Source organism: Xyrauchen texanus, chromosome 12 (genome assembly GCF_025860055.1).
Source record: "Xyrauchen texanus isolate HMW12.3.18 chromosome 12, RBS_HiC_50CHRs, whole genome shotgun sequence".
In the NCBI taxonomy this organism is placed as follows: Eukaryota; Metazoa; Chordata; class Actinopteri; order Cypriniformes; family Catostomidae; genus Xyrauchen; species Xyrauchen texanus.
In genome coordinates this window covers 11,557,885-11,629,973 of record NC_068287.1, presented here as the reverse complement: position 1 = coordinate 11,629,973, position 72,089 = coordinate 11,557,885, and the positions used below count along the sequence as shown (strand labels likewise).

At 38.4% G+C, this 72,089-nt stretch overlaps 1 protein-coding gene and 1 pseudogene across 1 annotated transcript in view; one reads left to right on the top strand and one right to left on the bottom strand.

The window, feature by feature from the left end:
* Nucleotides 1-33,888: 33,888 nt before the first annotated feature.
* LOC127652284 (craniofacial development protein 2-like) lies at nucleotides 33,889-35,247 on the top strand (annotated as a pseudogene).
* Nucleotides 35,248-60,852: 25,605 nt separating this feature from the next.
* The window catches only part of LOC127653005 (tubulin-specific chaperone D-like), a 54,461-nt gene continuing 43,224 nt past the window's right edge, over nucleotides 60,853-72,089 (bottom strand). The window contains 7 exon segments of the mRNA XM_052139478.1: nucleotides 60,853-61,464; nucleotides 62,145-62,229; nucleotides 66,323-66,435; nucleotides 66,618-66,705; nucleotides 66,837-66,926; nucleotides 67,163-67,240; nucleotides 68,884-69,005. Of these exon segments, the coding sequence (XP_051995438.1) occupies nucleotides 61,432-61,464; nucleotides 62,145-62,229; nucleotides 66,323-66,435; nucleotides 66,618-66,705; nucleotides 66,837-66,926; nucleotides 67,163-67,240; nucleotides 68,884-69,005 (609 nt within the window). The 3' untranslated portion in view covers nucleotides 60,853-61,431.

Here is a 72,089-nt window from a genome sequence, read left to right as displayed (position 1 = left end):
TTATGGACTTGAACTTGTCACAGACTAATTTTTCACCGATGCATTTTACTCTGACTAAACATTTGGACTCGGGATTTCTTTCCGAGTCCAGCTGTGTCCATGACATTTATACATAACATATCGAAATAAAAATATATAAAAATAGTATTAATATTGGATATTAAGTACTTTATGTATAATGTATCTACACATGTATACTTCAGTTGTCTCTTGTGGTCCACACAGTGATGTCAGCTTGAACTGGTCCATAATAGCTTGATGAATTAACTGTAACATTTTAAATTGTCGGAGGGTAAAAAGCATTATTGTTTAAACAGACAGAAACTCTAAACAGATAAACAGCACATATTTATTAATGACTGACTATTTTCAAAGCATTGATGAGCTGCTTAAAATACATTCTTTTACAGCATTTGTCCACCATTCACAACATTCAAGCATGCACAATAAAATATTAGGATATTTTAGGCAGTGAAATGTTTTGTTTCTAATTTAATTATAGACTATAAAATAAATGTATTATTCAATGACAGAGTTTGTGAATGAAGCTAAATGTTACGAGATGTGTTTAGTTGGTTTTTATGTTTTTATTTTAAAAGTTTATTGTATTTTATTTTTATTGTAATCCACCGGGTAACTTATGCGCATATTTTTTTCTCTGACACATTTGAAGGACAATTCTCAAAATTATTATTCCCTGTGTTTTTGTGGTTAAAGAAGAGCTGAATAAAATTTTCGATAGATTTCTGACTGATTGCACACCAACACGGCTGCCGCTAAATCAAATATAAATTATTATACATTTTTATCTTCTGCGGCAGCTGCTGCTTGACGAACACGGACACATCAGGGATTTAAGTACACGAGCAGTACACAGAACTGCCCTGTATTGTGCGGTTTCCTGTAAATTAGCTAGAAAATCACGTGATGACATCACCCTAATATAATCAGTGGGTGTTTTTGGATGTAGCATTTGCAGTCAAATCGTGAGACGTAACTTTTCAGCGAGTGCTTATTACTATTTTTGACTCATTTGTATGTATTTTCCCAAATCAGTCGGCAGATAGAGAAAAAGAATCAGCAAGAAATCTCAGAATAGACTATTATGTCTTTTAGATAGGGATCATTTTAAATAAAACTAAATTAAATTGAGTTGACAAATAAAAAATTAAGATGAAATAAAAACTAAATTAAAATTTAAAACATAATAACCTTGGTTGTAATTACAAATTAAATTACATAACAAAAACGTAGCTTTCACTTTCTTTAGTCTATGTATTTGAGTGGAGGGGAAAAGCAACTAATAATTGAAATGTCAACAGAACGCAATAATAATTGTGGTGTAGGACAGTTTTGTCTTCATAAACCTGAAGCAAATGCTTTCATTCTGAAACCACATTGAAGTCTATTAAGTAGGATACTAATCATAAAATATATTTATGAAAGGCAACAGAGGTATTTTTGTTACATTTATATTGACAAACTGTTTTTCTTAGTTGTGAAGTTTAAAATAAAATACAAATATTGGTGTTGAGTTTGCGGTTTTCAATTTTAATTCGGACTTGACTCAGACTTGGCCTGTTATGGACTCGGTCTTGAGTCCGACTCGTCCCCTTTTGAACTCTGACTCGATTGTTTAAAGACTTGGACTTGACACGGACTCGACTAAGATGGACTCGAACCCAACTGTAGTGTTTGGTTCTTATATGTTGATATTTTTGTGCATAGCTGGACTGGGAAGAGAAATCGGCCTGGGATTTTACATCGCTAACCTTTTCTGCATATCGCTGGCGGCTCATTTTAGCATATCGCGGCCCGTTCAGCCCATTTCACGGCCTACCCGCCGGCCTGCTCGGTTCTTCCAACGGTCAGTCTGCCACTGATCGGCCACAAAATGTGTCGGCCCACCGGGAAAATGCCCGGTATGCCAGATTACCAGTCCAGCCCTGTTTCTGTGCTTATTTCACTCATTTGGATTAAATGGCCTTTAAATGCTAATTCATATTTTATGCACATATAAATTCAAAACATACAACCATCTTTTCAACATTTTTATTATATTAAGGTCTTATAGAGGACATTTTAAAGAAGAAAATTAACCAGAAACCAAGATAATTTAAAACATAATGTTTGCCTATAGTGCCTTAATTTTCTTAAGAACTTGGATTAGTGTAAACATAATTATGATCGATGCTGGCAAATCTAATACTCTTTACTGGAACCTGCTGCCAGGAATTACACAAAATGTAATCTTATTTAATCCATCTTGCCCCCTCAAATTGTGGTTTGAGTAGAAAATCAGCTACTGTTTTATTTTACTTTTGGTTTCAGTTGAATTTTGTACAACTACAGTGTTGATTTCTTACACAGATCTGACATATTAATGGGACTATCACAGTATTTTACACTAATAATTGCCGCAAAACTTTCATGAAAAATGAAAACCAGTAACTTAAGCTCTGTTTTTCATCCATATTTCAACATCAGGAAAACATCCCAAGGGTGCTGAAAGTAACCGGGCACATTTTATGGAAACACAATCAGTCAGCAGTCACTTGAAAAGAGCCATTCCCAAGAGTTTTCTAGGTTTTTGGGAATTCAACTGGAGAGCAGATATGACCAGTTTTAGATAGAACATGACCACATTTCCATATCATTTCATGTCTTGGCATCAGTATGTGGGATCGTCATTCTAATGAAGACTGAGTGAACAAATACTCGGCAAAGGTTAGGCAAATCACTGCCAAGCCCTTGCAAAATACTTAATTTACCATCTGTTGTCCCGCAGAATAACAAGTGGGACTTGCCAAGCCTGGGCCATTACATATCAGTGACAAACACATAACCTGTAGAGACTGCACGGTACAGAATTTGTAATAGAAGGGACCTGTGCCAAAACAACCCTTGGTAAAAATTTGCCATTTTGAGTTCTCTGTGTACAGTGAAAATGGCTTCCAAACTGCAGGAAGGACATCCGCATGTGTGTGTGCGTGTGCGTGTGTGTGTGTGTGTGTGAAATAGGACAAGGGCTATGTCCGAAATCAAAGGCAGCAGCCATGTCTTTCCATCTAAATAAACTGGTTTCAGACCAGTTTTCAAACTGTGCATGAACAAACAGGCAAACATTTCAGGGAAAAAAAAAAGTGTTAGAAAAAAGTGAACACACTGAATTTGACATTATTACTTAAAGAAATATTCCAGGTTCAGTACAAGTTAAGCTCAATCAAAAGCCTTTGTAGCATAATGTTGATTACCACAAAATTATTTCAACTCATCCCTAGTTTTCTTTAAAAAAAGCTAAACATGGTCGAGGTGACAGTGAGGCACTTACAATGGAAGTGAATGGGGCCAGTTTTGGAGGCTTTAAAGGCAGAAATGTGAAACTTATAATTTTATAAAAGCAGTTACATTAATTCTTCTGTTAAAACTTGTGTATTATTTGAGCTGTAAAGTTGTTTAAATCATAATTTTTACAGTCATTTTAGGGCTTTAGTGGTTACGTTGTTATGTCATTATGGCAACGAAGTTGTAAAATTGCATGTAACTTTACTCAGAAAAGGTTAGTAAGTGATTTTATCACGCTATAATCATGTTTACACTCTTATTGTTTATGTCTTGTAGCTATACTTTTGAAACAGTGAGGGTTTTAAGGTTACGGATCGGCCCCCATTGACTTCCATTGTAAGTGAATAATATGGAGGAACAAGAATGCCTGTTATTATTCCTAAACACCAAAAGAACTACCGATGATATGGTCAAAACATTACAAACAAGTGACTATAGTTTATTTTTTAACAGGCTCTTTGATCAATTAAGCCTGATCTTAATAAATTGTGTGACACATTTTGAAGTGGATTGATTTACAAGTCTGCCACAATGTAACGCAGGCTTTTAAAAGTGGTTGTGAAAGAAGAACAGGGCAGTTAAAAGCTACATTACACTTGACAGCAAACCCAAAAACCGATCTTGGCACAAAATAAACTGTATAATTAAAAGTGGATCTCAGGAAGAAAAACAGAATAAAAAAATGATTTGACCTCTTTTAAATTGAAGTTCTAAACAGATGCTGAGAAAGAAAAGTATAGACTAGCAATTGGATGCGTAAGAGATTTTCCTATTAAGAAGTAGTTTCAGGCATGCTGTGCTGACAACGTGGAACAGAGCGACCACAGCAAGTCTTATTCAGTCCTGCGTGATGAGGGAGCGGAGGCCAGCTGGAACGGCCCAATGATTGTCATGGCACTGAAATAAAAAAAAGCCAGTTTGGCTGGTTCGCAAGCAGCACTGCCTTAGGCCTCAGCTCCGCCCCTTGCACACGAAGTCACACTCCTCACACACCAATGGTGTCAGACACACGCACATGCCAGCAGGCACACCTCGTCATGCTCCAAGTCACACACACTGATGTCGCAAGCGGAAAAATTGTACACTCGAAAACTTAACTTACAGGTTCAACAAGCACAAAAACCCAACTATAAAACAGCAGATAGTCTTTAATGTTGAAATATATATTTTTATTGAAATGCTCACAGTTTGAAATAAATATACACATAAAATGGTTTACCTTCCCTCCCAACCTTTCAAACCAGCCTAGATCTGTTTTTAAGTAAAATCAACAAATGTTGGGCTGTCAAAATTAACATGTTACTTTAATATTTTACCATTGAACAATATTGTTTAGAAGCTTAAAGCAAAAACCAATCGAGACACGTAATTTGTTTTTGCCCTCTACCCCATTTCACTTTGCATGTGAACTTTACAGGCATTATTACCGGCTTAAAACATATGCGCAAGTGTTCTCAAAGCTGTTTACATTTCAAAGTCAAAAGCAGATAATTGTAAGTCTCATGTAATTGCGGGTTTCTTACATTGTCTGTTTTTGGAATAAGCTTGTTTTTGATAGTTATGACTCATAACTTATGAGTGTCTTGCTGTGAATGTCACGTTCAGTGTTGGTTGGGAGAGGCGACTGTTCAATTTACTGCTTCTGTTTCTGCCTCACAATCCACTGATTTGTGTGGTGATGTCGATGTAAATAAAACACAATTTTTGATGTACTGTAGCACAAGGCCATGACATCGTTGTTTTGAAAATTCAGCCAGCTCTACCACAACAGTACAAGCTACTTGTCATTTGCCATCGATCTTCACGCCTCTGTACTGTAAGTGTGTTGCTCTGTTTTCCTGTGAGTGCTCAGACCCGCCTCTCTGGTGAGGAGATTATTACACAGCACTAAACAAGCGCTGCTTGTTTTTAATTACAATTACACAAACTATCATTTGTTTGTTTATGTGTTGTACGATACATTTGGTATTGTATAGTGAGTTTCGTATTGAACAAATTTCTTTACACCCCCGTGCAGCAATGACAGCTTCAACTTCTTAAACTTCTTTAAAGAGTTCTCATTCAAAAATCCTCCATGTGCAGCAATGACAGCTTTACAGATCCTTGACATTCCAGCTGTCAGTTTGTCCAGATACTCAGGTGACATTTCACCCCACATTTCCTGTAGCACTTGCCATAGATGTGGCTGTCTTGTAGGGCACTTCTCACGCACATTACAGTCTAGCTGATCCCACAAAAGCTCAATGGGGTTAAGATCCATAACACTCTTTTCCAATTATCTGTTGTCCAATGTCTGTGTTTCTTTGCCCACTCTAACATTTTCTTTTTGTTTTTCTGTTTCAAAAGTGGCTTTTTCTTTGCAATTCTTCCCATAAGGTCTGCACCCCTGAGTCTTCTCTTTACTGCTGTACATGAAACTGGTGTTGAGTGGGTAGAATTCAATGAAGCTGTCAGCGGAGGACATATGAGGTGTCTATTTCTCAAACTAGAGGCTCTGTTGTACTTATCCTCTTGTTTAGTTGTACATCTGGCCTTCCACATCTCTTTCTGTCCTTGTTAGAGCCAGTTGTCCTTTGTCTTTGAAGACTGTTGTGTACACCTTTGTATCAAATCTTCAGTTGTTTGGCAATTTCAAGCATTGTATAGCCTTCATTCCTCAAAACAACAATTGTCTGATGAGTTTCTAGAGAAAGCTGCTTCCTTTTTGCCATTTTTGACCTAATATTGACCTTAAGACATGCCAGTCTATTGCATACTGTGGCAACTCAAAAACAAAGACAATGTTGAGCTTCATTTAATGAACCAAATAGCTTTCAACTGTGTTTGATATAATGGCAAGTTAATTTCTAGCACCAAATTAGATTACTCAAGGATAAGGTGTTGGAGTGATGGCTGCTGGAAATAGGGTCTGTCTAGATTTGATCAAAAATGACTTTTTTCAAATAGTGATGGTGCTGTTTTACATCAGTAATGTCCTGACTGTACTTTTTGATCAGTTGAATGCCACTTTGGTGAATTAAAGTACCAATTTCCTTCCGAAACAGCAAAACCTGTACACTATTCCAAACTTTTGGCTGCCAGTGTGTGTATATGTATATATATATATATATAAAATGCGGTCTTCTGCTGTTGTGGCTCATCCACCTCAAGGTTCGACGTGTAGCCTCTCTGTCAGCCCGAACCAGTCTAGCCATTCTCTGTTGACCTCTCTCATCAACAAAGCGGTTTTAGTACGATGCAAAAATAATACTAATGTTTTGAGAAATACCAAATATTTTATTTGTCTTTATAATATCACACATAATCATAAACACACAAAGCTGCCTTTATATTTGAAGGGGTTGGAACCTTGTAAGAGGGTTGTTAAATTTGACGGTTCTTGGCATCAAAACTTTTGAACAAACCCTAATCTAAATAATCTGGATAGAGCATATAAAAGGTAATCACATCTCTTTTCTAGATAGTAAATAAAGGGGCACAAGAATTATTTCCAAATGATTCACACAGCAGCAGAATATGGTTGTTAGTCCTGTTTTCCTGAGTTTGGTAAATGTGCTGGCATTACTCACAGCTGTGGTGAGAATGGAAAAGGGTTTGGCTTTGTTTATTCATTTATATAGAGAGTATTCAAGCTGCTCCTGTAAACTGTTGTATGAACAGGACAATCTGACACTGTTTTGTTAATACATTCTTGTATAAACCTTTAATGAAATACGGCTGTAAATAGGAAACACTGACTGTGTGACTGTAGGCAAATTGTTTGAGCAAAGAGCCTTAAAAAAAAAGAAATGTTTGTCCAGACGTTTTGGACAAAGTGGAAAGCAGTGAGACAGACTTGCACAGAACACTGACATTTATGACACAGATTTGGCATTTATAACACCTTTATAATACAGACATAAAAATATGGTACTCTTCATTAAACAAGGAAAGCAACCCTTCCAGTCTCGTCAGTGATTAGGCAGTTGTGATGTGATGAATAGAGCCGCAGCACAATGCCTGCAGGGCTGACAGCAGTTCAGTTCTATTGCAGCGATTGGAGAGGTTTGTCTTTCCAAACACCTGTTGGATGGCATTAATCATCAGAGACATGATGCAAGACCAGACATGAGTCAGTGCAGGTGAACTGTGAATGAGACAGCTGACAGGTGCTTCAAAAACAGATACGTGTTAAAGGAGTGTGATTGGCTGTATTCACAATGTTTACTCAAGTTTTCAAAAACAGTTGGGTAGTAACTAAAAGTAGCAGGTAGCCTATTAGGATTACAAAATAATAAAATAATTGTTTTCCAACAGATTCCAGAACATTCTTCTCCTTTTATACCGCTCTCCCCAAGCTTAATTCAATTGGAAACACATGTTAATCATTATCTGGCTCAGGTGTATGCACCCTTATGGCTTTCACTCTCTCCGGATGAATGCTCGACCATGCCCCGCTGCCACACTCATATTGTGTAGGTCCCCCTCGTACCGCTAAAATAGCGCCAACTCACATCTCAGAATAGCATTCTGTTGACCTCTCATCAACAAGGTGTTTCCATCCTAAGAACTGATTTGTGACAAACTTTGATTTGTGTTTTTTGGTTTTGGCACCATTCTGAGTAAACTTCCAGAGACTGTTGTGTGTGTGAAAATCACAATATTGTTTGTGTCTTCAGACATATTTCGGATGCACTTTATTATACTGTACATGCATTTCCCAAGAAAGTACTGAGTAATATTAGGTAACTACATATACTTAATATGGATTAAGTTTAGGGTTAGGTTTAGGGTTAGTAGTAATTACTATAGTTGTTGTAATTATATAGTACATAAATGTAGAACAGCACTGTAAAATAAAGTGCTACCCATATTTCTCAACACAACTTTGGTAAAGTGTGAGCAGCAGGGTAAATCAAAGGGGTTCACACACCGGACACTTTGTTATTTTCTACAAAGGTATGAACACTGAGGCCAACTGAAACAGTTAGAAAGCATGCAAATTGGGCTTCTAATTTAAATATCGGCTAATTGAAAAATATCGATGCCTCAAAAATATATCAATAACATAACGTGCTGATCAATAATCAATATCTAGATTTTTATGACATCCCTATAAACTAGCAATTTATCATCAAATGGCAGTTATTTTACCTCTGGCAAAAGGATAACACTAGCTACTTATATGGTTATGAAGGCTAAAATTTGATAATACAATTACATTTCTACAGTATATTCAGTTTAAATTGAAGAAATTGTGCATCAATTTAAAAAAGTCGGTCCTTAGAGTATAAATATGTCCATGTCAAAAAACTGCCATAGTAATAGTATATATTAATAATAATACATTTTTTAACCAACATCAGTCCTGATCATAACTACCAAATATTCATTCATTTTCAGGATTTTAACCCTTTAAATGCCAGTTTGTTTACATAATGCCACTGTTGTTTTTTACACACACACACACACACACACACACACACACACACACACACATTTTTCAATACACACCTATAAAACACACTCTGACATCCATACCAACACACCCACACAATTTTAGCTGCATCATTTATTCATTTGGCCTTCAGTGCTCTATAATACAGCAAACAAAAAATAGGAAAAAAGCATGTATTTGCTCCATAGGATAAACATGAGAGAAATGGCGCCATCTGGTGGAAAATATTAAACATTTACATTTTGAAGCCAAGGCTCCGGAATGAAAGCATAATGCCATAGTATATATGATTTTATGCTTTAATGGCACTTTGATCATATATTGCAGGTTTAAAAGGTCATTTTTGTCTTTAAGGTCCTGAGTGTAACTATTTTGTGTACACAGTATATAATAGATGTATTTAAATTATAGGAACTGAGGTTGAAATATCAAAATTCCCCATAAAATACACACCTTTGGCAACATTTATGCCGTTGGCATTAACACAGCCAGAATTATAGAAAAATACTAAAATGAAAAAGAGAAAAATGTCCCGAAGGTCACAGAAGGGTTAAAAAGACATTAAGCTAATTTTAAAAAACTTGTACTGATTTAAGTCAACTTTATGTTCTACACAACTTTTCCTCTTAAATTGACACAACTTAAAATTTTAAGGTAGCATAAACACTTACTTTTTTAAGTTGAGACAACAAGATTTTTTTTATTAAATTTTTTTGCCCAGTTGCACATTTGTAAAAACATGTAAAACATCACATGCATAACACTAAGCGGCTTTCTGCTCCCGCCATCTCAAGCGTATGATCAAAATCACAGGATATGTCTACAAACAAAGCCTAGAATTCAAAGCCACTCAGCACCTTACCATCAACTAAACCCACATTACTCTCTTGCCCTGCAAGCACCTCTTGTGTAAACTCATAACACAGCCTATAATGGTCTCTTTGTTCACAATGAGCTAATAGTGTCATTTTTTTAATATTCTCTAACTCTCAGGTGGAAAACTTTCAACAAATTCTTTTGTTTTCCTAGTTCCATAAGAAAACAAATATTAAACCTGCAGGCAGGATTGTAGCTACTGCCAACAGACTGACCAGTGTTCCAAAATTCATTGGCACAAATTAAATTGTATTAGCACATAAAAGAGTGCTGTAGAAATTGTTTTACTGTTATCATTTTTTTATTATTTATAAATATTTTTGTATACTTTTTACTTCTAATACTACTACTACAATTCTGATACAATATCATATTTTAATGATTTGATATAATGATATATTTTTATTCCTATTAATATTCATTACAAGACAAATCAAGGTGCTGCAAGGTGCTTTCAAAATATTAATTGTAATGGTTTAAGAATAGACCACTGAAATATCCATTAACCATTAATCTGAATGGCCTAGAGGAACATATCCTACTATGGTGTTTCTCTGAATCTCAGAAACATGCTGAATCCAGTTTTTCTGAGGGCAAACAATAATAATACTGTATTTGAGTGCAAACAGAATAATTTATTGATTGCATCAGTTTGTGCCGTGCTCTTGTTTGCACGCAGGCTGTAAGCACATTGCCCCATTCACTTTTAATTGTACTCTAAGTGCCTTATTGTAAACACAGTTTTTTTTCTTTTAAACAGGGCCAAGTTGAAATTATTTTCATTGGTATTTAATATTGTCACAGACGCTTTCGATAAAGCATGTATTGAGACCAAAACATTCTTTTAATGCAGTACATTCCACTTCTCAGCATGAACATTGGCTACTCATCCCAGCCACAAACGTCTGTTGACATACACATCTTTTGCGCATTACCATCCATCAGATGTGGAATTGTGGTGTTTTCAGATTTATTAATTTACACACAGGCTCTTATCAGAAAAGAGCACACTTACTGATTGGCATGTCAGTACTCACTTCCTCCCAGAGTCCCTCACAACATCCTGAGGGAGTAAATCTCAAATATTGGCCGAGCGTGGCGTGGAGCGGCCGGAAACGCTCGGAAAGCGTGGATGGTTTCTGGTGTGGGTCCAGCCTGACCCCAACCTCCTGTCTAGGGAGCTTCACTAACTTTCTTTCATTACGGAAACATCTGGACACCAATGGCCCGGTCTGATGTGTGTGCTTGAGTGGAGGATACAGGGCTGTGTGCCTGTGGATGAACAGACGGTAAATGGAATGTTACAGTGCAATAAGCTCTATTGATTTTCTCCCTCTAGATATATTAAGTGCTGTTTGCTAAGGCAAGTGTCAATATTAATTTTGCACATACCTGGGTTAGGACTTTAAAAAAGTAATAGATAAGCTATTCATCCGAGGCACGTTAAAACTGTGAAAAAAATCCCATAGACTTGTATTAAAGGAGGGACCAAAGCCATATCAAGAGACTAGGATTTCATACAGACAGGGTGTCTCTTTTGACTTGGGCCAGTGACTACCCAGCGACCACCCAGAACACCTTAGGAACCTCATAGCAATGCCATGGTAAGCACCCTAGGATCACGGCTGTGAGTTTTGCATCGGCAAACACTCTGCTCGAGTGACGTTTAATAATCAGCGACAATGATTACGAATCCAGTAATGTTTAACCTAGTGTTGTTATCTTCTCCCAGAAGAAGGATACACCTTGACGTGTCACCTGTTATTGAATTTCTCTGTATCGTTCATCATCAGTGTCTCGGTCTCTTCATCTGTCTGTCACTAAAGACAGATATACTGATGCTGAATGCTGGACGTGCAGAGACAAGGTTTGTTCTGTTTTTAATGTTGTACTGTAGCATTCATCCTTGTGTGTGAGTGAAGAACACAGTGTGTTGACATAGGTGAGAGAGACAGGGTTAAAGGTCACACCTGCTGATAATTCTGCCGTCTCAACAGATAATTTCCCAACAAGGATGTAGAACTGACAAAGACAAGCAGTAAAATATCAAAATAACTCTTCTTTGAGTCAATCTTAAAGACCCCATAATATAAAAATGTGAGTTTTATGGCTTTAAAGGGATGATGACATACTTTTTATCTGACCCACTATATATGAAGTCTGACATAGTCTTTAACTACTATGTACTTGATGCAATATACAAATTATTTTCATAAGTTGTTTTGCCTTGTACTTACATTTAAAGTACTTTCATGTAATTACATATTTAGTTGCTGTTAACCTTAGCCCCTAAACCTAACCCTACCCCAACCCTTACCTTAAACCCTATCCCTAATCTAATCCCTAAACCTACACCTCAACCTCAGTAGCGGAGCTTTCCCCTGCTCTCAGATGTTGCCAAATAATTATAGAACTGATAGATGATAGCCAGTCTTTCAACATTACATACTGGTTGTGCTGTAGATTCATAAGTACCGGCTCATTAGAGTCAATCCCTCGAAAAGTAGACTACACAGATCATGACATGTTTTTTCGCACTATCGGTTCAAAAGAGTCAACGCATTAAATGGTAAACACTTACAGTATATAGCAGCTTTTTAACCTTTCAAAACACTTTACACTGCATCTCATTCACCCATTCACACACACATTCACTCTCACATACCAATGACAGCTGACATACAAGGTGCTAGCCTGCCATTGGGAGCAACTTGGGGTTCAGTGTCTTGCCCAAGGATACTTTGGCTATTGGAGTTGTGTGGACCGGGAATCGAACCACCAACCCTGTGATTAGTGAACAACCCGCTCTACCACCTGAGCCACCGCCGCCCCAATTCTTTAGAATCTTTAGTTCAGGAATTGGAGTACATTGGTCAGTCTGTGTGTGTGTCACACAATAGATTTAGAAGAGAGGAAGTGCTGCTGATGAATAGCACTGTAAGAAACACTGCCTGCAGCAGTGGAAAAATGCAAGTTCAAGAACTGTTAATGGAATGAAAAGTCATGAAAATCATATAGTTTCTATATTTAAAAAAAATTAAAAAATGGACGCCATTCTGAATAAGAACCGGTTCTCAGTTCCCAACCCTATTTAAAACATTATTTCTCATAATGACATTGGCAAAATATAATATCACAAAGTTCACCCTCCCTCTCGCTCATGCGTTAGTAGAGACGTGATTTTTGGGAGTTGCTGGAAGGATGTTTCGCTTCCTGTGTGAGTCGACTTCTGACCCAGTCCATCCTCTCTACCTGCAAATAGACCATGTCCCCACTTTCCCTCCTTTCTGTTGTCTCTCTCTCTATATAGTTCTATCCTGCATAGATGTTGTCTTATTGCTGCATGACTGACTTGCCAGTTAAGACAACAGCACTCACTGCTGAGCTCCTCATTTCAGAATCTGCTATTCTCTGCACCCACTGTCTCTCATCTCCTCTAATGTGGGCTGACACCCCCCGCTTTGAAGTACATGGGTGCTGTGAAACTGGGCCCTGCCCAACAAAAGCTGCTTAATCCCTGGCTGACCCTCCAGCAGACCCACTTATGCTGACTGAGGGTTGAATAAAAAGATGAGGCCTCTGTCTCTATGTGTGTCCTTACCAGACATGATACGATAAAGCGACAAGCAATAAAAGTCTTTCATGTAAATTTTACTCACCGACTGCAACAAGCAATGAGAAACAACATAATTTTGGTCCTTTGGTTTTTATTTCTGCAGTGTGCCACTGGGTAGCCCTGCCCACAGAGAAATCTCATTGGTCCAAAACCCCCCTCCACATGAAAGTATATTGAACATAAAATATATTTTGAATATGGTGGCAGCCGGTCCATTTAAAAGTGGAGAAGCAAAGACTATGGTTTTAGGTGTTTGCAATGTTGCTTGCAAAGCTACTCAAAAATTGCTTAGTGAAAATAATTACGCTTTTTTGCGATAAAACAGGTAAAATATCCAAATATGAAAGCTGAAATAAATGTGTTACGTCAGATTGAAAATAACTGCATGTGTATCTCTGAGCTGCTGAACACACTGCACTCAACAGCAGTGCTTTTACACATAGCACCATTTCAGTTATTGGCCATTTGTTCCGAAATCCCACCCAATAGAGAGCTCAACTAACTAACATCATTTAGAGAAGCTGGGCTTCTAAGCATTACAAAATACACTGATTGAAAGCCAAATGTCCATTAGGCAATCAGATGCAGATCCAATGCAAAAAGTGCTCATGAAGCTTCATGAGAAGCATAGATTCTGGGCATGACACAAAATGGCACGTTTAGAGTCTCTCATCCAATAAACGTCTATCTTTTGCGCCTTGATTTGAATGGTACAGGTATCTGCCATAGAACTGCACCCAAATCATCCTAAAAAAAGTGGTCTGGAGTATAGTTCTCATTTGGTATAACAGCAATACATACAAACTTCTATCCTATACCTGCCCTGTCCTATAGCAAAAGAGAATTTCTATACATTATGTATGATTTTTATATGATCTATCATTTAAGATGTGCCCATGATTGTTTAGGCTCGAATGGCTGTTCAGACAATAGATAAATAACCAGATGAGTGTGTCAACTAGAATCAGTAAACATGGCTGTAAATATGTTCATAATTCTAGAGAAAACAGTGATCATACCAAACTTCCAATAAAAAATCTTGTGCCATCCCTTTCTCCCACCTGACAAACCATTGTCAGAGAAAACAAAATTGTGTTGACCACAGAAATGTATGGAAAGGCGCATTTTTCAAGTGAGTAACGATTCCAGTTTCCACAGTTCGGTATGAATTTAAAGCATTCCTGGCTGGATTTCTCTGCATGGTAAGCTAACCATACTCAACTGGTGCTGATGGAATGGCTGGTCATGTGGCAACTCATGATTAGTCAATGGCTCACTCCATTCAAATCCTGATTTCAGAAAAATTCCCTTTCGAGGCAAGTCAGTCCACTAGGCAGCCATTTTGGAAACACAAAGGGGCAGCTATTTTCTATGGATGCAAGCGGCATGAAAGTACAGCATATATCTACTTGAATGGGGAAAGACCGAAATCTCCAAAACAGTTGGTCCAGATTACAATCAAAGAACATTTCAAATCAGCAGTAAAATCAGACTACAATGGTGTCATAAATGTGCTCAGTTCACCCTAAAAACTGCTGTTTTCCTGACTGGTTCTGCTAATGCACATGCATGTTCTAGAGTTAACTAACAGGTGATGTCTTTATCTAAAAGGTTATTGGCTCTTTTACCTGTAAGGCTGGACTTCGTTTCTTCACCTGGCATATAAACATTATTTAGCCCCGCCCATTTTCAGCGCTATTTTCCCCGGGGTTTTTTACATTTAACTTTCTGTTTGTATTGAAGCTACTGTGTGGATTATGTGTGGGAACATAGAAAGTATTTTTCTCCAAGAGTTGATGGTGTGAGTCTACACCACCCCTACAATGTGAAAATATTGAGGTGTTTTGCTGTCACAGTAAATGTTTGTTTTCCGACAGCCAAGGAGGTAAATTGGACCTGGCACGTCACATTCCGACAGCTACACTGCACTTTTTCATGATACAAGCATTTAATTGTTATATGTGCAATTCTGCTTCATTTTTGGTTTAGGTTCCAACTTGTTAAAAGTTTTGAGTTAAGATGTTTAGCTGACATGTTTTTCAGTCAGTATTCAACATGAACACACCAGCATGCAAGACCATGTCATGCGATCTTTTTTGGTTTAATCTGTCTACAAAAGGAATCAAATTTACTCAAATACTCTCAAGTGCCCATTCACTCATGTGCCATCTGCAGCGAAAGCCATTCACACCTCTGCCCAAAGTAAGATATGCCTCTGTCACCATTCTTTTGTCTGTATTCTGAACATTAACCCTCTTTTATAAACACATATTTGCAGTAGTGTCAGTTTCATCATAAATTATAATAACAGAGTTTAATCGGCACATATTATGAATAGTGTGTTAGCGCACATGCGTCATGAATTTAGAATCCAAACAATGCAAATTAAACATTTTCTACTGCATATATATTACTTTAAATCATGATTGAGTGGTTAAAACAGCTTCTTTTATTGACCTCATGTGAATTCCAGTCATAGAATGAGAAATGAAGTCATTTTAAGGTTTTACATGTAGCATCCTCATATTTAAATGCTCCTCTAAATGCCTCCCACAGCAGTGTGGCGGGTGTCTGAACGTTTGCAAATAGTATACTGTTGCTCAGCTGTTTAGAACTTCTTTTTACCCCTGAACGAAGTATGTTGAGCTTCTCCAGAAGTATATCGGGGCCTTAAGGTCTATAGAAACAGCCTGTGTGAAGCTATGAACCTCTAAAATTTGTGGTTTACCAATTTCCTCCTGGACATAGGCCCTGTTTGTTGCCTATGGAACATTGGGAAAAACCAGGATGTGGTTGGCATGAAGTGAGGCAGGATGGGCGATAGAAAGCCCCATTCATGCCACTTACCACTGAACTACAGTTGAGGTCTGTTTTGCCAAAGCTCAGCAAAAAGCATAATGTCAAAAAGACAGAGCGGCAAAAAGCAAGAACAGGGTGTTGTGTTATTTATTCCCCTTAGGATCAACTATTAATCCATAAACTGTCCATAATGCCCCTTTATCAACGCAAGATAGCCTGACATATTGCAGAAGAACGTGTTTAACTACCAAACAAAAGATTGTCTGTCAAACACAGCGTCAGGCATAAAGTTGCTTGAAAAAAGCTCATTCAGCTGCCTACCCAATCTCGGATTTCTCACTATTTCTCCGGAAACGTTAAGATATGCAAAACAACCACCTTCGTGATTTGCATGTGGTTAGAGGCCATTAGGTTGCGGGCAGAAGTCTATTTGTAGTGTGACAGTGCTGGAATGTGTCTGTGTTCATGGTGCTAATAAGTACGCGTGAGGAAACAAGGCAAGTACCAACAGCTCACCCCCTAAGGTCCCTCACTGGCTATGGCTTTGCTGCATGTTTGTTTTGAGAGTGCTGAATGAAACCATGCACTCTAGATAACATAGCCCCAGCGTAATGCCTCCTGCATCTAGAGGATTTCTTTGTTTCTTTGTTCACCTCTCCACACATCATGTCCGGAATGGTGAGTACGAAGCATTTATCAAGCAAGCGATTCTATCTATGTCCCTGTGCCCTCAGGCATGAGGGTCGGTTGAAGAAATGTGTGGAAAACCTTGCTTTTCTGCTGACCTGGTCCTGAGACCATTCGGCTCTGTTCTGCAGCCAAAACAAGCTCGCTGTCAAGTCCCAGAAGATCTTTGGGACTAAAATTGAAGAGGCTAATACAGCGCTGTTCTACCAACTGGTACATGGCCACAGAAGGGCTTTAGGGAGAAAAACTATGGAAAAAAGAAGGGGTGGAAGAGAAACCAAAAGGGGTTATTCTAATTCAAAGACTATTCATTTGGCCTTCAATGGTTTCAACTAGTCTGTAAGGCCAGCAGATATCAAGATCTTTTAAGATCTGCCAAACGGTTCCTTTAACAAGCACTTCATCTCTATTAGTTTTCAACCGATATATCGCAGAGGCCGATAAATCTTCCATTATTCTGACTTTTTTAATTATCACATTGGCCGATAAACATTCCCGTTTGCCCGATTTGTTTCTTGTGGGCGCCGAGAATCGCCTGAGACTTGTAAACAACCTGTCACGGTTCGTATTTGTTGTTAAGTGCCATCGTGTTACTACACGATGGCACTTAACAACATTTACTTAACAACATTTACTCATTTAAACGGTCTGCATCTCAGAGCCGTGGCAGATGCATCTCTTTCCTCAACAGTAACTTTGAACTTGTCTAATGATAAAAGGTAAATATCAATAAAACTAATATCATATACCCTCTGCAAATTCATGAACCTCAGGCAAATCCAGCATTTTCTTCCCATCGAGCGCTTATCTATTATCATCCTCTGAAGCGTGTATTCTATTACCCAGAATCAAAAACTTCAGTATCAGGATCAAAAGTTCCTCTGATTCACAAATCATGACAATCCAAACAGGTGATCCAGGCCGTTTAAACTGTCAGAAGATTGCTGCTCCCGCTGGATCTGCATGAGCACGTGAGAGCAACTTCAAAGTAAAATCTACCATTTAAAACTCAATAAAAATTGAAATTGAGTAAATATAGTCCTAAATAAGAGTTGCGGCGCGGTAGCACGCAGCGGCCACTCCGGATCCACAATGGTGCTATTTTTGTTAAAAAGCCCGACTTTTGCAACACATGGACATCGGAGCAACCGGTGTTCGTGTCTACCATCGCCAGACACTACTGAAATATAAGACTCATGCAAAAACCAAAGCTGCATGATGACCTGCAGGAGGCGCTACGCGTACTCGGCTTGCTGCGGAGACCAGGCCTCCAGCCCTCGGCGTCGCCTGATGCCGGTGGCCGGGGAGAGGACGTCGTAAGCGGTGTGCGAGAAAGCGAAGCGCGGAAAGAGGGCGGGGTCCATGCTAGGCTAAAAACAAACCCTAGCCGGCCGGCTCTCCCGCCTATCCTGCTCTCAAATGTTTGCTCCTGGACAATAAACTGGACTATATCCGACTCCAGCAGGCTACGCAGCGTGAGTTTAGAGACTGCTGCGTCTTTGTTTTCACGGAGACGTGGCTCAGCGACAGAGTTCCGATGCCGCCATTCAGCTAGACGGTCTCGCCTCGCTTCGCGCCGACAGAAATACAGCTCTCTGCGGTAAGACTCGCGGTGGTGGCTTGTGTGTTTACATCAACACGGAATGGTGCAAGAACTCTATGCTAGTTACTGTTCATCGCTGTTGGAGCTTGTGACTGTTAGATGCAGACCTTTTTATCTACCACGGGAATTCACCACTGTTTGCATAACCGGAGTTTACATTCCCCCCAGCGCTAACGCTAAGGAAGCGCTCTGTGAACTGTATGGGGCTAGAACTGCAGAACACTCACCCCGACGGACTGTTTATTGTCGCCGGAGATTTCAACCATGCAAATCTCAAGACAGTGCTCTCTAAATTCCATCAGTATGTGGACTTTGCAACGAGAGGGGCGAACGCGCTTGATCTTGTTTACAAAAACATCCCAGGCGCGTACCGGCGGAGCCCCGCCCCCACCTCGGCTACTCAGACCACATCTCTGTTATGTTAATTCCAGCATACAGACCGCTTGTCAGACGCACAAAACCGCTTCAGACGCAGGTGAAAACCTGGCCAGCAGGAGCCATCTCTGCTCTTCAGGACTGTTTTGAGTGTACTGACTGGCACATGTTCAGGGAGGCTGCAACATATGGCGATTCTACCAACTTGGAGGAATACACAGCATCAGTGACCAGCTACATCAGCAAGTGCATTGATGATGTCACTTTCTCCAAGACCATCACCACACGCTCCAACCAGAAGCCGTGGATGACTGCGGAGGTGCACACGCTGCTGAGGTCCCGAGACTCTGCCTTCAGAGCAGGCGATAAGGCAGCCCTAAGAACAGCTAGGGCCAAACTGTCACGGGCAATCAGAGAGGCAAAGCGCACACGCCCAGAGAATCCACAGTCACTTCCAGGCCATCACCAACTACAGGACAACATCAGTTGCCTGTGACAAAGATGCCTCCCTTCCAGATGCGCTGAACGACTTCTACGCTCGGTTTGAAGTGCAGAACGACGTGATGGCGAGGAAGTCCACCCCTCCTCCCAACGACCAGGTGCTCTGTCTTACCACGGCAGATGTGAGGAAAACTCTACGTAGAGTCAACCCACGGAAGGCTGCTGGACCAGACAACATTCCTGGCAGAGTGCTCAGAGGATGTGCAGACCAGCTAGCAGATGTTCTTACCGACATCTTCAACATCTCTCTGAGCAGCGCCGTTGTTCCAACGTGCTTCAAGGCCACCACCATCATCCCCATGCCAAAGAAGTCTTCAGTGTCCTGCCTCAACGACTACCGTCCCGTCGCGACTTACACCCATCATCATGAAGTGCTTCGAGAGGCTCGTCATGAGGCAGATTAAGACCCAGCTGACCCCCTCACTAGACCCACTGCAGTTTGCGTATCGTTCAAACCGTTCAACGGACGATGCCATCACCACAACCCTCCATCTGGCCCTCACCCACCTAGACAATAAGGACTCATACGTTCGAATGCTGTTCATAGATTTCAGCTCAGCATTCAACACAATCATTCCCCAGCACCTGATTGGAAAGCTGAACCTGCTGGGTCTGGACACCTTCCTCTGCAACTGGATCCTGGACTTCCTGACTGGGAGACCTCAGTCAGTCCGGATCGGGAACAGCATCTCCACCACCACCACACTGAGCACTGGGGCCCCCAGGGCTGTGTGCTCAGTCCACTGCTGTTCACTCTGCTGACTCACGACTGTGCAGCAATGCACAGCTCGAATCACATCATCAAGTTCGCCGATGACACGACCGTGGTGGGTCTCATCAGCAAGAACAACAAGTCAGCATACAGAGAGGAGGTGCAGCGGCTGACGAACTGGTGTAGAGCCAACAACCTGTCCCTGAATGTCGACAAAACAAAAGAGATGGTTGTTGACTTTAGGAGAGCACAAGGTGAACACACTCCGCTGAATATCGACGGCTCCTCTGTGGAGATCGTCAAAAGCACCAAATTCCTTGGTGTTCACTTGGCGGAGAACCTCACCTGGTCCCTCAACACCAGCTCTATCACCAAGAAAGCCCAGCAGCATCTCTACTTTCTTCGAAGGCTGAGGAAAGCACATCTCCCAACCCCCATCCTCACTACATTCTATAGAGGGACTATTGAGAGCATCCTGAACAGCTGCATCACTGCCTGGTTTGGGACTTGCACCGTTTCGGACCGCAAAGCCCTGCAGAGGATAGTGAGGACAGCTGAGAAGATCATTGGGGTCTCTCTTCCCTCCATCAAAGACATTTACAAAAAACACTGTATCCGCAAAGCAACCAGCATTGTGGACAACCCCACACACCCCTCACACAAACTCTTTACCCTCCTCCCATCTGGCAAGAGGTACCGAAGCATTCGGGCCCTCATGGCCAGACTGTGTAACAGCTTCTTCCCCCAAGCCATCAGACTCCTCAATACTCAGAGACTGGTTTGACACACACGTGTCCTGAGTTGCACTTTAATTACTGTCACTTTATAACTGTCTGCTATCTCAATAACTGCTATGTGCATAGAACATTATCTCATAGTATGTTATGTTTACATTTTTAGAAACCGTCATCTTTTTGCACTACTGAGTACTGGTCGGCGCTGCACTGTCTATTGTCCTGTTCATTGTCAGTAATTTGTTGTACTGTCCTGTACTTTTGTGACGTTTGCACGTGCACTTTATATAGGTATATATAGGTAGTTTATATAGGTATTTTATTTCGTTGTGTAGTCTCATGTGGTCCTATGTTGGTCCTTTGTTGTTTTTATGTAGCACCATGGTCCTGGAGGAACGTTGTCTCGTTTTGCTGTGTACTGTACTAACTGTATATGGTTGAAACGACAATAAAAACCACTTGACTTGACTTGACTTTTTTTTTAGCAATTTTATATTTATGTTATTTACTATATTAAATTGTGTGATTTATTGGTATTGTATCAGCTTATCGGCTGCCCTGCTCTCTGGATATCTGCATCGGCCATTAAAAAAACCCTAACGGTCTACCACTAATCTCTATTACCCAATTACTGTCTTTTGGGGCAATTTGAGTCAGCACAGTTCAAGGTAAAACATGTAATTTTAAAATAAGTTATTTATATCTGGTGAGTGAGGGTTGGCACATTGGTAAATGTCAGAAGCTGCTCATAAGGTTTAGAACAGTTATTGAAGAAGGAAGTGCTGGATTTATACCCCTGAATTATTCCACCAAATAACCTCCTAAAACCTGGCAGCTCTTACCAAGCTGCAGTTACATCTGTTTAACCAACGGGTGTTTGCATGTGGAACCTCAAGGGGACTTTGCATATGGAAATGATGTGGGTCTTTAGCAGTAGGATTGAATAAGGTTTGCCAGGGACTCAATCATCTGGACTACTGTTAAACTGTGATGTTTTGCTCTGGGGCTGCACTGTGACACATGACTGCCTGATCGCCTCTTTGCATATGCGAACGAGTGCAATTGTGCGGATATATCATCCTGCAATAAACCAGAAAATTACCTCAGTGTGTAAAAACGCAACATGTTCCATTCAGTACATCTGGTTCACTTTAGCTCTAGCATCCCAAGAAGCTTTCACCTCCAGAAGCGTACACACACACACACACACACACACACACACACACACACACACACACACACACACACACACACACACACACACAGCATATTAGATTTGTGTGTGCAGGGGTGTGTTGCAATGGATAAATTTAATAGGCTCCACTCATCGTATTTTTCATGAGGTTTTAGGGCTAATGTTTTATTTATCAATATGTGTTATAGTTCAAAGACCCATACATATTCACAGAAAGAGCTGAAGAAATAGCAAATTCCAACTCCACTATGTTGGAACTCATCACCGTGCCTCCCTTTCGTACACTCAAGTGCTCCGCCATGCAGGGTTATTGTCTGTGATCCAAACTTGCAATAAAACAGGAACGTATGATGAATTCACTTGAACTGTTTTCTACATAATATGACTCTTTGCAGCTGGAACTTTTTGCTTCTCTAAAGCATTTTTAGCTCTGAAATGCAAAATGCAGAGTGACCGGCATTGATATGAATATCTTATGGCACTTTAGATATGTGTTACGAGATAGTACTATAGTGTCAAATGCACCCCATATTTACAAGAGAAAGGAAGTATGCATTTTTTTTCCAAGTTACTGAGATTAAGCGAGTCGTTTTCGGCTGGTCTTGTGATTCTAACATGGCAGCCCCCATGTGTGGACACTCTCCATGTAGAATAAAACAGGTTTTATAAGGATACTGATATGACTGGAGTCTTCATCTCATGTAAGTGCTCATGATTTTATACATATATTGCAAAATTACAATTCATGTCTTCAGGCGTTAAACCTTTTAAATGTGGGAAAAATTAATTAGTGCATCTTTAGCTTTACTTAAACTGTAGTAAACATAAAAAAAAGGCTTAATCCATTTTTGGTGTGACCATCCTATGCCTTCAAATCAGCACCAATTCAAATACAGTAGGTACACTTGTGCAGTTTTTCAAGGTGGTTGGCAAGTATGTTGGACAACTTGCCACTCAATTGCTTCTGTTTATTCATGTAATCTCAGACTGACTCTATTGGGTCTTTTCACAACTCAACTCAACTCGACTCTGCTCGCTTTTTTGGGGTTTTCCACTGTGGATAGTACCTGGTACCTGCTACTTTTCTTAGTACCACCTCGGTCGAGGTTCCAAGCGAGCCGAGCCAATACTAAATGTGATGTCAAAATCCTGCTGATCACTGATTTGTCAGAGAGAATCGTCACTACCAGCGTCACTGGATTTGGGAGGGAGAGTGCCCTGGACTCAGCCACGATGGAGGATGGTATGTTTTGTTACGTTAACTCTATACTCTGCTTGAAAGCTTCACTTTATTTAGTTGACCAGCTACTGGAAGTTTGCTTTTAAAACAACTAGGCCAATTTAACTGTTACACTTGTGTAAAATCACCATGCAACAACAGCTTTATGCAGCACAATGAGCTAGTAGCTAACAGTTAACAGTCGTGTTATTTTTTGGTCAGTTTGTGGCTTGTTTAAGATGATGTTGTTGCAGTAGAAGCGGCACAACTATGACGACCAGCCTATAATTTCACCCACGTTGAGATGGCACTAAACTGCAGTGGAAATGCAAGCTCAGAAAAGTAAAGTGAGTACACTGTGTTCATGTCACATTAAACATATCTCAAAGTCTAAGTGGCAATTTGATTAATTGAAAGAACTAGTGTAGTGACACATTATAAAGGTTCCACGCTTCTAAGTGTTTATGCTGGTTTATGCTGTATTAAAGATAAATGGTCAAATTTGTTCATGATTAAGAACAAATAACGTGTTTACATATCACCCTAGTCACAACGGAGTTCACTTGAGTTTGGCATTAGCATGTTGCTATACTGGTGACACATAACACACAAACATTAATTACACTATTTGTATTGATTCTTTTCAGTATTAAATCATTTACAGTAATATGCAGAAGTTTTAGGCAGTTGTGAAAAATGTTGTATTGTGAGGAGGTTTTCAAAAATAATGCCATGAATAATTTGTATTTATCAATTAAATGTACACACAGTCACGTTTGTCTTTGAGTCATCTTGGACTTACACTGACACCTAGAGGCTTGGATGCAGCATCATTTAAAATCAATAGTTTTCAGTTTCAGATGTCATTGTAGAAATGTAGTATTCACAGTTAGCCATGATTACTTTAATCAATGAGTGAAAGTGTCCAATAACAGGAAGGTTACTGAGATTAAGAGTCGTTTTCGGCTGGTCATGAGATTCTAACATGGCAGCCCCCATGTGTGGACCCTCTCCATGTAGAATAAAACAGATTTTATAATGTTACTGATACATGATGTCCTACATATATTGCAAAATTACAATTCATGTCTTTAGGAGTTAACTTTTTAATGAAGATAAAATTACTGAGTGCACTTTTAAAGACAAATTGACACCCCAATTGTAAATTGAAAGTGTATCCTAATAATTGTTTTGTTTGTTTTGCACATTTCAATTACAATAAAACTCTCTAAAAAATAGTTTAACAAATACAGTAAAAACCAATGAATGTCTTAATAACTTACCGAAGGGAGGGAGTCAGTTTTTCTTTAAGATTTTAGTAAATCATTAACAATGTAGTAAAGCAAATACTAACTAGCCATACTGTCTTAATGTAATAATTGCTAAATAAACCATTAACTTAAAAGGGGGTCCAGTTTTCTATAAAAGGAGATTTTAGTAACTTATTTGTTTAAGCTTTGTAAAGACAATTAAATTAGGCAATTTACTAAAACTAATTAGCCTTAGTTACAGGCATAATATTTTTTAATAAACTTGAGATATTATAGATATTATGGACATCATAATGTGTATTTTGTGTCTTGTTAATGTTAACAAAATAAATAAAATAAAAAAACCTTTGTAAACAAACATTTTCATCAGTAATTTCGTTGATGAGCTAAACACCGATCACATGACCAGCTAATGTTGGCACCTGCTTAATTTGGATAGCTTTTACGTTGTGACAGATGAATTTGTGCAAAGATACTGAGTCTGATTGGATGTATGACCACCATCATCAACAGCTCACAACAGCTCAAATATACACTCACTGAGCACTTTTTTTAGGAACACCTGTACATCACAACGAGGCAATCATGTGGCAGCAGTGCAGTGCATAACATCATGCAAATACGGGTCAGGAGCTTCAGATAATGTTCACATTAACCATCAGAATGAGGAAAATGTGATCTCAGAGATTTCGACCACAGCATGATTATTAGTGCCAGATGGGCTGGTTTGAGTATTTCTGTAACTGCTGACCTCCTGGGATTTTCATGCACAACAGTCTCTAGAGTTTACTCAGAATGGTGCCAAAAACAATTAACCACAATTGTAGTGAGCAGAATAGCATCTCAGAATGCACATTGAACCTTGAGGCAGATGAGCTACAACAACAAAAGACCATGTCGGGCACTTTATTATAACTATAGCATTCCTAATAAAGTGCTCAGTGAGTGTACGAGAAACGTATTCTCCTTCCATTTAAAATCGGAAAAGTCTATTTATTTTGCTATACTAACTATGCACAATTAAACGGTTAATTACATTTTATTATTTGCATTTAGATTTGTTTTTTCCCAGCTGTCCATGACCCTATCAGAACAGACCGGCAAGCCATTTTTGAATTGCGACCCACCAGTTGAGATTCGAAGCACTGCTTTAGTAAGAGGTTTAGTATGTTTGAGAGCAATTGGGATGAATAGAGAGAGCAAGGGAGAGAGAAAGAGAGAGAGGAACAGAAGAGAGAAAAACAGGAAAGGAATGCATATGGTGTTTATAGTCACACTCAGTTAAGACTGTCAAAGCCAAAATGTATATCCAAATCCAGGCAGCAGAAAGTAAAAAGAGATGCCAAACCCTTACTGAATGCCACGACTGTGTGTGCTCCATGTCAGTCTAGAAGCAGCCCCTCCAAACACATGCACAGCATTGAGGTTCACCTTGGTACCTTGAAAGGAGTCCCATAGGCAGGCCAGCCCCCCTCTAATAAACCTGCTCTCTGTGTACTGAACAAAGAATTCTTTGTTCCACTGGTAATACTAAGGAATAAAATGGCAGTAATACTGTTGCATGCTGTAAATCACACCAAGCAGATGGGAAGCAGTTTTTGTTGCCGTTTATTACCTCTTGGGCTTATGGGGTATCAGTCCCTCAGGCTCTTACGATTTTTGAGAATGGCTGGAAAACCAAGGCATGTGCTGTATGGTCGGTAGCGGGGCCTGATTCTGGGATTACATCAAGTTTATATTTCAACTCACTGCTCAATATGGACCACAAATACATCTAAACCTGCCTCTCTGTAATACTCCAAAACTTTATAGCAGCGAAGTTTTCCTTTGATGAAACAGCCATTTTTACAGCACGAATTAATTACAAACCTTACTGTATGCAGCAAAGGTTTGTTCGATTTTGCCTGAACACAGCAGACGTTTATTAACAAACTGGACCTATGAATTGGACATTTTGGCCAAGAACATCCCATTTGTCAAGTTTTTACCGACCTTCAAAGCAGCCAACCACAATTAACTTTTTCACATGATGTAAGGGTAAAAGAGGAATCAAAGATATTACAATAATAGATCGACATGCATTAAAGTAATAGCTCAATCAAATAATTGCACAGCAGGCGCCGTAAACAGTTGTTCTGACAACAATGAAGAAATTAGTTTAAATTGTGTGTAGACTGGTCAGAATGTCCTTCTTTCCAAAGTAATAAGAACAATTCTGATAACAATACAAAACATACAGCTGTTTCTACAGACAACCTCAAACAAAACAATATCTTTGAAGATTCAATGGCACAAACCTACTTTAGTTAATCCAGCTACTTGTTCTTCCTCAGCCTGGTACCATGTAAACATGAATTTGTTTCCCAGTGGACTGTTAAAAACCTGTGCACACTGACACATGGAAATTGCATCAGATTCAAGCTTGTGATTTTGAAAAGTTCTTACCATTTTTACAGTATGTGCTATATGCATCAGACAATCTGTGACCAGTCCATTAGCATCTATTTGAGGCTGAGACTATGAACAAATATTCTCAGTCAGTTTTTGTCATTGGAGAGAGTACTCTAACAGGGCCGTAACCACCATAGACAATGGCGAAGTTCGGAATAAAAAGTAGTCAAAGTAGTAAGGGTCGATCGATATTGTCTTTTCAGTGACAGATTCTTAAAAATACTGTAAACATTTGGCTCAACACCAATCTTTGGCAATGGCAATTTAGGAAAAACAAATTGTCTAAGGAGTTTATTCGAAGACATAGTTTTCGTTTTCAAAATGTTCTCCATCCACACTGTCCTTTTCAAGTGTTTTTCAAAAGTTACACTGAAATGTAGGAAAACACATAAATAACCTCACAGCGCATGCACAAAAATCCTGTTCCCTGTACGGTCTGAAACGCAACTGTCCTCATGTTCCGTTACTGGACAGCAATTCCGAATAAACTTCCTGTCACCTCTGAATGATTGCAATGTGAAGGTTGTACAAAGTATCATTTATCTTTAACAACACTATCATTGTGGATAGCAGACACAACAATGCCACTACAATGGGCCACCATCTTGATTGTTTTTGGCTGAATGGATTACATGACTGCCTCACATGACTCCTTCTCCACTACAATGCAAAGATGTTGTTTTCAAATGTATCCACTTGGGAGAGCATTTTTTGTAAAAGCTCAGTTTTCGCTGTCAAAAACGCCAACTCAGTGTGGGCGGAAGGCCAAAACATGGAGAAAAAGACGTGTTTTCAAATGAAAACATATTAGTGTGGATGTAGCCTTAGACGAATAATGGTGCAAGTTAGTATATGGACACTGCAGAGGTTATGTAAGGAATTTAATTTATCAGACAATTGCCTCTTTTGGACATGAATCTCATAATGCTACATCATTATTCTCATAATTTTGACTTTATTCTAAAATAAAATGTACTTAAATCTTACGTTACAACCTTATTCTTTAAACTTTATGACTTTATTCTAGTAAAAGTCCTTTTATGAGATTATTCTCAAAACATTACAACTTTATTTTCTAAATCTTTTTTTTTCGATTTGAATGTGGCACTAAAACTTTGTCGTAAAAATCTATGAAATTCTGCCTTATGAGAATACAACATTTTATTGATAGCTGAACACAAATTAGCCATAACAATTAATACTGGAACACACAAGGGATAGGGGAAATGTTCATCTTGTGATTGATGGGCGTTCCAATTTCTGCAGAGTTCTGTGGATGCAGATTTCGTGTGGGCCTGCACCATAACTACTATCCCATTCTGTCATGATTTTGATTCAATACTATCCAAGGTTTAGTTTGCAGGCCACCTGCAGGCAAACTCTTGGCATAGATCCTGGCAAACACAATAAACTTTTACCACATTGGTCACTTGACAACTAATCATAAGAAACTGACAATCAAATACCTAGAAGCATGTCTGTATTTCTGTGGGATTTTAAAAACAAAGCTGGGGCTAAAAATACAGACAGAAAGTGGGAGGTGAGGTACTCAGTGGGCAAATAGAGGCAGGAGAGCAAACTTAATTTTAGCTGTATGTGATGCTGTAATCCTATCTCCACAGCAACTCTTTGTGTGCTGTAGAATAAGACTGTGGGCTTTGGCACTCGCTGATTCCTAGCCTTGATAAAACTTCCACTTTTCCACCCCCATCAGATGATACGTCAAGACAAAGAGAAGGCAGAAAATAAAAAAGAACATGGAGACAGAGGAATTGGGGGAGTTTTAGATGAAAAATAGAAGCCGGGAGAGAGATTTGATGATGAGGAGAAAGATTGATGCTAGAAAAACAGTGAAAAAAGGGGACTGAAAGAAAGAAAAGAGGGGGTGAAAAAGTAAAATGTAGAGGGAGAGAGACAGAGAGAGAGAGAGAAAGAGAGAGAGGGGTGAACAGAAGTGCAAATAGAGTTGGGCGAGAGGATAGGGACATTCCAGGGCCAGCTGTGGCTTAAATTGGAATTCTGTCTGGATGTCTCTGCTGACAAAAACAGTTAAAACCAGCCTAAAATGCTTTGTTTGTAGGTCTTAGCTGGTCTCGCAGCCTAGTTAGGCTGGTCTGTTGCCTGTTTAAGAGGGGTTTGAGGCACTTGTTAGCTGGTCAGGGAAGACGCCTGGTCAGGGACTTGTTGGAAGTCCAGTTGGCCATCCTAAACCATCTTTGAACCAACTAGACCTAAATAAAAGAACAGTTAATAAAATTATTGAAACAAAATTAACCAGTTATTAACCTGTTACCAGCATTTAAAAATACAGTTTTCAATCCGGAACAACTGAAAGGGTCTTTGTACCAGTTTTCAGTTACATTCTACAAAACTGTTTGTTCATTTCCGGTTTTCGTTCCATGAACCATTTATAGTCCCTTTTTTTTTGTCACCAGGAATGTCAAATGAAATTGGACAATAAAATAAATAGTTTGGCAATTTTGGTATTTTAAGCAATCCCAAAGACCACAAGCACCTAAAATAGAACAAAGATTAAAAATGTTTGACTTCAATAATGAGGATATCTCAAGTGAGTTATTACCAAGAGAGACAGACTACAGGCAAAGTCAGTTAAACTTTGACTGTGGTACCGTTGCCTCGCACCAGCTCGCTGTCATCAGAAGTGAGACTCTGGGCCTGAGGAGGCAACAGAGGAAATGAGTAGCTATACTGTCTGTCTCCAGGGACATGTGCTGAAGTGTTTAATAAATAAATTACTGAACTGAGTGAGAGAGTGAGAGAGACTGAAAAAGATAGAGTCTGAAGGCTACACTCATTATAAACACAGAATCTGCCGCCAGTCATAACATAACTACTGTTCCACTGAGGAGTGATCGCTAACTACTAACTATGAATCTATCAGGGAAGCTCTGCTATGAGCACTGAACTGCTAATTTGTCCTCAGTTGCCTCTGGTAGCTAAACGTATCAATTACAGGTGGATTAAAGTGTCCCACTGGTAAACCTAGACTCAGACATAATACTGTTTTTGATTCAGGACTCAAAATCAAAGATTGAAATTATTCAATATTAAGGCAATGATTCACTGTATGAAACACATAATGATTGGCACAGACCATTGTAATTCTCATTTTAACTGAACCTTCAATGTAGTTCTTTAAATGTAATATTCTGAAAGCCTCTGTCACCATTGACTTTCATTGCATCTTCTTTCTATACAAAGAAATTCAATGGGAACATTCTAATCTTATGTGTTCCATGGAACAAAAACAAATAAGTGTTTAGTTCTACCTGAAGGTGAGTACATTATGACAGTATTTAGATTTTTGGGTGAACTATCCCTTTAATATATTTTGGCTTTTTTTATCTTGTGTAATTTGTTCAGCGGTTCTCAACAAGGGGCTCAACAAACATCCAAGGGGGCCTTAAGATGACTAAGAATTAAGATTTATGTATATAATCTAACATAAAATGGCAAAAACCTTAAAGGAAAAAAATGTAAATTAAAAAGTAAGACTACAACATCTAAACTAATAGTTTGTGACAGTTCCTGGTGGGCCTTCAAATATTGGGGTCATAAAGGTTGAGAACCACTAGTTTATCTCATGGTTTCAAGGATGTAATACAAGTTGTCCATGTTGGCATTTGCCCAATTTGGTTAGCTTTTATCAAGTGACAGATGAATTTCACCAAGAAAATGTTTCGTTGGATATACAGCCTTTGATGACAACAACAACACATACATGGAAAGTTTTTTTAATCTTAACTAAGCACAATTATATGGTTAATTGTGTCCGTGACCACTACTGCCTAATAGATAAAATGGTAACACTTTAGAATAATGGTCCGTAGTTAACAAGTAGCTATGCAGGAAGTAATAGGTAGTACTGCATTAACACCGAACTTAATACTATTAACTAATATGGAAGCAATATTAACTAAGCAGTAAGTAATAGGTAATTTAGTACAAAGGTAGTTCCTTGGTAGGTATTTGATTATTACTAAAGACATATATCCTCATTGAGAACTACTTGTGAACTAAGAAATAATAACCAATTCATTACTAATCACAAAAGTAACATGTCTAAAAGTGAACAATTGTGGGGGTATGGTCATCATGGTCATAACATTTCAGAAGCATGTGCCTCAATTGGGTTCTTTGTGGAAACCAGTTTATGAATATTATCTCCCCCCAAATACATTAGCTACAGGTTGAGATTGTGACTACTACTCTTGCCAAAGGATGGACGTATGTTCTCTGTTTATTTCAAACTTAAACATAGAATAATACTAATAATGATATATTTTTTTTAAATCTTAAATAATTAGGAAGTGATGTTGACACTCTCATGATTGGATTAGTTCACTATCATGAGCTCTATTGAGTGTCAGTTCAATATATCTCAGACTCCAAAGACCTACCTTTATGTTACAGTAGCTGCCTGAGGAGGACTTCTCTTTAGGATATGAATATAAACATTGATGTTCTCTTGTCAAAAACAATTTGCATCTTTAATGAAGAAATTGGCTGCATTTATGTTGCGATAAGCGTAAAACCACATCTTCCAGATTACAGTGTTTGTTATAGTGCCTCACAGAACCTGTACAGTATGAGTCAAATATAAAATTAAATAACTTGGGTAACACTTTAGAATAATGGTCCGTAGTTAACAAGTAGCTATGCAGGAAGTAATAGGTAGTACTGCATTATTCACAAGTAGTTCTCAATGAGGATATATTTCTTTAGTAATAATCAAATACCTACCAAGGAACTACCTTTGTACTAAATTACCTATTACTTACTGCTTAGTTAATATTGCTTCCATATTAGTTAATAGTATTAAGTTCGGTGTTAATGCAGTACTACCTATTACTTCCTGCATAGCTACTTGTTAACTACGGACCATTATTCTAAAGTGTTACCGATAAAATAATATTAGCTAATGTTATATAGCTAGCCTTCACTTGCTTGCAAAAACCCATTGCCATGAGAGTTCCACAATGTCATGTTTAAAAATGCACATTTAAACATTTTAATCTGATTTACTAATGTCATAATGAGAAGCATTTAACATCAAGCAACCTCAGCTTTCTCTATCAAGATTTTGAAAGGGATTTTTTTCTTCTGGAAACCTACTGTTGTACTCTATACCTGGTCCTCAAAATAGGAACAAGACAGGTAACTAATTTCAAGCTAGCTAACCCTCCAAAAGTATCAGAGCTAACCCTCCCTTTCAAAATGTTAACAAGTGTGGCTTTGTATTCATAGGGTGACACAGATAACACAGGATTATGTTTTGTCTGTGCAAGCTTCGAGCAGTGGCGCTCACAGTTTATCTCCGCTGGTGAGTGATGTGACCTGTCAACAGGCTAAAATCTTGGGAAAATACAGCTCAGACAAGGCTGGGGTTCAGCCAAGGCATCTTCTATTATAAACGCAAACCCTCAGTAATATAATGACCTCTATTCACCTCATGACTGACACAGAGCCTAACCCCCACACCTGCTTCACAGTAATATTGCAAACTGTTCCTACATTTTACTTGTATGAACCTGCATTGACGGTAAGAGAGAGATAGTGTTTTTTGGCTCTTTGTCCTCATGCAAGCCCTAGGTATACATCCTGTTTCCAAAGCGCTCAGCGGGGCCACACTGACCCCTGAGGGCCACACACGCATGTGGGGCTGGCAAGGACAGGCACACATCCTGGTCCTGAAACAACAGGTCAGGCAGGCTTGGAGGGAAGAGCACCCTGCCTGTGGCCTGAGCCATTGTGTCAGTGTTTATCCCCATGGATCTTTGCCTACCACAACATTCACACTCGTCATTGTTCCTACACATCACCTACGCCTTCTTAGTAAACACAAGCAGAGGGGCAGGCAGCATGTGCGTGTGTTTGTCGAGGGAGCTGATCAGGATTACTGTTATTACACACAAAATATCACTTCTTCACTATTCACTCATGTTGTATAAGAAATAGTAACCATCTGCCACTGTGTATACAGTCTTACTTAACATAGTACTCGTCCTGCTTTTATATATGCACAAGTATGCCCATTGTGTTGCCTTTCTTGCTAGGATACAGCACTTTTCATGTTTTGTATACTTATATGCGTCATTTCAACTATGATGAAAGACACACATTTTAAATAAGCAGTTCAATGTATTCTTAATAATAATGTTAATAATTCAGCCATTTACGCTTTAAAATAATGTGCTATTACAGGTGTTCATTTATAGTCTTTTAACAACGACACAGAATGAGGCTCATCCAATCATAATTCAGGGTTGAAATGATCCATTTTATTATAAACATTAGTGCATATTGAATTGACCTCAGTCTAACAGCAGATTAGAGATAAAGAATACAGAATGCAAAGAAAAAAACTGGTTGATGAATTAGCTACTGGAAGAAGTACACTGAAAACTGATAAAAATTTATAAGCAAGAAATCCCCCATTGAAAAACATTGATGTGAACTTAAAGAGAGCATTGTGTGCTTAAATGGTACAGCAGTGATTTGTGGCACAAAAAAATATAATATTACTTATTGCATGCAAGGCAGTTATAAAAAAGAAAAAAAATCTATATCTATATCTATATATATATATATATATATATATATATATATATATATATATATATATATATATATATATATAGATTAAAGATATATACCTCGTCATTTGCTTGTCACGCCGGCGGGGCTTGTGTGCATCTGTGATGTTAAGAGCTATGACGTCGGCAGTGTATTCTGCCAGAAGGGCCTCCCAAAGCGGACAGGTCTTGACTGAGGTGCCAGACTAAGGATACAGCACAACGTCGGAAGCAGGGTGTTGCACGTTGACGGCAGATGATCAATTTAGATTGACAACGGCAATAACGTTGATTCAGCGCAGCGTTTTCACGGGCGCTGCATTACTGCACAGAAGAAAGGCCCGGCAATCTACTTCAGAGCTTTTTACCAAGAAAAATTTGATAGAGAACACAACAAGCGAATTTAGATATAGTGCTGGAAGATGCGCCCCTAGGTTGGAAGGCACTCAAAAAGCTACTGGGGAAGAGCCGATGGTCAACTTTAGTATGGTCGATGCCTATGACGCATCAGGATCAAAGCCGCAAGGTAGTTCTGAAGCTGATGTTGCTCGACCGAAAGAGAAGATCAGAAGCTGCAGAGATGATATCAAATTTGGAACATGGAATGTCAGAACAATGAATCAAGGAAAACTCGATATTGTCAAAGCCGAAATGGAAAGCGAGAAGATGGACCTACTCGGTATAAGTGAACTAAAGTGGACTCAATCAGGATATTTTCGATCCAACGAACACTGGGTATACTATGATGGCAATGAAATACACCGAAAAAATGGTGTGGCATTTATTCTTAACAAAAGGCTAGCCAACACCGTGCTCAAATACAATGCGATCAGCGACCAAGTGATTTCGATACGCCTTCAAGGATCGCCAGTAAATATCACAGTCGTTCAAGTTTACGCACCAACAACCGATGCAGAAGAGGAAGATGTTGATCAGTTCTACAACCAAGTCCAAGACGAAGTCGACCGAACACCGAGTCAGGACATGCTCATCATCATGGGTGATTTCAAAGCAAAAGTGGGACACGGCAAACAAGGAAACACGGCAAACTGTTGGAAATTTTGGACTCGGAGATAGAAACAAAGACGGCGATCGCCAAGTTGAGTTTTGCACTACAAATCAACTTCTGATCACGAACACCTTTTATCAGCACCACAAAAGACGGCTTTACCATGGACATCACTGAATGGCATGTACAAGAACCAGATCAATTACATGTGCGTCTGTCAACGATGGAGGTCGTAGATAATGTCAACAAAAACGAAACCGGGTGCGGATTGCGGAACCGATCATGAACTTCTATCGTGCAAGATGAAAATCAAATTATGGAAAAAACTCAAGGAAAAGACTGAGCCGAAACTTGACTTTGCCAACATATCAGAAGCATTTTGGAAGAATCTTCACAATCGATTTGCTGTATTGAACACAGAAGGTAAAGAGCCAGAAGAGTTATGGACTGAAATAAAGACCACGATTGTAGCAGAAATGAAAACAACACTGCATGTGAAGAAAAAGACAACTCAACCATGGATATCGGAAGGAACGCTGAAAATTATTGAAGAAAGTAGACAAGCCAAAGCTACAGGCAACAAACTGGCAGCAGACGATATCAGCAAAATGCTGAAAAGAGCTATTAGAAAGGATAAGGAAGCATTTTACCAAACTATGTGCAAAGAAATTGAAGATGAACATACGAAAGGAAGATCTAGAGCAACCTACAAGAAGCTCAAGCAGATCCAAAGGAATTTTCAGCCAACGATGGGCATGCTGAAAGACAAAAACGGGAATATACTAAACGAGCCAGAACAAATCAAAAGCCAATGGAAATAATATATAGAAGATCTCTACAAGAATGATGTAGCAACTGAAGAAGAATCACCCCCTGTATACAAGCAAGAACCAGACATATTGAAGGAAGAAGTCATTGCTGCCATTAAGCTTTTGTCAAAAAACAAAGCTTGTCAGACAAGGCTGCATCCTGTCACCGTTCTTGTTCAAATTGTACGCTGAAACAATCTTAATAAAAGCCGGACTGGACGAGGTCAAATAAGGGATCAAAATTGGAGGCCGAAACTTGAACAATTTACGGTATGCGGACGACACTACCTTAATAGCGGGCACTGAAGAAGGAATGCAGAACCTACTGTGGACAGTTAAAAGAGAGAGCCAGTAAATGGGACTGTTGCTGAACTTCAAGAAGACCAAGGTGATGACCAATGAAAATTACGATCAACGAACCCTTGACATGGATGGAGACGAAATTGAGGTTATCAACGACTTCAGCCTACTTGGATCAATGATCAACAAGAAGGCAACGACGCTCGAAGAAGTGAAATGAAGAATAGCCATGGGAAAATCAACGATCAAATCATTGGACAGAATTTTCAAATCGAAGGACATTTCTTTGCCCACAAAGACATGACTCGTTCACAGTCTCATCTTCCCCATTGTAACATATGGCAGCGAGAGCTAGACAGTCAAGAAACAAGAATAGAAAAGAATCGACGCCTTCGACATGTGGTGCTGGAGACGAATCCTGTCGATACCATGGACAGCCAGATGGACAAACAAATCTATACTGGAGCAAATCAAACCGGACATGTCTCTCGAAGCAAGGATCATCAAACTACGACTTGCCTATTTTGGACACATCGTACAAACAGATCACTCACTGGAGAAGGACGTTATGATGGGACACATCGAAGGAACAAGAAGAAGAGGAAGACCAGCAACCCAATGGCTCAACACTATCAAGACAACAACGGAGAAGACCTTGGTCCAACTTATACAACTGGCACATGATCGATCTTCCTACAGATTGTTCATCCATCAAGTCGCCATGGCTCGGAATCGAGCATAGGGCCTTTAACTAACTAACTAAAGATATATTCACTTAAGTAAAAATCTGCTCATGTTCAAAAATATTTTGCTATTCTCCTTCAAACTGTTCATGTGCAGCTTGTATTTTGTGCAGCCATGTGGTCTGTTTGATAAATTAAAAAAACATAAAAAAAAAAAAAATTCAATTAAAAAAAGGGTAATTATTGTCATACTGATATTACATTACATGCATATATCAAACCATGAATCTACTAAATCTATGTAAATTGTTCATATAATTAATTTAAAATAGATTAAATTGGCCTATGTGTTATTATCAGGGTCTCTTCACACTGAATTTAAAAATGTTAATCTGGTCATTCTGAAATGCCAGAGCCAAAGCCTGAGATCAAAATGATTAGCTACAATTATCTTCCAGATCTTCCAGAACATCCTGACTCTCTTTCGCTCCCAGACATACTGTGAGGCATTTCGTCTGTGCGCTCTAAACAGCAAATAATTTATTAAATTGATTGAACATGGAAGTAGCATCGCTACTTTAAGTAAGTCAGTCTACAAACTCAGATTTTGATTATGCTAATATAAATGGCAGGCATTCCATCAGAGCTAATGCGAATTGTTAGCTATAGATCAGAGATTGCAGGCTCACAATGGAGCTGTCTAACAGGCTTACAGCAGACCCACTGGAGCAGATAACCACAGAATTCAAAGCCCCTTTGTGGCGGGCAGAGAGGGACAGGCCCGTTTCTGTCTAGCACTGCTATGTTCTTACCAATCAGCGGACAAAAGATGGGCTACATGTGTACGAGACTAACCACATCACACATAGCTCTGGCTTCCCTTTACACTAGACAGCAACTCTCTAGATGTTCACAATTTCAGATTTGAGCCCTTCTCACCCTGTTCTCCCTTCCTTTGATTAAACCACAAAAAAGTGATGCGGCAGGCACAGGGAGTGGACTCAGATATACAATACACAGTCAGGCTATAGCAATTGCAGCCTAGTCATTGAGTAACTTATCTGCAATGATATATGAAGAAATGCCATACAATTTAACAAAAAGTCACATTCATTTGCTTGTCAAAAGTACACTGGGATAAATGGATTTAAAGAGTCATCAAGCTGAAATCAACTTTGTACGATAAATGTTTCAGCCCTGAGAGAGAGAGAGAGAGAGAGAGAGAGAGAGAGAGAGAGAGAGAGAGAGAGAGAGAGAGAGAAAGAGATATAGAGAAAAAAAGGCAATCAGCAACAAGACTTCAGGATGTAACATGAACGAATAACCAATTATGACAAGGAGGAAGTGGTTGATATTGAGATCCTGCAATCGTTCCTCTTTGAAGAGGCATCACTGCTTTCCACAACAATAACAGAGTATAGACATCCACAAAAACCACATCCACAACCTTGTTATCATGCTCAACATCAACTGTCGTTGACAGCCTAGTTAATTCAGCAACTCACAGTCAACAATAGGATGTCCTGGCAGAATGGTTGAACAATGGCAGCATTTTTAAAACAGCTAGAGCACGTCTCCAAGGTCCAAGGGCGTCACTTTGTTTTAAAAAGTGGTGGGGACAGTGGTGGTGGGGGAGAGGGTCACGATGTGGTGCAACTCATAAATATTAATGTGCAGATTATATAAAATAATAGTTCAGTGTTTTGATCAATATTAATTCTTGATGACCAGTTCAAGCACTCTAATAAATATTTCAAAGATTGCATTTGTACGTTAGTGGATGTACAGTATAACATGAGTGTTTCTGTCTGGATTTTAACTGGAAAGGAACACGAGGTGCGGCGTGAGGTGTGGCGTGAATACGTCAGGATGCACAAAAGAACATCACAGCCTGCTGACACTCAACGCCACTGATTACAGCCGCAATGAGCACTCATTATAACATTCAAAATAACAAACTCCAGTTTCTGGATCGCCACATATTATAACACACATGAACAAAAATAAATAAAAAAATGGAAACTCTTGCTCAAGAACAGGAGATGTTTCTTCTGCATCAGACACATACCTGATGAAAGTTATTTAAAAAATTGGTGTAAATGACACCTACACCATTGGCAACAACCCATGACAGTGACTCAGGGTGAAGCTGGTGGTGTCCATTGCTTTATGGAAAATGCTGTGGAATAATCAGGGAATGCTTAAAGGATGGGGACCCTCCTTCAAACAGAGGAGCTGATGGAAGTAATTATAGATGTCTGGGTGTAATTCCAACTCCCCCCAGTCTTGGTTCTAAATATAGCATGATGAGGGGGTGAACGGGTAGAGCGGATGTGGGAGTTCCTGCGCTCTGATGTGGGGGATGGAACCACACGAGTATGGCTGCATGCCCACCCCCTGTGGAGATGATACACACATGCACTCCAGCTCAAATAGAGACCTGCTATGATCTTCACATATGTGGACACTCAACTTACCACCAAAAAACTGATTCTGTAAGAGTGAACACATGTAAAATGTAGACCAAATGAGATTTTAAAAGTTGTACTATCTAATACTATCTGTGTATTATGAATTGTGTGGAAGTAGTAACAAATAAAGTCCAGCAATATGATGGCATAGCCTACTTTTTAGCATTTTCTGACCAAGAACCACATAACACATCTGAAAAGCAAGTACAATGACCAATTACAGTTATTATTTTTTTATTTGATATAAAGGGGAAGATAAATCTTTAATTTGATAAGACATGAAACAAACCAAACCAACACCTCTGTATTTAATCACATCAGTAGAAACTTTGATTAGGATAAAAATATGGTACAAAAAGACAAAGGTACAAGACTATGTACTTAACGTCTTTCATGAGACAATGAAATGCAATCCCAAAAAGCATTGCAAATTAATTGGCTGAAATAAAAATAATGGAAAAATACAAATAATTGATTTAAAACAGTTGATTATAAATACAGAATCTATTTGAATTTTGATGCAAAATCTTCATGTATATGCAAATATTATTTGTTTGAGAGTGTAGTGAGACCAACTCGACTGCATTATTTGCAGTTAATCATGGAAGTGGGCAGTCACTGCAGGGTTCATTTGGGAAGCTTTTTTGGCCATGATTCTCTAATTGGTGGATCTTTTCTCTTCAAGATCATGGGTAGTGTAGTTCTTAACCATTAATTCAGCTATTAAATAACTAATATACACTGATGAGCCAAAACATTATGACAATTATGAACTTGCCCAATAAGCTGTTGGTCCTCCACGTGTTGCCAAAACTGCTCAGACCCTGAGAATATACACTAAAAACCCTGAAGGTGTCCTGTGGTATCTGGCACCAAGACATTAGCAGCAGATCCTTCAAGTCCGGTAATTTGCAAGGTCGAGCCACCATGGATCAGACTTGTTGGTCCAGTAAATCCAACAGATGCTCAATCAGGTTGAGATCTGGAGAATTTGGAGGCCAGGGCAACACATTGAACTCTTCATAATTTCAATCAAACCATTCCCGAACAATGTGTGCAGTGTGGCAGGGCACATTATCCTACTGAAAAAGGCCATTGCCATCAGGGAATACCATTGCCATGAAGGGGTGTACCTGGTCTGCACTGATGTTAAGGTAGATGGCATGTGTAAAATTGACATCCAGATCCAGGGTTTCCCAGCAGAATATTGCCCAGAGCATCACACTTCCTCAAACAGCTTGTTGTCTTCCCACAGTGCACCCTGGTGCCATCACTTCCCCAGGTAAATGGCACACATGTCCATGGCAGTCCACGTGATGTATAAGGAAACGTGACTCATCTGATCAGGCAACCTTCTTTCACTGCTACAAAGTCCATTTCCGATGCTCGCATGCCCATTGTAGGCACATTTGATGGTGGACAGGGGTCATCATGGGCACTCTGACCTGTCTGCGGCTACAATGTTATGACACATTATAATGACAAATTCCTCCCGTAAACATCATTAAAATTTTCTGTGATTTGAGCCACTTTAGACTTTCTGTCAGTTCGGAGCAGATGGGATAGCTTTTGTTGCCTTCGCACAACAATGAACCTTGAGCGCCCAACACCTTGTCACCGGTTTGTGGTTTGTCCCTCCTCGGACCACTGTCAGTAGGTACTCACCACTGCTGACCGGGATCACCCCACAAGCCATGCCGTTTAAGAGATGTTCTGACCCAGTCGTCTGGCCATAACAATTTGGCCCATGTCAAATGCTAGGTATTCCCAAATTGTCAAAGAGCCTCATGTCTTATAGCCACTACCGTCTATGGCTAATGCTTTACTGATTAAATTATCTAATCAGTACTGACATTTTTAGATCTACAGGACAAAGTTTTCAAATGAATCATGTGTAATATTTATTAGAGCGCATTAATTGGTCATCAAGGATAAATATTCTATTTATCAAAACAGTAAAAAAAAATGGACATTATCTGCACATAACCTAATTAATATATTGAGTTTCACCACATCATGACGTGACACCCACACCATCAAAACTGTCACCACCACTTTTTAAAACAAAGTGAGGCTCAAACTCTCTACAGTCATGAATACATGTAATAGATTCTGTTTATACATTGTTTGTCATATATAAACTACTTAATCTAGCATATCAGTTTAAATTTATCCATCTATTCGTGGCTTTTCTCCTTCTTTACACTGCGTGTAAATAGATAGAGAGAGCGCAAGCGTATATTCAGCTTGATCTGTTCGCCACTGTAGTTAGTTAGAGCTAATTTATGGAAACATACTCGCTCGGGCTTTCAAGAATCAGGAGAACTTCCAGACTTTAAATAAATAAGCAATTACTCATGTAGGAAGTTTGTAAGGCATTACAGGCAGATTTTGATTTGAGATCTGGGGCTGGCCGTGCGGCCAATGGGCTAATCCGTTGCTGTCTGGGGAAGCCCAACTCGCAACACAGCAACTGCCAGCGGCTAATCTCCTGGCTTATGAGGACCTGAAGAAGTCCATCCTGCAGCGTGTTGGCCATAGTCCAGAGTAGAATTGCCAGCTCTTCCATAGCATGAAGTTGGAAAGGACCAATCTGAGATGGCTACTGGCAGGGGATCACGATGTCGAGGGAGTGATCGATCAGGTGGTACTGGAGCAGCTCGTCCATTGGTTACCACGAGGAAAGGCGGAATAAGTCCAGTGCCACCACCCAGCATAGCTGGAGGAGACTGTCCAATTGTTGGAGGGCCACAAGGCGGTGTACACGAGGGCGGAAGAGCCCTCCCACTCTCTCTCCCCTCCCCCTATGTTTTCCCCATTCTCTTCCCCCTCCCCACTTTTCTCTCACTCTACTATGTTCCTGCTCCACAGAGGTGAGGAGTGCTGCCACCAAAGTGCCAGTCTGCTGGAGTTGCGGAGATCCGGTACACTTCCGGAATCAATACCCTGTGATGGAGCTGAGTAAAATGGTCTGGATCCCTGACACTTCACGGGCAGGCCCCGATCGGGCCAAAGCAGTAAGAGTCAAGGTGGTACTCACCAGGCATTGGTGGACACAGGTTGTAATCAAACCACTGTCCACCAACGCTTGGTTAAACATGAGGCTTTGGGCACAACCAGAAGGGTGAGGATGAAGTGAGTGCATGGGGATATTCACATCAGAGGTTGCCAACCTAGAACAAGAATTCGCAGATGTTTTCTCCCCTCTACCGGGTTGCATGAACCTCATCCAGCACCACATCCAGGCCGAACCAGGGGTGGTGGTACGAAGGTGTACCTACCGATTGCCCAAACATAATTATTTTTTGAAGAATTGGATGCAATACTCAAAATGGGAGTAATAGAGGAATCCCACAGCGAATGGTCCAGCCCGGTTATTCTGGTTCCTAAGAGCGACGAGATGGTAAGGTTCTGTGTGGTTTATAGAAAAGTCAACACGGTGTCTAAATTTGATGCCAATGCCTCGTATTGATGAGTTGCTCTGTCGATTAGGCACTGCTCGATTTTACGCAACACTGGATTTGACAAAGGGTTATTAGCAGATCCCCTTGACACCAATTTCACATGAAAAACTGCCTTCTCCACACTGTTCGGAGTACACCAATTTGTGACACTTCCGTTCGGTTTGCTTGGGGCTCCGGCCACGTTTCAGTGCCTCATGGACCGAATTCTCAGACCATTCCGTTCTATATTATAGATCAGTGTATAAAACACAGTTTTAAAAATTAAGACACAGACTAATGACTTCAGCTGAAGCACATACCATTGAGTGACCAGAACACATATAGGTCTGTCTTGAAAAGTTTATCAGAGAAAATGGAGAAAATGAAAGGATCCTTTTGATTTCCAGAATCATGGTGTTGCACTCTATAGACAATTGCTGGGTTTCTGTCCATCTATTTGTAAGCACATTTTTCAATTGTGTTTAGGAAAGTCTGACCTTGACACAAAATTCTTTGGACATAGACCTTGACATTTGTAAGTGTTTAACCCACACCTGGTCATTAAAGAGGGTCCTCACAATCAGCCAGAATAGTTTGAGCAGAGGCACTCCCAGGTATACACATATGGCGGCATACGTGTACAGCATTTCATTATATCAGATATAATACTTGGCAATACTGGGGTGTCTCCTGGCAGCATTTAATAAAACTATGTGCAATTGCTTCTCCTGAAGCAAGGAGGTCATTCAGCTGCTCCATCCTGACAAGGCTTTTTTTTTTGCTTATTTTTAATTGGCAAAATTTACGACCACTTGACATTATACAAAGTATATAAATTACAAAAAGTATTCCACCATAACATGGAAACGTGCAATGATTAGCATGTTCTTTAGTAACATTTTTAGAAATGTGATTATAAAAATGCTAAACATTTGGAGGGCAACCCAGCTAATGTTAAAAATCTCTCAAATAATGTTGCAGCAGTCTCTGCAAATGTCTGTGGGCAATCAGTCTTGAGATTAGCTGAACAATAGTAACTACAGAATGATAGATTGAAACCTTTGTGCTTAGTTTCAATACCTGAAAATAAATATACTCTGTCTGTAATTTGGGCACTTATTAAAGAACACAAGAAGCATTTGATAAAAAAAATAACCATAGTGCAGTGGTAGGCAGCCAGCTCAAACCAGAGTCGGGTCAGGTAATCAGTGTATTTGACACACAGATGCAGTCATGTCCCTGAGGTTAACCAGACAAGACTGAAAACCCATCATATGACAGAAAGTTATAACGAAACATTGTGGAGTGCAAAAACACAAACAAAGGTTTGAACACAAGGAAGATAATCTAATTTGGGTGTCCTGTGATGTGCGTTTCAATCCCTTCCTCAGTCCTGGGGCCCTTGGGGGCCCTTTCCATTCGTTTTTTATCACAAGTTCAGTGGCCTAAACAGCTTTTCTTGCCTCAGGATAAGTTTGTGTCCCTTGTTTGCACCTATTCAGCAGTCATGGCTTCATCACATGCTTCATCACAATATTTTCAACACTAAAACAGCAGGGACTGTTTAACTTGTAGCAACATTTTCTTTTTTTTTCTCTTTTTTTCCTTTTCATTTTAGTGAAGAGTGTGGGTGGTGTAGCCAAGTGTTTAAAAATCTGGTTGCTTGACTACAACCATCAGCTAAATGAACAATTAGTAAAGCAGAATATGGTTATATATATACTTATATATATACTTACTATATAATATACTTATATAGCACTTTTTTTAACCTTAGAGGTTACCAAAGTGCTTTACACTGTGTCCCAATCACCCATCCACACTCACATTCACACACCAATGGCGACAGAGCTGCCATGCAAGGCACTAGCCTGCCATTGGAAGCAACTTGGGGTTCAGTGTTTTGCTCAAGGACACTTCGGCATGTGGAGTCGTGCGGGCTGGGAATCGAACCACCAACCCTGCGATTGGTAGCCAATCCGCTCTACCACCTGAGCCACAGCCGCCCAGAATAGATACATTAGGACAACAACACACTGATGACTGCACTCGAGAGAGTAAGTCCATTGACAAATGATGTTGCCAAAGCACCTTGGAGTAGAAAATTCATACTGACATAGCTGACCATATACTGGTCACTGAACTCTGAATTCTTGGAGAAATCAGAACAGTGCTTCTGGTAGAAGAGAGTTCCTTTAAGACTTTTGAGAAAAACAGCAGGCAGGCCTGTAATTTCCTTAATAATACAATTCTACCCAAAGTCTGTAAATGCAAAGGGTTTTATGGTGAGGAAAAACATCCTTAATAAATTTTCAGTGAATGAAAAGCTGTAACATCTGGAGCTTTCTTTCAATGATTTATGGTTAAAACTATTAAACTAATGACATCTAAAGGCTTTCAAATGGAAGTCTACAAAAGCATTTCAAACTTTATAAACTGGACGAAATGTGGTATGTAAACAAAAACATTTTGCTATAAAAGTTGTAGTAAAAGGTCAACTTCATCAAAGCAAATGTTATGGAGTGCTAGAAAATGAATCAGACAAGCTGTATGGGTGTATGTGACTTGCATTTGACATACAATCAGGGTTTGTGCTTGACCGTAGAGCAACTAATTTAGTGGGTCCATCTGTGGTGTTGAGGGCCGACCAACAGTTCCAGATTGTGAGGAGCCCTGTCACTGACCCCTCTTGGCCCAGTGTAGGCCTCCATGAACCTGTTTGGATTGGCTTAGCCAGATCCAAAGCAACAGCAGTTAATCTACACAAGATCGTCTTTTTAATTATCAGAGAATTCTGAAGGAATTGCACAATGAGATCCAAATGCAGAGCACGGGCAGGAGAGGGTACAAGGGAGAAAGGAGATACAGCTCTGTGGCTGAGGCCGACCCCTGGCTGGCCCCGCACATGTTCGCCTCCAGTTGATTGGCTCCAGGTTGAGTTGGTTACTTTGAGCTGAGGCCGAGACCCAGAATAACATTGACTAATGGAATCACACGGCCCCTAACTACATTATCCAAAGCCCCCTCCACTATAGAGCCAATCTCTGCATGATGCAGTGAGCTGATCTGGAGTGTAGAGACCTTTGACATCACATTGATTTGGCCACAATATCTTCATGTGAATGCAGTGGTATCCAAATTCAAAAGTCCGACCTTTGATGGACCGTTGGCCTGATGGCCGTTAAGATACAATAGGAGTAATTCTGTAGCTCTCTGCAGCAGACATACCACAGCACACTGTCAAATCCACATACAATTTAATGCCAGAGCTGCCTCATTCATCTTCATTGGATGTGTCGGAATCACAATTATGATGCATGGCATTCCATCTACGCTCCTAGTCCCAAGATGTAGGGGAAGTCTAGACAAATAGATAGAGTGAACTTACCATGAAAGGGGCTTCACTGCAACTTAGACAAATGCCACAAAAGCAAAGTACAACTTCCTCCTATTATGTGCATCTGATGGAGGACAACACGGTCTCAGTTCCTCAGTGGACCACCCCGAAAGTTGGATTGACCCTTGTTTCTGGCTGCACAGTGCTGGCAAAAGGCCAGAGCAAACTAGCCCTCCTCCCTCCACTGGACGCAATGCAGTTGTGTGACTGTACTACTGCTCAGCCAGGCGCCGAAAGTCCATCCGGCAGCCGTTAGCCCAGTGAGACGCAGACGCTGGAAGTTGGGTGGGAATAGCATAAAGGCTGAACACACTCCAGAGGACAAGCAGAGCAGACTACGGTCAGGAGAGCAATGGCCACATAACCAGCTGGCTGATCTTTCAGTGATGAGCTAATTCTGGACAGGAGCCAGACTCAGGCCTTGAATCCTGAGCCATACCTATGAGGTCAGCCCCAAAACACAGCCCCTTAAAGCCCTGCTGAGCCAAACGCTATCACAAAAGAGGTTAAGTTGATGAAAATCCCTGGTCATATTACAAAAATTATGAAAGTTGTGTTAGGCAAGTGACAAACACCGCTGGACGAAAAGTCCTGATATAGCGCAAACAATATTCTCAATGCCAATCACAGGGAGAGTTCATGGACCACTGCACATTGGATCGGGATGAGGCTGGTAAATTTGAGCATTTTTGGCTCTGCAGGAACCTGCCAAAGTTTCGAGTAAATGCCAAGCAAGGCCTGTAATTTTCAGGTTGAAACCAGACTCCAGAGCCACATTATGTGGTCTGATGGGACAGCAATTTAGGAATAGTAAATTAAAAGTACAGCATTAAAATAGACACTCGGAGACCACTATACTGTATAAGGTACACCTGCTCATTAATGCAAACATCCAGTTAGACAATAATGTGACAGCAACACATGCAGTATGCAGGTGTGATCAGGAGGATCAATCATTGTTCAACCTGAACATCAGAATAAGATAGAGGGTGCATTTACATGAACAATCGTACACTGATTATGCTCAATAAACCAACAACGTGTAAAGTCAAGTAAATGCCTTAAACGGCATTCCATTATCAGGGTGTAGTCTTGAATGGTTTAAGCAAAAAAATATAAACCAGGTAGAGTTTGGCCTATTACCCAATTTTGCGTTGCATGTAAACACCTTTATGTTTTTACCAGCTTATCCAATGTGTGCATGCCTGTTTCCGTTTTGACATCAAAAGCATAGAATAATCCAATAATTTCAAATGCCACTTAAATGTGGTTTTCTTGTTTTGTAGTTTATTTAAAAATGTGTATATGCTGATTTTTGCGTATTGGTATTATTAGCGTATTGGTGTGCTTGAAATGCACTCATTTAGTTTAGTGTACCCCAATGGCCTGAACAGGCCGCATCTGGCCCTCGAACCTAATTTTTGTGTCCCGCTTGATGTTGTGATAAAATAAAATATATTAAATGTGTATGCATTTTGAGGGGTCTGTTATCAAAAGCATATATGAAATGCTGTATAGTTACTGAGTAAAAGAAACAGCAAACCGATGTAAAGAATGAATTAAACAACAAAGACATGAATATAAATTTGATTATTGACAACTTTATTTGACACGAGTGTGTCATCAGACTGCATGAGAGTTGAGAAACAGTTTGTGTGCGCTCATAGTTTCACTCAAACATGCGCTCACTTGTCTCACAGCGCAAGTCAATGGGTGTCGGGTGACGAACCCTTTTGAAGAGCTTAACAGAGGGATGCTCATCACAAAGAGTGGTAACAGGAAAAACCTTTATATCAGGAATACTCGCATACTTGAGTGAAATTTAAGATGACATTTATTTGATTAATATAAAACAGAAAAGTAATGTCTCTCTTTGGCATAGGCCCCATCTGGCAGTCAGAAGAAGTTGTGCTCAGAACGGTCATATCCTGCCGGAGATAGGAGGCAGGGGCGAGGAGCCTACCCCCATGCAGGACAGGACTCAACTGGTGGAGGTTGCCGTATTAGCACACTGAAACAGATATACTGTAGATTGTGAGCATATATAGATTGTGAGCAGAATTATAAAGCAATGGCTTACATGTGATTGGCTAGGAATTACCCAGCTAATGGTGCAATGATGTACAGTTTCTTGTCTTGCTACTATAACATTTATCCTTCAAAAACTGCATTGAGACGTAGTCTCCTAAATGCTTAATTATTAGTGATTTTCGTTACTTATGTTAACAAAACTCTAAAAGATGATAGAAATAGATGATAATGATTTCTATTAATGAAGCAGTTCTGGAGCTAATATTAAATGTATTTCTCTTGTTAAATAAATGTTTATTTATAAAAAAAAATGTTGGTGCATTTTTCTTCAGTATATAGCTTAATTCTTGAAAAATGTGGTTCTTTAAAACAAAATAAAACAATGTAAAAAAAAAAGGTATGCACATCCAAACCAATGAAATCAATGAAGAAAAATGGCAAGTGGCCACACTGATTTATTGCTCCAAAAATATTTTACTGGCTTACATTTGCAAAGTTTCGAACATTAGGTTATCGCCAGGCAAATAGAAGAAATAAAAAAAAAAACATATAAGCCTACTGTAGATTTGCTCATTGTATATATAACAGTTCAATTTATTTTTTTATTTTTTAAAGAAACCATATTTTTACAAGAATTAAGGTATATATTTATATATTCCCTGAAAAAGAGCTTGTATTTATTCTGTACATATAGTCTCCTCGATTTTTTTATTAAAATCGTATTTAATAAAAATATTAGAAAACAGTGTGGCCCTTGAGGCTAAAAGGATACTGCTTTGCAGCCCCTGATCTACGGAGTCATATCCTGTAAGTCCTAGGGTCATCCTGACCACAGAGTTGGCCTGCATCCTCCTGCCTTTTATAGCAATGCAACTAAAAAGAGAGAACACATTCTCTGTGTTGCTCAAAGGAGCCCTATAGCATTTCTGGGCATAAACTTCTTTGTTAGACTTCTTATATGGTTGGTTTTTCTCTTTCAAGTCAACTAATCTCATTCACTTCAATGTTTGTATCACTTCACTTGTCTGTGCTCATTAGCTGTAGCTGTGCATATGCTTTTCTCTCAGACAAGAAATGGTTGATCCTGATTTGGCTTTGTTTGGAACTATTTTCAAAATATCTAAAAAAAATTCACAAAATATCTGGCAATATCCTGTCATAAAGTTACTTGATATTAACAACAAAGGTTGTATAAAAGCAATATCACAATCTCAATTATGCTGTTGTACTGAATATTACCAAAGCTATGATTATCTGCAGCCTCAGATGTGCTGATATTCAGATGTGCTTAATAATAGTTAGCTACATAATACATCCATTTTAATGGCACAGATAGGTGAAGGTAACATGTTTCCCCTTTGAGTGTTGTGGTTCGTTACCTCCACAGAAGGTCAAACATTGTGTACAATAGGACCACGCAACACAAACAATCGCCTATGTGTTCTCGTATAAAGTATGTTTCATGCCTTTTCCAAGCAGAGAGTGATACGGAAATGAGAGGCTAATTGGGGGCAGTCTTCTTTATCACAAGCATGTTCACAGACTGATGGCTCAAAGAGAACACAGAGACACAGGAAGTCACAAAATTCATAGACCAGAACAGGACTAAGTAGCTAATCTAATTTAAAGTGATAAGATGGACCTTACGAGCTAAATGCAAACAAAAAACATGTCTATAAACTGACTAATGGCAGTCTTGTTATGACACACGGCATACTTACTCTGATATAAAATGTATCTCAGATCTGAAATGTGTGTTAACTTGAAAATACATTGGTGACAATAAACTGGTAACACTATATAATAATGTATTATTAATTAACATATATTAATGCAGTAGGTATCATACACTGAAAATAAACTATTCTTTTTTTACAGAATTTAATTTAGGAATATTCTATTTTTCAATGTTAGTTCATAATGTATTAACTCATTTTAACATACATGGAGTATTGGTTTTTATTGAAATTAAAATTAACCAAGATCATTAAGTGCTGTAAGAGTATTTTCATTGTTACTTTATCAAACAACCTCATTGTAAAGTGTTACTGATTAATTTTAAAAATTAAAATTTTTCCATGTAGTCTCTCAATTCACAAAAGGTAATAAAACTGCATGAATAATAATTATAATAATAAATATAGCTGCACCAGCATTAACGAAACGCCTCAGGAAAGGATTAAATCCATGCCTCTCTGTTTCACATTTCTGCACATTTTCCACTTTCCACTGCACCACACAGCCACAGAACTAACAGTCACCAAAAGAGACATACCAAGCTAAGAGTCAGCATGTTTTGTAAAAAACAATCTGCTTGACCCAAAGAATCCAAAGACACCAAGTGTATAATTTTAGGATACATGGTTCAAAATTTATGGACAAAAATAGAAATGTTAAAATTTCTTGACCTATAGGTGGTGCTGTCTCCAAACTTTGCACGTACCCTCAGATTACGGTGCTGATGAAGTATACCAACTTTCGTTTCGATAGGACAATGCATTGCCGAGATACAGCCACAAATCCATTTTCACACCTACCTCGTTCACAATGGCGTAACTTTTAAAACAAGGCAAAATTCTGTGTCATTTCTGTGTGGCTCAATCTGGATATTATTTTGAGCCATTGTTTGGGCAAATCAGACTAAGTTTGAACGACATAACATTTTTAAACTGTAAATATCATAATACAAGATGGCGGCCACTGCAATGGGCAGAGTTTTATAGGGGTCCATTGGAATCATCAGGAGTAGAGTGAACTGACAAAAAGGATGTATGTCTCTAGGAAAAACGTTTCAAAAGATAAGGGCAAAAGAAAAGCTAATTTTTAAACTGGTGGTGGCACTATAGAGTTTGTCCTAGAGGTCCCAAATTTGGTATTCATGACCACCCCTATCAGTGTGTCAAATTTCATAATTTTCCTATGAACGGTTCTATGGGCTGCCATAGACTCCCAGCTAGAATAATAATAATAATAATAATAATTAGATTACCTTTACATTAAATTAATTACCTTTGGTGCTTAGCCCCTAATAACAGAATTGGCAAAACGCTGTCTAAACTCGATGGAGTTTAAGTATCATTTCAAAATGAAGAACAATACTTCACAAAATTATTTTCATGTCAAATACAAATAAAGAGAAGAAAACAAAAGGTTATGTACACAATGCATCCATTGCTACCCTAAAAAAACAAACAAAGCTAAAACATTACAATTAAGCTAACGCATGACCTCATCACCTATTCTAGGTTTGAAATCATCAACCACATGACAGTAACCAAGTCTGACCTCTCTAGTTAATTAGCAACATAATCTATAGGTGTCCAGCACGCGCTATATAAAAACGGACTGCCCATTAACCTGTGGTCTATAAAAGCACATGACTTAGCAATTAGCCCACATTCCTGCTGTGATCCAGCAGCCTCCTTCCCCAAATTACTATAATTCCTAACAACAACGTGGCAATTTCTGAGGCAGGGAGAGCATGCCTCACAAACTGTTCATTAAGGCCTTTTGGAAAGATATAAGGATTGTGGTTTCCTGGAGAATGACCGCATCAACTGTCATAATCATAATTACAGCATCTCTGCTATTTCTACTGTAAGCGTATAATTACAATATATCTGCTATTTCAATCATATAATTACATTATTTGGCTATTTTCGCAGAGAGATACCCTTTCTTGAGCCTCTATATTTTTCAAAAATGAAATATCTGTGGAAGTCCATAGATGTTTATCTAGGAGAGGGCCACGTGTTTGGCATTTAAATCTCTGGTTTGACGAATGTTGAGCTCTAAGCAAAGGCTGCAAGCTCCGATAGATGATAGCATGATGATGAACGAGCAAGGATTTCATATATTTATTTTCCTTCAGCATGTGAGAGCAAAACATTTCCTTGGGTCCTCATTCCACTGCACACATGGTATGAGATCTTAGAACAAGACTCTTTTTAAAACAGAAATCCTTATCTCAAAACAAACATTGATTCATTAGTTTTTATAACAGAGGCATTATGAAGTCACAGTTCTCTCAGTTGTCGCAGCTAGTTTTTCGTGCTTTTGAAATGTATCTCTTTAATAAAGTGGTTCCTTTGTCTGTGTGAGATAAAATTGTTTTCCTTTTTTACTGGCCTTTTTGAAAGTTCATTAGTGGATACAGTTGCTATGTCTTTATCAAAACAATGATATAAGGCAATACTTGGATACTGTATTTTTCTAAAATGGGTAAACATATTTTTTATGTGAATACTGATGACACACACACAAAAAAATGTTTTTCCACCACCCAAAATCAGACCCAATGTGCAGAATTATGGGAGTGTCACCATGTGTCCACGGTGCACCTTCGATGTTCCTGCTTTGTCCACTGGGGTTCGGATATTTGTAAAACATGGAACGAATTTAGCAGACCAAAAAAAATAAAACTGTCACAGATGTTCACTGGAAATCCGTTAGAATTTCCCAGAGAATACATTCTCAACAAACTAGCTACATTAAAACGAAAAGTGTGTCATTTCTGTGCTATTAGCGTCACTTAATGGAAATATAAAGTGTATTGTTTTCAATAGGTTTATTCCTGAACACTCCCTCATCTTCCATTGGTCGGACCAAACAGACAGTCCCGCTCCAAACTGGGCAGTGTCACAGACGATGTTGGTAAGTAACTCAAAAATAGTAACCCACTACAAATTACTTCTCTAAAGTGGTAATATGATTACTTTACTGGTTACTTCATTTTAAGTAATAGGAATAGGAGAACACATTTTAACACTGAAAAAAATTACACACTTTAGCTTTAACTAGACCCATGGTCCATTTACTGTAGACCCTCCACAGCTTCTCTCCATTAAATCCTGGTCATTATCACTAAAGTCTTGCCAACCAGTCTTTGGCAGAGGCACTAATGAGCTCACGCTGTCATTTCTCTCCCACCAGGTGTTAAGAGCTCCAGGTCTTGATGGCACAGGTCCACCTGGGTATTATTAAACACCCCATAAATTTATAACAATTTTATAAAGGGCCCCACATATGCAGTTACCTAGGGCAGTGTCCAGCAGGGATGAATTTATGACTCACTGCCCAAGCCTTGCATTTAATGAGATACAGAAGAGACGGTTCTTATTAGAAACTGCAGAAATAAACAGAGCAAATTAAAAATTAATGCTCCATATGGAAATCATAATTTTGGTATACACAAGAATATCAGTATGCATGCAAGCTTCAACACGAAACTGGAACATTTAGTGAAGATTAAGTTCTATTTGTTCCCATCCACCTTGTCAACAACAGAGAAATGCCGTCCTTTATGTTTGCTAGTTGCTTACTAGTAGGGCTAGGCCATATAATGGTATGTGCAACAGATCTGCTGAACCATTCATATGGCATTATAACAAAGGCAACATATAAATAAAAATCGGACCTTGCTGAAACAGCTGAAAATAGCTTGATTGATTATAATGGGAGCAATTTAGTTTTCACATGTCACGATATTACTAACTGCATTAATAATGTTTAATTGCAAGCTTCATTAGTATAGAAGTAATATGCAGTCACAGGTGTGTTTAAATGTCATATTTTGCATTGACTTGACAAATGCCAGACTTATCAATTATTTGAATAAGAGCAAACTATTTTGCTCCCATCATGATGCATGTATAAATATATAAAAAGAAAATAAGCAAAAGAGACAAAGTACATTTTATTCTAAAAGTATTGCATTCACTATATTATCAAAAAAAAAAAGACATTCGAACAAGATTATTTTATTAGGACTGCTGATTCTGATTTAAGGCGTTAATTTAGTGCGATTAATCAAGACCTCTACGTAAATTCTGTAATGAAAGTATTCCAAAAAATAATTAATCGGCATGTCATGTAATACATTTATTCAACTTTTTAATTGATTGACAAACCTGTATTTAATATATAATTTTTTCGTTGAATTCCCAGCAAAATAATCATATTGTCATACTGTTACTGAGATTATTATTGTTACTCATACCGTGAAACTGTGTATCATTTTTGTCATTCCCCCTCCATTTCTACCAGTATGACAGTCGGGTGCTTTTAATGACATTATAATAGGTATACGTGAAATAATATGATTTAATTAGACGTCCTTTTCTTGTCCTGGACAAGATATCTTAAGAAGAAACTTCACAAGGCCTCCTTCTGGAATGACGGTTTAGAGGCACGCGCTGTGAACACTCCACCCAACAAGAGGACACAATGTTCTCTCCAAAAGGATGACTGAATGAAAATAGAAAATAATTAAAATCACAAGGTCTGCACAAACAGAGTACAAGAGGTATGTGTATTTTGCTACACATATTTCTTTATGCTTGTACTTGTCATGGCCTTTGTATGCTGTCACAGCTGAAATAGCCACAAAGTACTGAGACGAAAGCTGTTTTTCATCTGTACACGTAACTAACTCTTAGAGCTGCAGTTTAAAATGATACAGTAAAATATGCAATGCACTTATTCTTATGAAGAGAGCAATCTAGCAAATACACCCTGCTGTTTACATTTCCTTTCTCCTTTCCATTCACATGGAAAGCAAAACTTACAGTGGGAAGCAAAGGTCTGAGAGCACAAGTGAAAATGCTTCTATTTTTATTTTTTCTTAATTAATATTTAATTCTTATATAATAATTGTTTTACATGCTATATAAGCATGACATTTTGAGTGAAATGTTGAATTGAAAAGTAACATGAATTTCAGTGTTTCTAGGTATTTGGTATGTCCCTCTCTTGCTTTAATCTTTGATCCATTTTATCCCAGCATGATCTGAGAATGTTCCAAAGAGCATCTTGTGTGCTTCCATGACAGCAAGGCAATCTGAACTTTTGCACAAAGTTTACCTGGTCTTTGTCACTAATTTGCTTACATTGATTAGTCTGGTGCATTTTTGGGCTACCGCCCACAATTTTTCACACTCAAATTTAAAAGCTCACCATTCATACTTTGATTCATTACCAAAAATGTTCACATTTTTCAGAGAACCCCCCCACCCATATCACAATCACAATACATAGATCTGAAATGTAGGTGTCTCAATAACACATTTTAGCCCTGATTTTCAGTTCTAGCACCACCCTTGTTGTTTCATTGAATACATCGGCCTCTGAGTGGACTAGAAGCTCAATCTAGGTGTCATTAGAAAGCTGAGATCCTTCACTTTGTGATGATATGAAATTGTATCATGATAAAAATACATTTTATCATCAATAATCGAAAACATATTTTCTGATGATTTGTTTAGCATGCTTTTCCTTCTGGATAGTATATTTTTTTCTGGACATCTAAGATACAGTATAACATTGGATTATTCAGCCAAGCAAGCTCACAGACAAGTAAAAAAATACAACTAAGATAAAAGCAGATATAAAGTTGTTAGTTATTTATTTTATTATCAGAGCATTCAAGTCATTTTCAAGGTAAGAAATCATTAGATATATATATATATATTTTTATATATTTTTTTTTTACGAATATCAAGCAGTTTTCTCAAGGCTACACCATATGACCTAAACAATATGTGCCTTTTCATAAAAATGTCAAAATATCAGATTTAAATTTTATTTTGCGTCATACAATTTAGATGTCTTAAGGTGTCCCTTTGTGGTTTTAGTCAACATTAACAACAAAATCGCAACCTACATATTGGTTACACTACATGACTTTGATTTGGTGAACAAACATTTAGTCCAAATATTAATAGTTTAATAGTTTCTTTTTTTAAAAGAGATTTATTAAAAGATTATTTCGTACTACTCATTTTTCAAGAAATTAAGCTTTTAATTAGACTTAGATATTTTTTTCTTTTAACTGTCACCAGATGGTAACATTACGTAACATTTTTAACTTTCAGCCTAAAAAAAATAAAAATAAAAATGACTTCAAAGCATGTTCCTCAGTAAGTTTTGTGTGACTTGTGCTTTTTTGTATTTGTAAATAATTTAATTGATCTGGAAAATAAACTAAATAAATCAGAATCATATCATTGACCCAAATATTATTAATTATTTTTCTTTGTTTTAAATCTTTCAAAACCCTACAACTTTGTGTATAACCAATTAGATTTTTATTCCCAGATTTTTTGTGTTGTCAGAGTTTTGGACACCGCTGAATTTCAGTGGAGAGACCTCTCCTGAGAAAGTGTTTTAATCTACCGTGCATTTACATGCAACTTGAATCTAAGCTGGTAAAGTTCCCCTCTTGTAAAGACAGTGGGTTCATAGCTTGTACTTTATTAAAACACTATTAGCAGAGAGCCCATGATCTCGGAATGGTATAGATCACTATGGGCGGCACCTAATCCTATTACAAACAGCTCAGGGGAAAGTGGAAAATGCCCTTTTGCAATATCACAGCACCGCTGAGATGATGAGAACTCCCCTCTGCCTCTTTAAAAGACCTGCATTGTACGGAAAGCATTGCCATGGCTACTGCCGGCAAACTGTAAGCCTTTTAGAATTATTAGCATTCTTCCTGACTCTCGGCACTGTAGCAGAGCCCCTGGGTATTCCAGCAACCCACACAGATAAAAACACAGGTCTTAGAATTACTCACAGAACTTTCCATCTCTCCCACAAAATTAATTAAATTTGAATTATGAAAGGCTGGAGGGAAAGAGAAGGTGAAACCTCATACTAAAACAACACCCAGGGATTGTGTTAGGTGTATGGAGCCATACTGACTGGGGTGCTGGTTTTGCACAACAGTGACAGAAGAAACTTCAGATGAAAACTCAAAAGTGCTTAAAACCATAATTTAACCGTGATAAAGTGAGAAGCGATAAACGTTCTTCTATACTATAGGGACGTTCACACTGACAGCTAATGGCAGCATCAAAGTGACTAGAAATCATTCATTTTCAGTTAGAGATAAGCAGCAACAGGGGTGGCAGTAATTGTTGGCAATGCGACAGTTAAGCAGTGCTCAATTTTATGTAAATGAGCAGCGATGGGTTGACTGCCAATGGGAGTGCAGACAGTGAAGCTCACGTGATTCTATGCCTGATACAGTTGAATAAAATGGTCAAGTTCAAATGCCTCATATACCGACCTACAGCAAAACAACTCTGTGACCTCCAGCGATTTAATTTCTCTCAGTTAAACATTAGTATTTTTCACAACAAGCAACAATGACATTTTGTCACACACTGTGGAGCGGAGGGGGGCGTGGCCGGGCTAGAATGTCGCACGCCCGGTCTCCAATCGGCCTGATGGGGCGCGAGAGGGATAACGGCGGCCGGTGACGACGGTTCGAGAGAGAGAATTACGGGCATGTGTTTATGTTTTGTTTTAAGTTTTCATTAAATTATTATTATTTATATTGACAAGCCGGTTCTCGCCTCCTCCTTGCCCATCTTAACCCCCTTACACACACGGTCTTCTATTTTGTGCTGTAATAGAAACCGACTGAATTATTTTATATTTGTTTAAATCTACACTTTCGTAAAATATTTTTTTACGTTGCTCATTGTACATATCGTGCAGTTTCCTGGTTAAATGAACAACGATTTTTTTTTCACAAATCACAAGTACATTGGCAAATTATCAGTTCATAAACTCCCTGTTATTCACACAATGCTATTATATAAACATATTGTATAGTGCGTGACTTACAGTATACGATAGATTTTAACATTTGCATTACATGAACAACCTTTACAAGCTTGCACAAGAGTGATTAATTTGCTAGAGAGTTAAACGGATTAAATGTTGCACTTCTGATGCGAAGGACTGGGTTACAAGTGTCGACATATGAGCTGAAAGTGTCATAGAATCACCACAAAATGGAGTTGTTGCATATCTGCTTTTTATGGAACTATCAGTTAGGTTTAGGTTAAGTATGGTTTATTTGATAAAAAAATTCCATAATGCATTATCTTAAAATCGAACATGTTTAGGAGAACATTTGACTCTCTTTTAGCACCAAACTAAAAGAAGGTGCATTCAGTATTTTTTTTCTCACAACAAAAGTTTTACTCCTAAGGAAATACATTTTTATATATTTTGCAATATATGTATAAAATCATGAGCACTTACATGAGATGAAGACTCCAGTCATATCAGTATCCTTATAAAACCTGTTTTAATCTACATGGAGAGTGTCCACACATGGGGGCTGCCATGATAGAATCACATGACCAGCCGAAAACGACTCGCTTAATCTCAGTAACCATCCTGTTATTGGACACTTTCACTCATGGATTTAAGTAATAACGGCTGACTGTGAATACTACATTTCTACCAAATTTGAGTTTTTGTCCTAACCAGTCACTAGTAAAGCCAAATATCAATTTGAAGGATGAATATAAGTCAGAAAGCACATTTTCTTAAAAGCTAATCTTTTTGAAAAAATGTTGGGAGAAAGTGTATTCACATCCGATGACCTTAACATGTGTTTCATATGTATTACAAACAATTAAAATGTTGTCAATACCTTTCAAGATCCCTGTAAAAACAGTAGCAATACAGTATTTTATTAAACATACAGTATGTGTAGTCTATGATCACAATTAGACCTGGAATTAACATCTGAATGCAAGTGGGCAGGAAAATACAGGTGTTAACGGGGTTCAGAAGGTTTTGTAATTGGGTTGCTCAAACCACTTTCGGTAGTTTCTTCTGAGGTTTTTCACGTGTTTTTGAAAACATGTGACAACATAACATTTGTAGTGTAAATGACAATCAGTCATTATGCAAATGCAGAGCAGAGATTCTTATTTGCTACCAAAATTATTCTTATTACCGTATTTTCCATCATCTGAAAAGGTCCTGCGACTAATACTGCCCTACAAAGCAAAAAGGCAGTAACTACGCAGAGTGCAGAACTGAGAAAAATGACTTTAAAGTTATCCTGTCATCCAGCCTAAGTAGTTGTAGGTAGATTATTGGACATGTGGCTGTTTTGTTACTTTATATTAGCTTATTCTTTGTACATATCAATCCTCATATTTAATTTGATATTTTACCACTATTTTGCAGTTACTGTATTCTTGCTTTGTATTACTTACCAAAAACGTGGCACCATACCAAGGAAAAAGGCAGTAACTACAGATTCTCCAAAAACTATTTTGCCACAACATGGGCTCTGGGTGTGTTAGATACACTGTATTTGAAATAATTGGAACCATTTGTTTTCCTGAACATGGATATACCAAACCCAAACTAATTTGACCATTTTAGGTCAATATTTTCCACCCGGAAGCTGTTCTGATGCTGAAACGGCTGCTTAAAGTCTCACATTGCTAAGCTGTATCAAGGCCCAAATAGGGACAATTTATTTTGAATAGGACCACATGCTTTTCTAGTTATTGAATATTTTTCCACCGCTGGTTGGATTATAACTTTGTGACATGAACAACAAAATGATGACATGGCATCGGCGATGATGTGAAGTTACAGAGGATAAAGTTACAGCTAGGAGGAGGGAGAATCAGGGGCAGGTAAGCAAAGCTATTTAAAACATTGCCTGTCAATTAGCATAATGCTATCTGAATGGACCTCTGAGAGGAAGTCCCGCCCTGGTGGCTGACAGGTGTTTATATTGTGATAGCCTAGCCTCTAAATGTTTAATTTGTCACTGTTACTTACCATTCTCCGGGTATTTTCTTTTCAATGCCAGTTCGACCATCTTCTTTCCCCAGCTTTGTGCCATCTCAAAAAAAATTTGTGTGAAGTTAGAAGGGTGAAATCGCAAATGTTAAAACCGTCCCGTGAGGACGAAGTCAGCTGTGTGTGTTCACCATGGAAACAGTAACTTCACTGCGCAGCAACACGGTTATTTTTTGTTAGGTAAAACATAACAAGAATACAGTAATGGATGTTACTGTACTCATGCTTTGTTTCACTAGGGCTTTTTGCAGTTACTGTACAAACGACTACCATTTTTCTCCAAAACGACACACATTTGAGATAAGATGTTTTGTCACATAACAAAGGATGCTTTGAATGTCATGAAAATGATAATAACTCATTTTTGACCAAAAATGCAGTTACTGCCTTTTTGTTTTGTAGGGCAGAATAGTCTCATGTGATTTATTTAAATAATTTATATGTAATAGAATGCAACAGTCTGGTTCTTTAAGTAAAAATTCCATACATTTTTTCCATAGATTAACTATGGAATAGTTAAACGTATAAACGTTTAAAGACAGACCAAACATGTCTTTGTTGAAGCCATTAGTCTGTGTTATTTCAACTTCATTGTTTAAAAATCATTTTTAATAGTGGAATTCCTGTTGAACAACTTCATTACCCATAATCCTGAAGAGAGATCCACCAATCAGAGAACCGTGGCCAACAAAGCCCACAAAACGAGTCCAGCAGCGAGCACCCACTTTCACGAGTCACCGTGAATGACGCAATTGAGTCGGTCTCCCTGCACCCTCAAACTACATATACGGTAATATTTGTATTCTGAATATTTTGAAGTAAACTTAAATATATTGTTTCAATACTTAAAATCAACAACATAAAATCAATATTTTTATATATTTTCATCGTTCCATCGGGATTGTAATTTGTACTCTTTTGAAAGACGGTAAGTTCACAGTCTTATACCTCGTCTTTTCGTTTGATTTTCAAATACTTCATTTGTAAAGTTAATTCACATCAGAACTGGTTGGTTTGGTTCATTGGTTAGAACTCTATTATGAATCATTTTATGAAAAGTTGAATGGGAAATACGAAACCAACCGCTGTCGCGCTCTATTGATGTCAGCGGTCAAACATACGCATATCAAAACATATACTTTCATATGATTACAACATTAGTCATAGAGATGGAAGTAGCATTTTAAAGTAGCCTATTCATAGTATTTTGTTACTTTATGCAACCAGTTTAAATATTCAATACATCAACATTATTGTTCTAAAAAACTCTAGACCGCTGTCCAATGCAACTCCTCACATTTCAGTCACACTTGCAGTAAAAACATTCAGTCAGTGAACCGGATAATAAGTGCATAGCAAAGAGGTTTGCAAATATCTGAAATATTTCCACAGATAGAGTGTCACTAACGTTTATGAATGAATAGAATACAACAGGCATACGGTTTTACTCACAAACTAAAAGCGGTTTATTTTTTATAAAGAATAGAGTTATAAATGTTCTAAACAGATGTGGCTTATTTGTCTTGTTTTTTTACATGAAACGAACAGAATTTAAAAAAACTATTAAACACGATTACTGAAAGCAGGTGCTCACGATTAAAACAATGCCAAATGAATGTGTGATACTATTCTTAGGTCCTGAGGTTGTCTTCATGGAGCCTGTTTTGACATGTTGAGCGGCTGAAAGAAAGTGCAGCTTACACTGAGATGTGACTTATCCGTGTTTTTATCTTTTAACGACGCAATTGTGATCAAGTGCAACGTACATTAAGGTGATGCTTTATTTCCGGACAATATGGTACATACAAGATTAATGAATCTACATTCGATTTAATTAAATGCAAATTATTAGGAAACCATTAGTGATGCTTTACAATCTACACTACAAGTAAGCATTGTAAACAAATAACTAGATTACTCAACCATTATCAACAAGCTTCTTGCACTGTCCATACCTTGCTGATTTTAATGGGAGCGATGCATTTTTGCCTCACCACTCTACCTGCAGTGTCAAAACGCACTATATTTCATTTATGTGTCCTCATCACTAGTCCTTGTTCTCCAACCTCTCAATTTACAAATTAAGCACTGAGCACAAGCAAGTTTTATTTAAGAATTTAATGATGACAGGTCATGTAGTATTAGATGGACAACATTATCTGACAGTAATGAGGACATTTGGACACGGCTGGTGTCCAGAATGAGGACGTGGTGCAGAGAGGCCATCTGGTGACCTGGAGAGGCACCTAAGTTCTTGTGTTGGAACTCTGTGGTAAATTCTGAAACAAACAAATAGAACAGAACAAGCAGGAGAGATGAAAAATTCACTAAAACCAATTTCGAAGCCTATTCACAAAGTTATCCCGATAATTAGCTTTTTGGAAATTTGCCTGGAATCAACATTTCAGATCGACACCATTGGGAGCAACTTGGGGTTCAGTGTCTTGCCCAAGGACACTTCGGCATGTGGAGATGTGTGGGCCGGGAATTGAACCACCAACCCTGCGATTAGTGGACAACCCGCTCTACCACCTGAGCCACAGCCACAAATATAGCAAAACACTATTAAAAAAACATGATATTCCTAATGTTGATTTAAAGAGTGTGTTTTGGTTCAATTCAGGCATACAAACTTTTTTTGATAATTGCATAACATTTCATTACATTCTGTGTGATCAGGCTTTAAAAGGCATTTTGGATTTGATAGGGCACTTTAAAAAAGACTTCATATAGTTTAAAAAGGGAATATCAATCAGATAGAGAGGGAAATTATCAGATTTTCTGATGAAATGTCATGGTATCTGGGTCTGATTAGATGAGATTAACATGCACTAATGCATGCAAACATCTTATTCGCCCACAACTGGATGAGTAATGACAGAAGCAGCATCTGGATCTCAGATGCTGAACGACCCACCCTATATTCTTTCCCACAAAACCACTTCTCCTTATGTGTTACCTTGACAATCAGTGTCGGCCTTGGCACTCCCATCCAATCACAGAGCTGATTCCTGTGTGTCCGCACTGTGGCAATGTCACTTTCCCTGAGAGAGGAAACGTAAAAACATACATAAATGCTCATAATCATGCTGTCTATATGGTGTTTTTATTTGAATTACATTTAAACAGTAGGCTACATGCACTTCATGTTTCCTTCTACATTAAGGATTTTGTCTCTTGTCCACATTAATACGTTTTTGTTTGGAAACACTTATTTTTCTCTACGTTTCCGCCTTCCCTCAACAGTGATATGGCATTTTTGACAGTGAAAACTGAGCTTATCGAAAATGCTCTACCAAGTGGATAAATTTGAAACTGCTGTCTTCTCTTTGTAATGTGAACAGGGAAAACTGAGATATTCGAAAACAATGACGTATTTGTGGTCAAGTGACGCATTCATATGATCCATTCAACCCAAACAATCAAGATGGCGGCCCATATTGTAGTGGCGCTGTATTGCCGGATATTCACTTTGATAGTTTTGCTAAAGATAAATGTTACACTGAAGGAATGCAATGTGAAGGTTGTACAAAGGAACACGAGGACAATTGTGTTTCAGACTTTGAATGGCGATTTTTTTTGCATGCCCAATAAGGGGATTTCCAGACTTTTGGAAAACAGCAGTGTTGTCGGAAAGCATTTTCAAAAACGAAAACGCAGTTTTCAAATGTATCCAGATTAATGTGAACGTAGCCTGATGCAATGTTTATTTTTTTCAAGTTTGCATAAGAACGGTTGGCTAGTCAAAAATCTAACTTTGAAGAAATATTTCAAGCTATACACAACTTAGTTTATTATTGTTACAATTTTCATTCAATAACGTTAATGACTGTCGATTAAGAAAATGTACAATTTGCAACCCTAGGATAAACAAATGTGTTGCACCGTATGCCATTGTGTGCAGCAGAAGTGCACAAATTTATAGTTATCATGGAGTTATACATTATAGCTGAATAAAGGGATCGCACTATTTTTGACCAATGGATTTCAATGATCTTTCAAGTCATTTGTGACTATAGAAAAATAAACAGTTATCAAAATATTAATAACTACAGTCTTGACCAACACATAATAGGTATCATTTAAAGCTTAGAAGCTGCACTTTACAATGCATGTAGGCATTATGACCAAAACAACAAGTGCTTTCAAATTTACAGACAAATCAAAAGTGTTGATAATTTATTAATAATTTTGCACTAAATATAAAAATAAAATAAAAATAATAATCAAATAGCCATGTGTTTATATGTTGTTGGAAAGCTCTCAAAGAGTATAATACAACCAGCCTATTTGTTTTACGCTTAGACACAATTATAGCGAGTAATAGCTAAGTATATGACATACATGTTACATGTAAACAGGTGTTGCTCATAAGCCGCGTTTTGGCAAATAACATCATGAAAATTTAACAGAACATTGTGGATTCCCATTAAAAACAGCCCAAACACAACGTAGTCAGATGAAAAGATCATTATATAATCCACATGAAGCACAACGTGCATGCAGCACATAATGTGCTATCTGGCTAAAAACATGTTAGCGTTCCTGGATCAAATGACAGTACGTTGACAGTGTCATGGAATGTTAAACCAATCATATCAGGATTCAGGTCACAGCAACCAATGGTGAAGTCTTCCAAATATGGGCAGAGAAGATTGTTCACTCTAATTACATATGGCCACCAGGAGATGGCGCCAAGTACATAAAACAGACTCAACGATGGCTCAAATGACACAGAATGGAACTGAATGAGATCACGTTACTCATGCCTGCGTGCTTTAGAGAGAGATCATACCTTTATTCATTGTTGTGTATTTAGTTATTACGTACAATTATTATGTTTATTTGTTTGGAGAGGCTTTTGGACACATGTAGACGTTTTTGGAGACAAGGATAAATTATATTTATAATGCAACTTTTGTGTTACAAATGTTTTTTCAGAGCTACTTTATTTACACCCGGAGATATATATGTCAAATCAGATCATTTTTTTTAGTTAACCTTTGGCTCAAGCTTTTTTTGTTGCTGTTGTCATTTTTCAGCTGTTCAAGAGTCTCTGTACTGACCATAATCTATGTCATAATTTTTTGAACACTTGAACCTCCTTGTTTTTTTTTGTGTTTTTTTTTTTTGGTCAAGTTATAAGCCTTTAATTTTGGGCATGCCACTGAAACAGGAAATCTTTAAAAACACCTTCAGAGCTTAAAGGGTTAATGGATGAGGATTTAAAAAAAATATATATATATATATATATATATATATATATATATATATATATATATATATATATATATATATATTATCCACAATGATTTGCTAATGAACCATACAGACCAATGTGTGAAGAATGATTCACAATTAACATCATTATGGCTTGAGAACAAGTTTTAGTCTACATACAAGCAATAAATAGTTGATTAAATACTTAATCTGCATAACAATAAAAATGTTTGTTCATTTTCACCATATTTCTTTTTATATTTTACAGGGTTCCTCATACAGATGATTCAAAGTTTAATTCAAAAACCTTTCAAGCACATTTTTATTTGTTTTAAAGGACTATGCTCGAGATACCATTAAAACAAATGATTTATTTGTTCATTTCAAATAAAAATATTTGATTCATTCAGTTAATTTATTTTTATAAAACACCACTTATTACAAGTACAACATTTCTTAATGTGCATTTTTAACTACACATTCTCACAGTAACAATTCTTGTTTCATACATGATGAAATTGATGTGCAATTGTAGTGTGCTCCTTTAAAACACACTTCGCTTTCCAACAAAAGGGAATAACTGGGTCTGTAAACATTAGTCCATATGACTCGTGCTGTGTTCCATGTTTTCTAAATTCACACAACAGAGTTATGCGAGGAAATGACCAAAATTGCAAATGGGTCATTCTCAAAAAAATTTTTTTTTGACATTTTCCATTCAGTTTTTGCCCATAAACACTGAGGGTAAACGTTTTGTAATATGTTGAAATTATTTGTATTCATATAGGACAACTTGAACTTTTGTACTTTCTTTTATCATTTAATTTTGTTTAACAAAGTTAACATTAATAAGGGTTAAATGGGTTACACCACCCCATTTTTGTGTGAGAAAATATTACAGTTAAAATGTGAATTAATAACTTTTTAACATGCTGTGAAAAATCACTATATGCATATTTAAGCAGCCTCTGAACTTTGACCATATAAATTCTTTTCAAATATATTTTCTAAAACGTGCAAAATAGAGTCAAGCCATTTCATATGATTAAAGGTTAGGTTATAGAATGATACCTTTTATTTTTTTCTTTTGGCTACTTGAAAGCTTCTTCGTGACAAAAAAACAAAAAAACAAAAAACAAAATCAATGGACATTTTTCCAACATATTTTGATATTGACCCAAATGTTGTCAGAAAAAAATATTTTTTTGAGACACAAAGCTTTCTTTACACAAGAGGGCACTAGACTGCTCACAAAACTGAATCCTCCATTGATCTGCATTCAAATCTCAGAATGTTTTACATCTTATATAATTGTTTCACTCTGGAGAGTAATTTGTAATTAAAACTGATAGTTGCAAGGATTCATACTTGTTAAATCTGCCACAGCAGTATCTATAAAATATATTTTTTAAATCCTCCAGTAACAATTGATTGTGATTGGCCCATTCTGAACAGCGCTTCCAAAAGTAACAGGTGTCGAAAATAAATAAATACATTTAATTTATTAAATGATTTAAGCAACATTTTCCTACAATTTCCTATAAATCAAGCCATTTTTAATCACCTCTTGGTAAAAAATTTATATTTTAAAAGGTTTTCCATGACGTAAATTTGTAAAAGCTTAATTCAAGTACTGATTTTAGTCATTTCTAGACATTTCTTAGACTTTTCTAAGCCTGGAAGACAGAATTTTAAAATTCACTGATATTTCCTGGTTGAATGACTTTGAAAAACCTGTATAATTTCCAGCTATTAATGCAAATAAAATCCAAATAAATATGTTTTTGTCCATAAAATAATTGTAATATTAAATGAAAAATATAAATAGCAAATATTCCATTCTTCTGCATACAAAAAAGTGAATTAAAGCAATGTCATAGGCCACCATTCTCCAATAAGCCCCGTGTCAACACTCACCAATTAGTGTCACTAAGCGAGGCCATGACATCAGCTAGTACTTGATCATCGACTATGACATCATCATAGGTCAAGAGCATTTCGTACACCTGGCTGGCAGTCGTCTTTCTGATCTTCAGACCCAAGAGAAGGAAAAGACACAGAACAATGGAGTCAATATCAGAACTACATTCTGAATACAACAGAAGTATCGTCTAGATTAAGTCTGGGGTTAAGTCAACTACATGCATGTTCTCCCCACAGACTGTCATAGACCAAATCTGCCCATGTATGGAGTCAGGAAGTAGATGCTCACCACGGGGAAGGGATGACCGAGCAACATTAGCAGCTGCACTAAGACATTCTTCCTCACATCACCCTGAAACTGCACCATTCCACAGAACCTAATGGGAAAAAATTATCTCAATATTTAAAGCCTTTTGAAAATATGACATATTTAACCAACCAATTCGTTTTCATCCTCATAGTGTGTGTACACTGGATGTGTGCACGTACAAAGTGCAATAGCACTTACACAGCTATACATGACAACAACTTCTGGACATCTTTCGACTTCTTGATTTCCTCCTTACACAGTGAGAGTAGCTCAACACCAAATGGATGACTGAAACCAGAGAGATGGCATCAGAAACAAACCAACAAACACACACACACACTCCTTTATCTTCCCATTTCAACACATGACTTGGCCGTGCTCATCCACATTTCTCCCAAACGTTCTCCCTGTGAGAGCTCTCTGTGAATTTCTGCCATGATATCATCTCTCATGCAGAGCTCTGGATGCTTTGTTTATCTGAGCCAAGGGAGGCAATGATGGACACATGGCTTTCCCACGCTCACCTCTCCTCACTGGTGAAGAGTTCAAAGCAGCCATTGGCAAGGAGTAGGTCCACCATCTTCAGTAAAGGGACAGAGACCCTGTGGTTGAACAAGTATCAATCAAAATATTGTACAAATTCAATCATGTTAACTGAAGCTGAAAGCAATGAAAGCATACACTTTAATAATGTGAAACTTCAAAAATCAGCCAAAGTTAAAGCAATGACAATAATGACTAATACAGGGCTTGAAATGAATCCACATAAACCCTCACTGTAGGGCTGGTCAGTACGATGACTGTACAGTGATGTGTAAGAAAGAAGTACACCCCATGAAAGGTTTCTCCTTGTTTGTATGTTGGCATACAGACACTGGAAGTTTTTGTACAGTAATGATGGGCGAAGGTGTTATAATTGAACCATTAAATATATGATTGGAAATGTCTTAACTAAAATATCAACAGAAACTCATCTGTCATCTTGAAAAATATAGTTGCTGGTATAGGATTTTATAATATAATATATATATATATATATATATATATATATATATATATATATATATATATATATATATATATATATATATATATATATATATATATATATATACAGCAGCTTGGCTCACCACTTGCGGGTGAAGTTCTCCGTACATTATATCCGCTCCGTTGCTTATTATGCCCGGAACATATGTAGCGTCTAATGAATAAATGTGCACTGCTCCACACATTCAGTTTCTAGGATGTCCAATACCTCTTGGAAATTTGTATATGGCAAATGTTTATTTTCTCCCCAATTTGGAATGCCCAATTCCCTCGTGGTGACTTGGGTGGTGGAGGACAAATATCAGTTGACTCCACGTCTGTGACCGTCAATCCACGCATCTTATCACGTGGCTCGTTGAGCGCGTTAACATGGAGACCTAGTGCGTGTGGAGGCTTCACGCTATTCTCTGCGGCATCCATGCACAACTTGCCACGAGCCCCACCGAGAGTGAGAACCACATTATAGCGACCACAAGGAGGTTATCCCAAGTGACTCTACCCTCCCTATCAAACGGGCCAGTTTGGTTGTTTAGAAGACCTGACTGGAGTCACTCAGCACACCCTGGATTCGAACTCATGACTCCAGGAATGGTAGTCAGTGTCTTTACTCGCTAAGCTACCCAGGCCCCGGCAATTTTAGCCACACAAAGTGAGGAAAAACATCAGTAAAATTACAGGTAGAAAAAAAAAAAGTGGATAATGCAGTAATTGCGTAAAAAAAAAAAAAATGCATTAAACAGTCAACTATTAATTGCAGAAAATAACGTGTTACACTTTCCTGTCCTAATATTTATAAATATAAATAATGAGACATTTAATATCTCTTCATAAATTTGGACAGTTTTTAAATATTTTTATTGCTTTGTACTTTAAAAGACATCTTTAGTGAGACAAAAACTTATGAAAAAGACACTGGTGTAAAGCCGGACCTGTCATTGCATAGTGTCTTGGCATATATGCACATTTCCCGGTAATCATTGGCTGACGCTTCGAAAGGTCGGTGACAATGGGGACAAAGTTGAAATTTAACACCCTTTAGACATGATTGTATTCACAAATATTTTTTATTGAATTTTAAGATATTAAAAACGATTGTGATTTATAATGTTACCACGATATAAAATGACATTACTTATTGCATCTGTATGACATAGACAGCTGTTTTGTGGCCGTGTTGTGTTCAGCAGTGCAATTGTACCTGTCATTGCGGATGTTATCTCTGAAGATGCATAACAGTGTGTCTCCAAACTGCTGCAGTGCTGTGGCATTCTGTTGAACGCCCTTCAAGTACTCAAATAAAGACTGCGAGGAGAAACGCACCTACAGACACAGAAAAAAACACAAGTTTTTTCTCTAGAAATATTTGGCCATTTTGAAAATCACAACTTTGGCAAAAACGGTTCGTTTTCCCAATTGACAGAAGGTTCACCTCCTTCTTGAATCAAGAAACAACAACAAAAAAATACTTGTCAATGGAAAATAATAATATTAATAAAGAAAACAGAAATTGAGCAAATACTGTGTAAAAAAAAACAAATGTTCATTTCAGTTCAGGAAATGTGTATATGCCTCTTGTGCTGTAATTAAAATGCATTACGTATATTAGGGGTCCCAGATCTTATGAACAAAAGATATTTTTTAATATTTTTACAGTACATTTCCAATTTCCAGACTTTTTCAGTTGCTTGTGATTACTAGATACAGATTTTTAAACATCAAGCCAAAGTTATTTGGCTGAACGTAATTAAAAATATATCCCAATTTCCAATTTCCATGGTTTTTCTATTACTTAAAATATATACTATACAGTTTATACAGCTGAAGTCAGAGATTTACATACACTTAGGTTGAAGTCATTCTAACCATTTTAACCACTCCACAGATTTTATATTAGCAAGCTATAGTTTTGGCAAGTCGTTTAGGACATCTACTTTGTGCATGACATGAGTAATTTTTCCAACAATTGTTTACAGACAGATAGTCCATTAAAAGTGAAACAATCACAATTCCAGTGGGTCAGAGGTTTACATACACCAAGTTGACTGTGCCTTTAAGCAGCTTGGAAAACTCCAGAAAATTATGTCAATCCTTTAGACAATTAGATTCTTCTGATAAGTTAATTGGAGTCAATTGGGAGATGTACCTGTGGATGTATTTTAAGGCCTACCTTCAAACTCAGTGCTTTTTTGCTTGACATCATGTGAAATCAAAATAAATCAGACCTCCACAAAATATTGTGGACCTCCACAAGTCTGTGTCATTCTTGGGAACAATTTCCAAATGCCTGAAGATACCACGTTAATTTTTACAAACAACAGTACACAAGTATAAACACCAAGGGACCAAGCAGCAATCATACCGACATGTTCTGCCTGCTAGAGATGAATGTAGTTTGGGGCAAAAAGTGAAATCAATCCCAGAACAGCAGCAACGGACCTTGTGAAGATGGCAGACAATATATCTATATCCACAGGAAAACAAGTCCTATATCGACATCATCTGAAAGGCTGCTCAGCCAGGGAAAATCCACTGCTCCAAAACCGCCATAAAAAAGACTAGTTTGCAAGTGCACATGGAGACATTGGAGAAATTTCTTCTGGTCTGATGAAACAAAAATTGAACTGTTTGGCCATAATGACCATTGTTATGTTTGGAGATTAAAGGTTGAGGCTTGCAAGCCGAAGAACACCATCCTGACCGTGAATCATAGGGGTGGCAGCATCATATTGTGGGGTGCATTGCTGCAGGAGGGACTGGTGCACTTCACAAAATAGATGGCATCATGAGGAAGGAAAATGTGGATATACTGAAGCAACATCTCAAGACATCAGCCAGGAAGTTAAAGCTTGGATGCAAATGGGTCTTTTAAAATGGAAAATGACCCCAAGCATCAGTCCGATAGAAAATTTGTGGGCAGAACTGAAAAAGAGTGTGCGAGCAAGGAGGCCTACACACCTGACTCAGTTACACCAGTTCTGTCCAGAGGAATGGGCCAAAATTCCAGTAACTTAGTGTGAGAAGCTTGTGGAAGGCTACCTAAAACATTTTGACCCAAGTTAAACCATTTAAAGGCATTACTACGAAATACTAACAAAGTTTATATAAACTTCTGACCCACTGGGAATGTGATGAAAGAAATAAAAGCTGAAATAATTTTTGTTTAATAAATAAACAAAAATACATTTCACATTCTTAAAATAAAGTAGTGATCCAAACTGACCTAAGACGGAATGTTTTCTATGATTAAATGAGTTGAATTTATTTGGCTAAGGTGTATGTAAACATATGACTTCAACTGTATATATATTTTAAATTACCATGATCTTTCCATGCTTGGAAATCACAATTTTCAAATTCCCTGATATTTGCAGGTTTTTACACATCGTATAATTATGTTGGCCACCCTTCTATTTATGTATTGGTATCATCAGAAGGCAACTGAAAAACCTAAATCGGCCAATGAAAACTTTTCCCACTAGAGCTATTGGAGCAGACCTGAGCCTGTATAGGTTTGGTATGAAAGCTGGGGTAAAAGATGTACACTTGAAAACGTATCAGTTACCTAACGTAACCTCGGTTCTCTCTAGATGAGGGAACGAGTATTGCGTAAGCTAGCTTACGCTACGGGAAAGATTAATCTTTTCTGAGATATTGAAGCCAAAAAATTATCCTTAATTTTTGTATCCATTGTCAACGCAGTGCGGCAGCTGCAGACCTTGAGCGGGCTAGCTAGCGAGCTCATAGGTTGCTCTGCGGCAACTGCTGCAGCCTATAGACGAGCTTGGGCGAACTCGCATCCAATGAGAGGCGTCCGCGCTCACTGCAACAAAGCCCGCCAAAATGGGCGTGACTAGAGTGCATATAAGCGTAGTTCGTAGGCTGGAACCCTGGTTTTCATTGACTGAAGCGAAAAGTCGCTCGTGGCGCGAGCACGGCCGGCTACGCAATACACGTTCCCTCATCTAGAGAGAACCGAGGTTACGTTAGGTAACCGATACGTTCTCTTACGAGAGGTTCTCTCGTATTGCGTAAGCTAGCTTACGCTACGGGAACCCATTGTCAACGCCATGCGCGCCAAGCATCCACTGTATAAGCCCCAGGGAATTAAGGGGGGACCCGGGGGAGCCCTTATGAGTGGGGAAATAATATTTGGCCGGCAAGAATGCGGGTCATTGATTGTGTAATACATAAGCACATAGTGGGAAGGGAACGACAGCGCGGCGGTGCCGGTCTGTGTGGAATGTGTCCCAACAGTGCAGCTCACCAGGAGAGCTGTAGCGTATTAAACCGCTAGTAGTTTTGCCTGCAGAGCAGGCACTTCCATATTGTAAAATCTGACAAAGGTGGAGGGGGAAGTCCACACATATGTCGTGAATGGAAATCCCGCTGGACCATGCCCACGAG